Source organism: Triticum aestivum, chromosome 3B (genome assembly GCF_018294505.1).
Source record: "Triticum aestivum cultivar Chinese Spring chromosome 3B, IWGSC CS RefSeq v2.1, whole genome shotgun sequence".
Taxonomy (NCBI): domain Eukaryota; kingdom Viridiplantae; phylum Streptophyta; class Magnoliopsida; order Poales; family Poaceae; genus Triticum; species Triticum aestivum.
The window spans coordinates 752,676,570-752,748,658 of record NC_057801.1 but is presented as its reverse complement, the minus strand read 5'-3'; the positions used below and the strand labels follow the sequence as shown (position 1 = coordinate 752,748,658).

The 72,089-nt window shown below is 44.1% G+C and overlaps 1 protein-coding gene and 1 long non-coding RNA gene across 2 annotated transcripts; one reads left to right on the top strand and one right to left on the bottom strand.

Annotated features, from left to right (window-relative positions):
* Positions 1-11,673: 11,673 nt before the first annotated feature.
* On the bottom strand, positions 11,674-12,690 carry LOC123066346 (uncharacterized). Its single transcript, XR_006431320.1, has 4 exons — positions 12,545-12,690; positions 12,343-12,425; positions 12,054-12,148; positions 11,674-11,870 (listed from the first exon to the last, which is right to left on the bottom strand). It is a non-coding gene; the product is annotated as an uncharacterized lncRNA (long non-coding RNA).
* Positions 12,691-18,574: 5,884 nt separating this feature from the next.
* LOC123067820 (esterase PIR7B) lies at positions 18,575-20,322 on the top strand. The gene is made up of 3 exons (XM_044490445.1): positions 18,575-18,970; positions 19,769-19,909; positions 20,032-20,322. Exons 1-3 carry the CDS (start codon positions 18,575-18,577, stop codon positions 20,320-20,322), a joined length of 828 nt encoding a protein of 275 aa, XP_044346380.1.
* The last annotated feature ends 51,767 nt before the right edge of the window (positions 20,323-72,089 follow it).

The window sequence follows — 72,089 nt, the reverse complement described above, 5'->3', positions numbered from 1 at the left end:
CGCTGGGTGCAAAATCTGATACATGAAGCCCGAACCCGAAAAACTCGAGCACCACATTGTGTAGCAGTTTTGGAAACCCAAATTCTGTTAGTAAATTCGGGTTATAAGTCACAGTACTCGAATTAACCGAATAGCAAGAAATAAATATTGCGGACCGGTAAAAAAATCCCACTGAGAGGAGACAACCCAAGTCCAGCCAAAAATCACCTCATAAACATATGTTTCCTGCGCGAAGCCCGGGCATCCATCCTCAATGCACCATTCCTCGACACCAACTACCAGTCGCCAAACTCCGCATTCATAGTGCCCACTACCTAAGCCTCCATTTGCAGCACTGTCGGTCCGCCAATTGTTATCCTTCGACGCCTTCTCTTTCGGTCGCCGACGAGCCTACAACCCGTGCCGCCCTCCTCTCTCCTCTTTCCCCTTGCCCAATCGCTCTCCTTACCACATCGGTGCCTCAATTAGTCTCCTTTGATGAGATGTGCATCACCAAGCCGTGTGGCACCTGACCACCGCCACGCTCCACTCTCCTCTTTCCCCTTGTCGACTCGATGCCCTTACCGTGTCAGTGCCCCAACTAGGCTCCTCTGACCATATGTGCAAAAAAATTGGTGGCAAATTTTTTGGACAAATTTCAGTTGGCAAAAATTTAGGATTACTTGAACCCAAAATTTCAGGTGGCAACTTTTTTGGACAAATTTTGGGTGTTAACTTTTTGGGTAAACCCGAACACCCAGCATGGCTAACCTATCTGCACAAGTGGAACAAAGAACTGAGGGTAGGAAAAGAGAGAAGGAAGCGCCTTCCTTTTTCACATTGAGGAAGAGGAGAGATGGAAGCGAAACTAATTTTTTTTGTTTGCTGTAGTAAGCAATGCAGATTGCAAACTATGACAAAAGAGTAATGTCATTAGATTTGAGTTTGGGGGGAATTTGTATCCGCCCATTTGAACAAGTGCCACACGGACTAATACGCATGAGTAATGCGAACCAATTTGTGGTTGGATGGTTAAGAGGACATTGGTATCCCAGGGAAAGTATGTGGTGCACCAGTGTTTGTGGTGCTACCGGTGCACCGGACGCCCAAAATGCATTTAAAATTGTTCGAAAATACTGGAAAAAAAATTAGCACATTCACACAATATCGGCCCATATTGTTGCAAAATTTCAATTCAAAATTTAAAACATTGCTCGAGGTACAAAAATCACAAAATCAGCACTAGATAGTACACAACATAAGTTGGGCTTTAGATTTGGCCCATTAACACGTTGATGCCATATTTGTTATTTTGTATCTCGTGCAATATTTTGAATTTGAATTTGAATTTTTACGACAACATAGACTGATGTTCTGCCAATGTGCTACAATTTTTTCGGTTTTTTCAAAATATTTTTGAACACGCTTGGGGGTCCGGTGCACCAGTAGCACCACAAGCACCGGTGCACCGGATACCCATTGCTCCCGATATCCCCAGCCCATCAGGGTTCAAGTTCTGATGCTCGCATTATATAGAATTGTTTCAGGATTTCCAGTGGTGCCCATTTAGTGGGAGGAACGTTTTCGTCGACTACGAGGCGCTTGTGTTGACTTCGGGTGCTCATAGGGGTAGGGCTTGCGTGTGTGCGTTCGGGTGAATATCTAGTGCTACGGGGGCACCTCACATTAGGTGCTCCAATTTTTCAAAATGCAGATTTAAATGTTTCAAAAAAAATCTGGAAAATTGTGAATGTTAGCATCACATGAATGTACAATCCCTTAAAATTTCAAAGCAATATTCAAAATACACATTGAGATACAAAAGAGACAAATCCAGCATGAATGTTGCAGAAAATCCCCCAAACATTCCTGAAATGACACTTTGGTCCACTTCCCGTGATGTTGTCCATTGGATCTCAGATCGACAACCAAGGTTGCGCGGGAGGTGCTCCCGTAGCACCAGATATTTTCCCATATGCGCTTATAAAGATGAGTGTATGTACATATATATGAGCATCCTGCATCTGTACTGTGTTCTAAAAAAATTCGCATGAGTAATGAAACTAGGAGGCCCGATCAATGCTACTACAATCTGCTCCAGTAATCGTGCAAAATCCAGGGACGTGTAACGTACTACTCGTATACACTTCGGAGATTATTATTTTTTTAACATTTTATACACTTCGGAGATGACGTGTATCTACTTCCGCTTCTCTTCCCCCGCAAAAAGAAAATTTACTTCCGCCTCTCAACGACCCATACGGTATGGCCCAAATAAAGCCCATATATATACGCACCGCCTCGTCTTTTCTCTTCCGCCTCTTTCGCCGCCGCCCCCAAACCCTCGCTGGCCAACTCTCGCTTCAGGTATTTCCTCTCACCCCTCACGCTCTCCATCACCATGGATGGATCCTCTAATCTTTCTCCTCTCTGCCGATCTGCAGGTTGACCGGTGATGGCTCGCGGCACCAAGAAGAAGAGGGGTGCTGAGAGGAGCCCGGTGTCCGAGCTCTCGGATGACCTCCTCGTCGAGATCATCTCCCGCGTGCCATACAAGTCCACCCACCGTTGCAAGTGTGTCTGCACGCGATGGCGCGACCTCGTCTCTCACCCCGACCACCGCAAGAATCTTCCTCAGTCGACCCTCGCCGGCATCTTCTACCAAACCTACAATATGTACCGCTACCCGTTGATTATAATTAAGTACGAAGTTATCTCAATCCACCCTGAATACAATTTGATACTCCCTCCGTTTTTATTTACTCCCCATATTAGAGTTGACTAAAGTCAAACTTCCTAAAGTTTGACCAAGTTTATAGAAAAGAATATAAAAATTTACAATACCAAATCTATATGATGTCGAAGTACATTTAACAATGAATCTAATGGTATTGGTTTGTTATTGTATATGCCAATATTTTGGTCTATAAATTTGATCAAAGTTTAAAGCTTGACTTTAACCAAAGCTAATACACGAAGTAAATAAAAACGAAGGGAGTATATAATGTACACAAGAAGAGTCGTCGATTAGCGGGACTAATATCATATGAAATAGATTCTAGGGAGCTGTGTTTTGTATTTAATTTGACATGAGGTTGCGGGACTCCTTATTTTCCATATGCCCCCTTGTTCCTAGATTCATTAGCAGATGGGCACTAGAAGTCTAGTTATGTAGTGCAACTTCAAAATTGTATCTCTTTTCTCCGAAATGGACCAACTGTTTATCTTTTTAATCAACTTGGAGATAGGTCTAGAACACTTATATCAGTGACTTGGATAGACCTATATGAAGTTGTGAGCGTTTTCGTTGGTGTGGCTGAGCGCACTGACGTACCTAAGTTTAAGTGGCTAGATGTTGCAGTTAACAAGATACTAACTTTACTTGTGTTGTGTAGATGTGTGTATTAGCAACCCATGTAGCTGTAACACCATATGCCTTTGTGCATCTTGATGACGCAAAGGCCAGGTTCTTCCCCCTTTCCAAAAAAATGTAGATGTAACACCCTAGTACTGAAGCACGACTACTTTAATCATTTGTTGAAACCCCTATTTGTGTCTTAAATCACTAGTGCAGAATGGTGCTATTAAGACACACGTATCACACACTCTTATTTCTAAAAAAAAATCACACACCCTTACAGTGGGCAATTTCGGTGATGTTCGGGGATATTCAGGGAGTGCGGTAAAGAAACTGAAGATATCTGGGGATGTTCGGGGATGATCCAAACCCATCGGTCACGATCGAGCGGTTCAGGTTTGGGGGCAATTTCGGAGAGGTTGCGAGGGGGGATATGTGGGCTGTGCGGAGATGTTAGGTGGTCGTGTGCAAGTGTGGTTTGTCTCGGAACGGTCAACGAAGACAACGGAGAGAAGCGACAATTATGAACGGATGCAAGTTTGTAAAAATGTCGGCAACGGAGTGCCAATGCAATGCGAATGAGATGATGACGAATGCAACAAGCAAATAAATAATGCGGCCATCGCGAAAACATGGAAGGAACCTGGAAAATCGGTGTCGGGCTATCACATAGGTCCAGCCTCCTCCCCGTGCGCCTCCTTGAAATGGATTTCATACAAGTCATAAATTTCCCCGCGCGCGCCGTTCATTTCTCTCCCTCTCCCAAATTTTACCTACTCGTGCTGCCGCTGCCACCATATCTGATAGCATAGTGAAAGTCTACAAATACATACTAGCGTCCTCAAAAGCAGAGCCTCAAATTGATTTTGCTGAAACATGGTAAATAAACCGATTTTTATCTCATGCTGTTTGTTGCGACTTAGGTTGTGTAATTGGTCCACGATAGGGGAGATTTTGGACCATGGCTCCACCGAACCTATGGTCAGAGCCGTCCGATCTACCATGACCCACATGTGGATCCGAGTGCTGTCAAGATTCAAATTTCCCTTATCTTGTACTGTCATCCTTAATACCTCTCTCTGTGAGTATGCCTAGGCCTAGACTGTATTCTTTTTTGACATGGTGGGCTGGCACACCTCCCCATGCCACTGTAGCACAGGAGCCAAGCCGAGAAATACAATATTAGTTATATACTAGGCCTGTCAGCACTGTTTTTTGTTGTTGTGGAAAATAGCAATGTTCAGTAAAAACTGTATGCCACATCTACATTTAAAACAGTCTGAAGATTGCTACTCGAAGAACTAAATTTTCACTTACGACCACGAGGCTATTCTCAATCGAAAAAAAGCTAGAACTGAAAAAGCATTTCCAGATGCTCTCACTGTAGGTTTATGGTTTTTTTGGATTTTGTATAGCAGGTGATGTATTTTTTACTTTATGGTTTATGGTTTATTCGATATTGCACAAATTTCCAGATGCTCTCACTGTAGGTTTATGGTTTATTTGGATTTTGTATAGCAGGTGATGTATTTTTTACTTTATGGTTTATGGTTTATTCGATATTGCACAAATTTCCAGATGCTCTCACTGTAGGTTTATGGTTTATTTGGATTTTGTATAGCAGGTGATGTCTTTTTTACTTTATGTGAACTGACATGCTTTCCCAGTCATAATTCCAGCTCCAGAATAAATAAAAAATAAATCAATGTCGCACTGCTTCAGACTTTTCTTTAAACAAGATGACCCGTTGCGCCAATGGCGCAAAGGCCGAGTGTAAGCTAATTATTGTGAAAGCGTGCATTAACATATTGTTGTTTGAAAAGAATAGCTCATATACTATATGCAGTAAGTACATAAGATTGGAAATGATGCACTAAGTCATGTAGGAAAGGACTCTTGTGCACTGTTTAGATTCGATAGACAATTATGCAGAGGCCTTTGGATGTGCACTTGAAGGTGAAAGCATATATTTCTTTGGTTATTTCAAAAGCACACCACACAGTAGTTTAGGCAGCAAATAACCGATAGCTAAATGCACAGGATGGTCTTAGGGGTTTACATAAGATCCAAAAGGATGATAAACATAGAAGTCTTGATAGGCATCTATACTAATACTAAGTTATATAACAAGGGGCTCTTGCAACTTGCTTATATTGGGTAGATGATCAAGCGCACTCCCTTGGAAGTGCATTTGAAGGCGAAAACATATGCTTACCCTTTGTTCATGCTAGATGACCGGCTGCAATGATGGCGCAAAGCGCGAGAGCAAACCAAGTATTGATAGAGTGAGTGATCATTAAAGTACGTAGATACCTATTGTAGCGTATGAAATGAGTAGCTACTGCTGGCAGATAGTTGCCTGGTAATAATACAAAGTGTTCTAAGAAGCTTATGAATGATTATCTACAATGATAGTCATAAATACATTATATAGGCGGTACGAAGTGAAGAACATTAGATAGATCCATCTTGACGTGCTTCGCAGCCATTGAGAATGACCCTCTTGCCTCAGCAACTCTTTACAGTGGCTGTGATTGGTGGTTGGTAATGCCCAAAGCCGAAATACCTTCGGTGTCGCCGGCTAGGCTCCAATAGTACTTGTTTATTTGATGGAGATCATACTCTGATGTTGTATCACTAAGACGGTCGGCAACATATCTTATGTGTGACAAAATATGATTTAGATTGTTGTCTTTTGATGTTGGCCTGACTGTGAAGTTGGCATTTATTATGCGGTAAAGTTCCTTTGCTGCCATGTGATCTCCACTGAGGCTGCTACTCCAGCTATTGCTAAAATAGTCTATTATTCCTTGTTCTTTTTTGCTTATTCTTAAGAGACTTGCATTTTTCCTGAGCCAGTTATAGTTTGTTATAGTTTATGTCTGGCAGAACTTTGGTGTAGGAGCCTTCCATGCACTTGAGAGCTTCAGCTGCTAGCTGATCTTGTGCTTCTTTAACTTTGCCATACACATGGATGGATATTGAATTTCTTGGAAGTATATTGTTTAGCTGGTGCTTACATCCATAGAAGTGAATTGTTGCATCAAGACCAGCTGGCTTTCCCTTCTTTGTTGAGTATACTGCGCTTGGGAGGCCAAGTTGCTGCAGCATATAGCGTCTAGAAACACCTTTGTTGGAATCTTGACATTTTCCATTTTGGCTGCTTAATGACAAGGAAGAAGATATTATTAGCAAGTGAAGTTTATCAATTTGTATTAATTAGTAGAAAGACATATAAGGATCACAGTAACCAAATGTTATGTGTTGTGTATCCATCTATAAAATGAGGCCCTCACTTTCTGTACTGGAAGCCTTCTACTGGCCTATTTTAATGCAGACGATTTTTTGTATTTATAAAGCCTACTTCTGTACAGTGCAAGTAAGCAGTTATATGGGGCCTTGTTTATGGTAAATAGAAAAGTAGCTTCCATTAATAAATTTGGTTTTTTGCATGGTATAAAAAAAGGAAAATACTAATAATATTTTAGTATATGCATTTGTTGTGAATATTTGGCACAAATCTCTCTCTCTGTGTGTGTGTGTGTGTTTATGAAGGTTATCCGCACAATTGAAAGAGTGATGATAGAAAACTTCGGACACAAATCAAAATATACTTAGTAATAATACATAATGTTTTAACAAGCTTACGATTGATTATTTACAATGTTATTAGCAAGGAAAGTAGATAGCCAGACAAACATCATATCAGCACATTGAAGTGATGAACATTAATTCAGTTATTGCTACACGTGTCATCATCATTGAAAATGACCTTGTTGTCCAGCATAGCCGCTATATGGGCCTACATCTATTGCAATTCTGTCCTAATCTATCTGTTGCAATTCTGTCCTAATCTATCGGTTGCAGTTCTGTCCTAATCTTCTTCCCCGTGGTTGACTGCTAGTCTTTTTTTTACAAACTCAAGCGCCCCAAGGAGGGCCTCCCTGCTTTCATTAAAATCAGAAACCAAAAGGCTGACAGTTTGAGTAACATCACAGACCTCAAAGAGAAAGAAAACTACAATCATGCCCTCAAGATACACGTGCCGAGAGACAACAACACACGTCAATTGTTGCTTCACGAGCTGCCACCACGTAGCACAATGCCTACCACGTGTCTCGCATGACTGCTGGTCTTGATTCCATCCACCAGTCTTCGTCCCATTCCTCTCCCCATGTACTCGTACTGAAGTGAAGTGAGGAAGCAGCTGGAGGAGGCGTACGAGGGCACCTTGGGTTCATCTTCGCGGCGGCTCACACTGCAACTTGGCGGTGGAGCAGCTCCCGCTGCAGCTCGGAGGCGCTGCGGCTCCATCTGCATCTCGGTGGCCCGGAAGCTCGGAGTTGCAGCGGCTCTATCTGCATCCCAACGGCCCAGCAGCTCCCGCTGCAGCTCAGAGCCACAAAATCGGTAGATGGCGCCGCCGTTTCTTGTATGGGTGAGCCAAATCCGCGCAGTTGCCACTGTCACTCCCCGCCGTAGGTGGCGTCTGTTCCGGCTATGCTAGCACTCCCTGAAGCTGGTGACTTTCCATGACAAAGGAGGCTCTAGCAAGACGATACTGCTGTTGTTTCCACTCAGGTAAAAACTAACCTCCTTCGGTGTTTGATGTCTATAGTTTTTTTTCGTGAGTTGGTGACTTTCCATGACAAAGGAGGCTCCAGCAAGAGATATGGCTGCTGTTTCCACTCAGGTAAAAACTAACCTCCTTCGGTGTTTGATGTCTATAGTTTTTTTCGTGAGTTCATTAGTTCGATCTCCACCGGTAGTAGTTACCTCACTGCTGGAAAATCAAACTTTAATTCACCCCTGCAACCTTAGCTTCTGGAAGCCATTGTCAAGGGCGGGTGCATGGTCCTGGATAATATGTAACTGATCTATGACGAAATAAAAGAAATCAAAATCAAATACAGATCAGCATAAGCTTTAATTTATCAAGAAAATGCATTTATATAATTTCTAATTAGCTCAGATTATAGTATAAACAAAAATAAATTACAACATGTTCAAATGAATTATGAGGGCTCAAGACCTCGAACAAGATGTGAAAACCCAAAGTCAGATAAATTCTAACTGCACACCTACTTATAACTACTTCCTCTGTCCGAAAATAAGTGTCGTTGAGTGCTAAATTTAACACTTATCGCATGCATTTGTATGTTCGCTAAATCAAAGAAAAAATAAAGCAGGAAGTACATAAAGTCCGGGCTGGTCAAGTCGACATTGACAACCGCTACATGGGAGGAATTAGACTTTGTTGCTAGTTAGTACATACAATACAGTCTATTCATGCTAACAACATTTACTATTACTCTTAAATCACACAACATGTTTCTATTTTCTAAATTATAATAATGACCTCGATATAGCAGAAAACAAACACACATGTAGCTAGCTTAATTACCTCACAAAGCTATTAGCAAGGAAGTAGCAAAATCTTGAGCTCCTTCTAGTTCTTGATCTGTTTCCACTTGAGCAATCCCTCTCTACCTCCCAATCTTCATTGATGCCTGCAAAAAGTATGCACATGGGACTGCATTAAGATAGCCAAATGAACAGATAGTCCAACAAAATCATTCACTATAACCAATAATAGTTACCTTCCTAAACCACGACATGAAATCCTCTAGATAGCCTCGTTTCAAAAGAGAAAACTGAACAACTATAGGATGGCAGAGACGCCAAAATAGCTCAAATAATGCAGCCACTGGCTGATTTCCAGGCATTATTGTGACACATACTTGCACTTTCTAAAGCACCTACAATAATAAGTTAGAAAACCAATTTTGGCCTTCATCACACAAGTACCGAGAAGACACTTCCTGCTCACTGATGAGTGACCTTACTTAAGTACCGAAAAATCAAAACAAAATGTTGATTTCAAGAGGGGAAGCAGACACAAGTAACTTCAGATATTGCTGTCATTTAAGATCTATACTGGAAGATGTTGTATCAATAACTATGTACAATTCATAAAAATAACCTGTGAAAACATGCACACAAAATGAGAAAGAATCGGAAACGTTTCGTGCTTTGTAGAAATCTTTATAATTGAAAACTAAATATATAAAACTCATTGCAACTCATCTTTGTTTAGTGCAACACTCTGTAACATGCAACCAAGAAACTCAAATTTTGTTCAACTTTCATACCCTCAAAATGCATGGCTAATTACTGATTGCAAGAAGTTTTAACTCATATAGGAGACAGTACAACTCTATTTCACTTTAGATCAAGGATTCTGCCAAACTTTTGAAACTTGTACCATACATTTACATCTTATCTCTGCAAAGAAATGCAAAATTATGTAGAAGATAACATGGAGTTATTTTCACAAAGCCTCTACAGGATGGGATAGAGCTCATAAAGAAGAGTGCCATACCACTTGATAATCAATGTTGGCCTTCATACCTGAGAAGAGCATAACAGAGGAAAACTTCATAGTATTGAATAGAAAAATATGCAAAACACACACATTGGCGGGTAATAGCATGCTTACCTCTACCACATGTATTTTGTAAGAAAATGCATGGCATCAACAATGAATTGTCGTCAACTTGCAGTACATGGAAACACTGCAGGACGGCTTGTTCCCTACATTTGATAAGTTCACCATCTTGTTACGATGATATCAATAAGAAACAATTGCACATAATGGTACATTAACATTTCCGTGATACCAATGATTCGCCATAATAAGAAATAAGGTGTAGAATTAAAAACTATAGAGGAAATGAATGTACATAGGTCATTATGCAGTAGAGAAAAATATAACCAGCCAAAGTGAAAAATCAGTCTCTATGTGTAAAGGCTGGAGGCTATATTCTGATAAGTGAGAATCCATCAAAGGAAAAGCAATCCGAGATTATCTTTCCTAAAAATGTAGATGAATGAAATAATGCTTCGCATTCAGTATGCCATTCTTATTTCTTTCTCGACATTTAATAAGGAAATTCAGAGAAATTAGAATATTACTTAAAATCATCTTTATTACTCGTGATCGTGAGCTTGTCAACGAAGTTAATTTGTGTCGTTGTCCCTTCCTGAGATTACCCCGGCAGTCACCTCATTATTGACCTATATGCCATCTGACAACATCAAATACCTCCTTCCATGGCAGAGGATATATTCTGGACCACTGCCACTGCAAAGGAAACATGGGTGAACTAAATGAGCATGTAAAGATTATAAGAATAATATACATATGCTGACACCTTGAACAGATAGTACAAAATTACCCATGGCCTGCACACAACACACAACACCCACCTTATCGCAAATATCAAAACAAATTTGTGAAAAATCAAAGACACAAATTCTACTCAAAGATAATCATATGCAATCCTGATATGTTAACCATTTGATGAAATGCATCGATCACATATCAGAACCAACATTGAGACCCAGCCTACTGATAGAGGCCACTATTTATAACCATTTTAATGGGCATTAGCTTTAACCTAAGAGCCTAACACGTTTACGCATTGAGAAATTGTAAAATATACATTGTGAAAACTAATTATATTCATTCATTGGCCATGCAACCATGTGAATTAGAACCTTACCAGATAGAGTATCTACATGAAAAATAGATACAACATAAGAAGGCAAGACAAAATAATGTTATGTATCAACCCGCAACCAAAATTATGTCGGCAATATGAGGAAAATCATCTATAAAAAAGTGTTATCTTAACCATTAATTCATAATATAACATCACCATAAAATATCAGTATACTTGTATATATAATGTGTTGAATAAAAGTTGTACAACTCATTCCATTGAGCTGTGGGTCCGGCCGTCCGGAAATAAGCATGAGCAAAAATATTTAAACACTTCATCTGATATTGGATCACTGGAGGTGGTCAAGAAATTAACATGTGTTTCCTGCCCGAAGAAAGAAAAATAGGCAGAAAGTCTGCACACTTGACTGATTGATATGATTATTATAAAGAAAGATCATGAACTGCAGCTCTTCCCAAAATATGTAACACAGATGCACCATTTCAACTGCAGCATGGGATAATTTGGAACAGTTTCACTGTCTAAATTTGGAACAGTTTCACTGTCTAAAATGCACTGTTTAATAGAGGAAAATTATGCCTAAACTAAACTTGCTGAGAACCTCGCCAGGCGCTCATAAATGTATCACTCAAATTTGCCGCGGAACACACAAAATATCTTGTTGAGAGACGATGCTACTCTTTATTCCAGTTAGCTATATAAATGATACATTTTACTTTTTTGCACTTCGTCGAGCAGGTAAAATCTGTAACAAAAGAAATGTTCACACAAATGAAACACTGAAATTACCTTCATAGATAAATATAACCAAGTCAACAAGCAGTAGATGCATCAAATCAGTCTTGCATGCCGTCAACTAAATGAAAGACAACCAGAATATACCGGTTCTGCACTAAACGTTGGCTGTTTCTGTCAAAGGTGTTGCTAGCCCTCTTTTGTGTGAGGCAAAACTTGAGAAATCAGCAACCCATGAACAAATTGTAGGCTACCAATCACATGGTCAGCAGCTGAAACAACAAGAAATAAGCAATTAGTTAACTAAAATGAAGAACAATAGACTTCACATATGAATCTGAAAGGCAATGAACGGGGGAGACATTTTTCTTTCCACAAATTCTTCTAGCAACAAAGCATTTGTGCATAGAAATAGGTGTCTTCCTTTAGTTGAGCTTTTCAGTTTGAGAAATTACCTCGAAAATCCTAGAATAGTTGAGATTTTCAGATGTGGGCCTCTTCATGCCTTCTCCACTACTGCCTGTTGCCACTTGTGCTGGTCAGACCTAAACTGTGATACAAAAAATAACACGTATTAACAGAGCAAGCTCCAAAACTCTACAGCAGGAAAACTATCCGAATCTCGCTGCAATGCAAAATGAGTTTGCGCATTAGTATGAAGTGACTCTAGTAACTATATTGTCTATTCAAATCTTATTAGCATTGCCTGTCATACCAAACCAAAGTTTCAGATTTCAAAAGTACCTGCATTAACTGAAAACCATGTACACCGAGCCCGTCCTGTTTGGACTCCTTTGCATGTGTTTCTTAAAATTATCTGAATCTCACTGCAATGCAAAATAAGTTTGCGCATTAGTATGAAGTGACTCTAGTAACTATATTGTCTATTCAAATCTTATTAGCATTGCTTGTCATACCAAACCAAAGTTTCAGATTTCAAAAGTACCTGCATCAAAACCAGAGCACAATCACCCCTTAGCCCGATTCTTCCAAAACCTGAGCATAATCACACACAAAATGCGGAAAATTTAGTCCGACCATAAGTAATATCCATTCATTTTGGTTATTTGCATCAAATTGGGAATCAATCAATGTATCAAAAAGCGAAACCTGATGAAGCATCAGGGAAATTAGCAGACCATCCTGCACGACCTGAATTATTACACCACCCACATCAATCAAATTAGTATAACAACCTGAATTACTATTTGAAAAGAATAAATCATGAAAGAAGTGGACAAGAAACCATGAAAGGGTACCAACAGAGATGGAGAACAAGGGGCGAGAGTATGGGCCGCATGTCATCCAAGAAAATCTCTACAATGGTGGGATGACGTCGATGACAAAGAAATAACATGTGGTTCAATTCCTTCCTCTTCTCCTCTCACTCCAGCCCCTCTTTTCCATCCCTCTCTTTCAAACACACGTGCTGTCCTCCCCAGAGCAGTCCTCCTTGAACATTTATACAAACAGCTGGTGGCGCATCTGCAGCCTCAAAAACATATCACAGTTTTAGAAATTATTATGTGCATAGCTGCAGCCACCTCTGCACAATAATAATTCTTGCAACGCAATGCAACCGAATCAAGAGAGAGGGAGAGAGAGAGATAGAAATTAGAGAGGGGTTTGCAGACTCACCCGCACACTTGAGGCAGCAAAGACGCAAGTGAATAGAGCACCTACGCGTTGGGGAAGAGGGGGTGGGCGTCGACGGACGGGACGGATGGCACCAAGCTCGTGGATCCTCCGTACGTATCTGCCTCTTCTGGCCGCGAGGGCGCGCGAGGAGAGGACGGTGGCGTTCAGCGGAAGGCCGCCCTCCTCACCCGCGTGGCCGCAAACCACCTCTTCCTCACTCAGTTCGAGCCCATGCTCTCCTATGGCGGCTGCGCCCGATCTAGAAGAGAGGAGGAGGAGCCAGCCGGTGGCGGCGCGATGCGGGAGGCCGTGGGAAAGAGGGAGGAGGCGCCGCTGGATGGGGAGGAAGGAGGAGGCGAGGGAGTGGAAGGAACGAGGAGGACGTGATCCCTTTGACTGCTCGATCTAGGTTTTTTCACGGGCGTCTTCATTGGTCACCGTCCGAGTCGACGAACACTTCGCTGCCGCGTGGACCACCGATTTTATGGACCCAGTGGCATTCACCCAGTAAATCAGTCAAAGAGTAACAAAAGATAGCAGTGAACAGTAAAAATCGAGGGTGAAAAACGATCGAGCGAGTTGATCGAACGGCCGACCATTGCGCACGCGCGAAGGCCTCCAGATGGGCGGGTACCCTAGCAGGCTTTATATGTTAGATGTTGGCATGTCTTGACATGCAGACATGCAATTCTGGCACCAAACAATGCAATAATCCTTTTCTCAACAGATTCAAATGCGTAGCACGCCAAAAGAGAAGCCACACTTCTATAAGAAAGAAGATGAACCAAATAATATACCGTGTGGTATAGTCCATTCTGGCTTTCCAAGGATAACTGATGTTATAAAGAGAACTAGCACACGGTAGAAATATTTATACCCATATATGGCAGTAGTACCAGAATTATTTTCAATGTCGAAATCCTCATTGGTAGCTGCCCCGCGTAGTGAGGCATTAAACAATTGTGAATGGAGCAGGTGCATGGGAGACATCCCAGGCAAGTGCACTAATTTATTCCCTATTTTACTAGCATTCAGTAGGTTTATTAGCGTGCGTAGGCCTTGTAACCCATCTCTTGATCATTCCCGCCATGCTCTATTGAACCCGCCATGCATAGATCCACTTAGAAGCTAACGTGAGATGTGTGGCGCTGAGCATAGGTCCGGCAGGACCATGGTTCTAAGCAACATTTCTGTTGGTGCACGCATAAAATCTTCATTGGGAGTTGCAAACTCCCAAAACTTTTTGGTAGCCATAATAAAAAAAATGAAGTTCTTATAAACATTTGACAAATAAACTCAGGACGAAAATAGACTAAAAATTGAAAATAGAATAAAACAAAGAATCTAGTCACCTTACGAGGATAACTATTAATCTTCATCGGCAAGCACAGGAAAAATGATTGATTACCTTCGATCTGGTTTAAGATGTGAATAGTTCCGTTTCTCCCTAACCTAGACCTAGGTTATCAAACCACGATAATTCATGTCTTGGGAAGGTAATTTCTACAAGAGCTTGTTATCAAATCACATAGTTTATAGGAAGAAACAATAATAAGTAAATAGGCCATGGCTAGAGGTTTTCCTTGCAATTGTATGCATGCGCTCGATATCCTACCTAGATATTTCAACATATGGGACTAGTTAACATTGTTACTTATCTGTTTTGAACACGTCGTTTGTGGGAGACGCGTCCAAATAACCCCCCACCAACTGTTGCCGCCATCGAGGTTCTACAGTCTAACCAAGGTCCTTACCGTATCATGGGGTTACATTTGTTATTAAGAGATTAACCAGACTAACGCATTGAATGTTTAATGGTTGCACTTTACGTACCCCAGAGAAAAAGATAAAACTACCGTACTAATCTTATTGTTAGCGAAGTTTGGCATAGCCTTCTCCTTCTCTCTACACTGAACCTCTCCTTGATCGATCCTCGGTGTCTCAGGTACCGACGGGGCCTTAGAAGTAGATAGAGACAGGAGACAAAAACTGTTGTGTAACACATCGAATAACGTTATTTTCAAAGTAAATAAAAAATCACTTAGCACAAGTACATAGGGCTGTGTGTCTACGCCTCAGCCCTTATTGTGAGGGGAATACTCACACGTCGCAGATGAATCACAAATAAGAGACATGGTAGAAAGTGGTACTTTAACAGGAATGCTTACACGCCTTACGATTGCTATGTATTCCTGATTACAAGTATTGTGGCTAATGGAGATGGCTATGGAAATGGCGACTACTATTGTAGATGGGAATGTTGGCGGCGACCATGAAGGGATGGCTTGTTGGACGAGCGACTCTTCTCGATGAAGGGTTTTCTCGCCATTATGTACTGCCGGTGGGCAGAATATGGTTTCTGTGCACCTTCGGTGCGAATTGACTTTAGGTGTCTTCATAGAAGATGTCGATGTCACAGGTACAACCACTGGTACTAGTGCTCACAGTCATACCGGCATCATCTTCTCCTCTGGAATAAACTGTGTGCCTCCTATTAATTGGGATTGATCACTGTGACTTTACTGCAAAAAAGATCATTGTGATTATTATCTTCCATGTATAGCTTGACTTTGCACCGAAAATAGTCCATCCCTGCCGGCGACAAAAATAAACAAAGAGACTTGCAATCTTTTGCATTCATTAGTTATTAAGTAATTCTCACAGAAAATTGAGATTATTAGGTTTAATCATGAGTAAAAATTATTGCAAAATTATACTCATAATAGGTTTGGCACGACCCAACCTGTAGTTGGATGATTAGAGGGACTGTGGTATCTCCAGCCCACGAGGGTTCAAGTCCTGGTGTTCGCATTTATTCCTGGATTTATTTCAAGATTTCCGGCGATGCGCATTCAGTGGGAGGAGATGTTCACGTCGACGACGAGGTGCCTACGGCGACTTTATAAATTTCAAGATGATATGCCGGCTCAGTCTTTCAGAGGTGCTCATAGGGATAGGGTGTGCGTGTCTGCGTTCATAGGAGTGAGTGTATGTGTGTGTATATGAGCGCTTTGCGTCTGTACTGTGTTAAAAAAAAGATTTGGCACGACATGCTTTCGTTGTGTTGTTTGACCATGCAAATCTTATTTGGCGCTTATGCGCCGGTTCGCCAACTGGCGCCTGCAGGAGCTTCTAGTTGGGCCGGCCCATTCCGTTCTTTTTTCCTGGTTTTCAAACGCAAACGCAAAAAGTGTGAGGAGACGGGGAGTCGAACCCGCGACCTCTTCGTTGCAACTGCACGCCGTAGCAACCAGGGCATCCGCCCAGAATGAACTAGTTAGTTCTTTCTTTGCTTTTTACTCTTTCTTCAGTTTGGTTTCTTTTTTATTCTTTTTCTTTTTTCTTTTTGTCTCATCTTTCTTTGTTTTATTCAGTGCGCGTTTTTTTAATTCGTGAACCTATTTTTCAAATTCGATGACCTTTTTTTCAAATTTGTGAACCTTTTTCAAATGCAATGAACTTTTTTTCAAAAACGGGATGAACTCTTTTCAAAATCGATGATTTTTTTCTAAATTCAATGAACTTTTCTCAAATCCGATGAACTTTTTCTCAAAGTTGTGAACTTTTTCTCAAAGTTGTGAACTTTTTTTCAAGTTTGTGAACCTTTTTTCAAATGCGTTGAACTTTTTTTCATAAACGGGAAGAACTCTTTTTAAAATCCATGAATTTTTTCCAAATTCGATGAACTTTTTTTAAATTTGAAGAACTTATTTTCAAATTCAATGAACTTTTGTTCAAGCTATAAAGTAAAACGTACAGTATTTAAGAAATTCGAAAATACAAGCTATAGAGTAAACTGTATTATTTTGTGCAATAAATGGCGGGGCTCTTATGTTCTTATAAAGTTCGCGTTTGATTTGAATAACTAGTCATCCAATGTTGTAGTGGTTAGCTGAAAAGTCCTGCTGCCTAGCTGCGTGAGTTCGAGTCGTGTTTCTACCACATTTTTGCTTTGTTTTTTCACGCGACCGTTTACTGCTCGCTCCGTCTGTGGGCCGGCCCACTTGATGCTGCCAGTAGGCGCCGGTTCGCTTCCCCGGCGCCGAACGCGCTGAATAGACTTCCTCACGTAGTGGGCCTCGGCCTTCAATATGTTCCGCACTTAACAGCACAAAGGCCTTTCCACATTGGTCATTCTCACGACATGGTGGATTTCGGGCTGGTTCAGATTATCCGGGATGAGAGGCTCTTCTTTGGGCACGGGCTGGGGCCAGTGTCCTGGATAGCATCCCCCCCCCCCCCCCCCCCCCCAAGTGCACACCAATCTTCTTTTTTTAGGGAAAGTGCACCCCAATCTTCTTTTTTTTTTACCAACTGTACACCAAATTGGCGTACATTAAAGAGAATAGCATCTTCAATAAATAAATATTTTAAAATGGATCAAACAATAACGATTTAGTGTTATACTCCCCCGTCCCAAAATAAGTGTCTCAACTTTGTACTATTATAATACAAAATTGTACTAAGCTTGAGACACTTATTTTAAGATGGAGGGAGCAAATGTTTATGTTTTTCTAAAGTCAAATGGAATTTTTTTTCCCCGCTCACAGGATTATGCTTGCAATAAGGAGAATGTTTGGCCAATGGGGGACAGCAAAAAAGAGTACGTACATAATTATTGAGGACATGAACCTACTGTGTCCAAGAAATTGCTTCAGTTCATCTGCACATGCATCTGCATGAGTATAATTGAATTTCACAAACAAAAAAGGTTCGGCATAACTGGAGCGGACTTAAATATGTTTGGACTGCACTTATCAACTCCTCAAATAGAATGGAGGATGTGGTGGCAAAAAAAAATGGCATCTCAAAACATACAAGCTATCTTTGTTGACACTCGGTAGATATTAGTTCCCACATCTTGGCTTAACTTGAGACTGAGTAGTTACTTCAGCTTACACATAGCCTCCTGAAATTAGCTTCTCCGTTTCTTTATTGATAAAGGGCTGAAAATCTTTTGCACCGGCGTGTAGAAATAGATCTCAACATGCCTCCTCGTTTGTTAACCTGGAATTTTAAGTGTTTGTCTCTGCCTTGCGTCACCATCAATCAAACGCCCGTCGCTCGTCTGCTAGCTATCTTGCAGGTCAACTGGATCTGATGCAATTTACTACTCGATCCTGGATGTATGATTGTTTCCTTGGAACCCGTCGTACGAACGTACAAAAACCTCACCAGAAGCTGGTAGAGACTCTACGCGTCAAATGAACCACACCAGATAAATTATGTCAGCTGATAGTGACAAGCTATCGACAAAGACCAATTTGCGTTATAAATATCAGGCCATGCGCGCGGCAACCAACATCCAACACAAAACAAAACAAATTTTACACAAGAAATGGAGAGGATCCAGAGCAGCAACAGCAACAGCGTGAGGAACCATTTCGTCCTGGTTCACGGCCTCTGCCACGGGGCGTGGTGCTGGTACAAGGTGATCGTGGCGCTCGAGGCCGCGGGGCACCGCGTCACGGCAGTCGACCTCGCCGCGTCCGGCGCCCACCCAGCGCGCATCGACGAGGTGCACTCGTTCGAAGAGTACTCTCGGCCGCTGCTCGACGTGGTGGCCGCAGCTCCCGAGGGTGGCAGCGAGAGGCTGATCCTTGTCGGGCACAGCCACGGCGGCCTCAGCATCGCGCTAACGATGGAGAGGTTCCCCGGCAAGGTCGCCACGGCCGTGTTCGTGGCAGCCGCGATGCCGTGCGTTGGCAAGCACATGGGCGTCACAACCGAGGAGGTATGTCAATTGTTCAAGGGTTTCTTATTCTCCGTTGACTCAAACTTTCGCTCTGTATTTCACTGCCGTGTATATGCGAAAAAAAATAGAGAAGACTTATCACATCACACAGAGCCAAGAGGTCTTGAGTTCAAGACCCGACTGAGGCAAGTAAATTGCAGCCCATTTTCAGTCCACGTTTAGGCTTGAGGGAGCCACACGTGAGGGGAATGTTGACGTATAATGTGCAGCCTAGTCTCTTCCATCAGATCGGTCTTTTGGTTGCATTGGCTAGCACATGCACTTCTACAAGTTATATAATATACTTTCTACAATCCGAATTAATTGACGGAACATCTATACAATATCTAACATTGTATAGAGGCTCCCTAAAAAAAAAATCATTGTATAGAAGCTGCATCAACCTTATATAGAGGCTACCCGCAAAAAAAACATTATATAGAGGCTACTTCAATAAATTCCGATGCAAGGGAGCTCAATATTTTATATGATTTGAATATGTAACTTTCACAACTAGTTGTTACAGTTACATTATGTAACTGTATAGTACTCGATAAAATTACAACATGATGAATATATCTTCCGAAATGAATAGCTATGCATGATTTTCTATTATCCGATAATAATATTCAAAACAGTACTCTACTACTCGTAGGAAATTTATAAATGTTTGGATGAAAGTTATATATATCTGCTTTTTGTTGTTGGAAGGAGTACGTTATAAACCGTGGTCTCTAACTTTGATAATTCCAATATTAATGCTACTTTTTATCTTAACTTGTGATGGGATGTGATTAGTTCATGAGAAGAGCATCATCGGAAGGACTGCTCATGGACTGCGAGATGCTGGCAATCAACAACAACCAGGGTGTAGGTGTTGCAATCATAGTGGGCCCAGACTTCTTAGCTCACAAGGGTTACCAGCAAAGTCCACCTGAGGTGCATAGCACAGCTTAACATCCTCTTGATCTCTTATAATATACTAACCTCCTTACCCACTTCAGAACAACCGAGTATTGCATTGGCACATAATGCGATTCAATTCAACAATGTTGTTGCAGGATTTGGCCCTGGCAAAAATGTTGGTGAGGCCTGGAAACCAATTCGTGGATGATCCAGTGATGAAGGACGCAGGGCTGCTCACCGAACGCAACTATGGGTCGGTGAAGAAGCTATACGTGGTTGCCAAGGCAGATGTTTCCAGCACTGAGGAGATGCAACGCTGGATGGTGGTTCTGAGCCCTGGAACGGAAGTCGAGGAGATTGCAGGAGCTGACCACGCCATCATGAGCTCCAAGCCCAAGGAGCTATGTGATGTCCTGGTCAAGATAGCCAACAACTTCAATATTTAGCAAATTGGAACAGAAATGTTGTTTGAAATAAATTCATGTATCACGTATGTAATTAAATCTCTAGAGATGTGTTTATGATATACATTTGATGTGGGTATGATATAAATCTCTAGAGATGTGGTTCGTTGGGCTCGGCCGGGAGCTGCGGGCTCACTCGAGCTGGACGAAATCCAACGACCGTGCCGACAGGCCGTGGAGAGGCGGATCTGGTGGGGATGATATGGATGTACATAGTAGAAAACAAGGCTTTTGTTTGGGCCAGATAAGCCCATTACTTCCAGTTCCGTCACGAATCAGGACCCATGGGCCCATTGGTTCCGGTTCGTAAGGCCAGGGGGCCTGCCGGACTTCATGGGGGGCATTGGTCCCGGTTCGTATGGCCCCTTTGTTCCCGATTGGTAGGACGAACCGGGACCAATGGGCCTCACTTCTGGCCCACTTGTTGGGGAACGTAGTAATTTCAAAAATTTCCTACGCACACGCAAGATCATGATGATGCATAGCAACGAGAGGGGGGAGTGTTGTCCACGTACCCTCGTAGACCGTAAGCGGAAGCGTTAGCACAACGCGGTTGATGTAGTCGTACGTCTTCACGGCCCGACCGATCAAGCATCGAAACTACGGCACCTCCGAGTTCTAGCACACGTTCAGCTCGATGACGTCCCTCGAACTCCGATCCAGCCGAGTGTCGAGGGAGAGTTCCGCCAGCACGACGGCGTGGTGACGATCTTGATGGTCTATCATCGCAGGGCTTCGCCTAAGCACCGCTACAATATTATTGAGGAGGACTATGGTGGAGGGCGGCACTGCACACAGCTAATAGATCTCAAGGATCAATTGTTGTTGTGTCTATGGGGTGCCCCCCTGCCCCCCTATATAAAGGAGCAAGGGGGGAGGCGGCCGGCCTAGGGAGGAGGCGCGCCAAGGGGGGTGTCCTACTCCCACCGGGAGTAGGACTCCTCCTTTCCTTGTTGGAGTAGGAGAGAAGGAAAGAGGAGGAGAGGGAGAAGGAAAAGGGGGCTGCCCCCCTTGTCCAATTCGGACCAGAGGGGGGGGCGCAGGCCTCCTTCCTTTTGGCCTCTCTCCTCTATTCCCGTATGGCCCAATAAGGCCCATATACTCCCCGGCGAATTCCCGTAACTCTCCGGTACTCCAAAAATACCCGAATCACTCGGAACCTTTCCGAACTCCGAATATAGTCTTCTAATATATCGATCTTTACGTCTCGACCATTTCGAGACTCCTCGTCATGTCCCCGATCTCATCCAGGACTCCGAACTCCTTCGGTACATCAAAACTCATAAACTCATAATATAACTGTCATCGAAACCTTAAGCGTGCGGACCCTACGGGTTCGAGAACAATGTAGACATGACCTAGAACTATTCTCGGTCAATAACCAATAGCGGAACCTGGATGCTCATATTGGCTCCTACATATTCTGCGAAGATCTTTATCGGTCAAACCGCATAACAACATAGGTTGTTCCCTTTGTCATCGGTATGTTACTTGCCCGAGATTCGATCGTCGGTATCTAATACCTAGTTCAATCTCGTTACTGGCAAGTCTCTTTACTCGTTACGTAATGCATCATTCCGTAACTAACTCATTAGCTACATTGCTTGCAAGGCTTATAGTGATGTGCATTACCGAGAGGGCCCAGAGATACCTCTCCGACAATCGGAGTGACAAAACCTAATCTCGAAATACGCCAACCCAACATGTACCTTTGGAGACACCTGTAGTACTCCTTTATAATCACCCAGTTACGTTGTGACGTTTGGTAGCACCCAAAGTGTTCCTCCGGTAAACGGGAGTTGCATAATCTCATAGTTACAGGAACATGTATAAGTCATGAAGAAAGCAACAGCAACATACTAAACGATCAAGTGCTAAGCTAACGGAATGGGTCAAGTCAATCACATCATTCTCCTAATGATGTGATCCCGTTAATCAAATGACAACTCTTTTGTCCATGGTTAGGAAACATAACCATCTTTGATAAACGAGCTAGTCAAGTAGAGGCATACTAGTGACACTATGTTTGTCTATGTATTCACACATGTATTATGTTTCCGGTTAATACAATTCTAGCATGAATAATAAACATTTATCATGATATAAGGAAATAAATAATAACTTTATTATTGCCTCTAGGGCATATTTCCTTCAGTCTCCCACTTGCACTAGAGTCAATAATCTAGTTCACATCATCATGTGATTTAACACCAATATTCACATCTGTATGTGATTAATACCCATAGTTCACATCGTCATGTGATCAACACCCAAAGGTTTACTAGAGTCAATAATCTAGTTCACATCGCTATGTGATTAACACCCAAAGAGTACTAAGGTATGATCATGTTTTGCTCGTGAGAGAAGTTTAGTCAACGGGTCTGTCATATTACAGAGTCGTATGTATTTTGCAAATATTCTATGTCTACAATGCTTTGCACGGAGCTACTCTAGCTAATTGCTCCCACTTTCAATATGTATCCAGATTGAGACTTAGAGTCATCTGGATCGGTGTAAAAGCTTGCATCGATGTAACTCTTTACGACGAACTCTTTTATCACCTCCATAATCGAGAAACATATCCTTATTCTACTAAGGATAATTTTGACCAATGTCCAGTGATCTACTCCTAGATCACTATTGTACTCCCTTGCCAAACCAGGGCAGAGTATACAATAGGTCTGGTCCATAGCATGGCATACTTTTATAGAACCTATGACTGATGCATAGGGAATGACTTTCATTCTCTTTCTATTTTCTGCCGTGGTCGGGTCTTGAGTCTTACTCAATTTCACACCTTTGCAACACAGGCAAGAACTCTTTCTTTGACTGTTCCATTTTGAACTATTTCAAAATCTTGACAAGGTATGTACTTATTGAAAAACTTATCAAGCGTCTTGATCTATCTCAATAGATCTTGATGCTCAATATGTAAGCAGCTTCACCGAGGTCTTTCATTGGAAAACTTTTTATTCAAGTATCCTTTTATGCTATCCAGAAATTCTATATCATTTCCAATCAACAATATGTCTTGCACATATAATATCAGAAATGCTACAGAGCTCCCACTCACTTTCTTGTAAATACAGGCCTTTACAAAAGTCTGTATAAAACCATATGCTTTGATCAACTCATCAAAGCGTATATTCCAACTCCGAGATGCTTGCACCAGTCCATTGATGGATCGTTGGAGCTTGCACATTTTGTTAGTACCTTTAGGATTAACAAAACCTCCTGGTTGCATCATATACAACTCTTCTTTAATAAATCCATTAAAGAATGTAGTTTTGACATCCATTTGCCAGATTTCATAACATGTGACAATTGCTAACATGATTCGGACAGACTTAAGCATCGCTACAGTTGAGAAAATCTCATTGTAGCTTGTCGAAAACCTTTTGTGACAAGTCGAGCTTTGTAGATAGTAACACTACTATCAGTGTCCGTCGTCCTCTTGAAGATCCATTTATTTAACATGGCTTGCTGATCATCGAGCAAGTCAATCAAAGTCCATACTTTGTTCTCATACATGGATCCTATCTCAGATTTCATGGCCTCAAGCCATTTCACGGAATCTGGGCTCATCATTGCTTCCTCATAGTTCGTAGGTTCATCATGGTCTAGTAACATGACTTCTAGAACGGGATTACCGTACCACTTTGGTGCGGATCTTATTCTGGAAGACCTACGAGGTTCGGTAGTAACTTGATCTGAAGCTTCATGATCATCATCATTAACTTCCTCACTAATCGGTGTAGGCATCACTGGAACTGATTTCTGTGGTGAACTACTTTCCAATTTGGGAGAAGGTACAATTACCTTATCAAGTTCTACTTTCCTCCCACTCACTTCTTTCGAGAGAAACTCCTTCTCTAGAAAGGATCCATCTTAGCAACGAATCTTGCTTTCGGATCTGTGATAGAAGGTGTACCCAATAGTTACCTTTGGGTATTCTATGAAGACTCACTTCTCCAATTTGGGTTCGAGCTTATCAGGTGAAAACTTTTTCACATAAGCATCGCAGCCCCAATCTTTAAGAAACGACAACTTTGGTTTCTCGCCAAACCACAGTTCATAAGGCGTCGTCTCAATGGATTTTGATGGTGCCTTGTTTTAAAATGAATGCAACTATCTCTAATGCATAACCCCAAAATGATAGTGGTAAATTGGTAAGATACATCATAGATCGCACTATATATATCCAATAAAGTATTGTTATGAAGTTCAGACACACCATTAAGCTGTGGTGTTCCAGATGGCATGAGTTTGTGAAACTATTCCACACTATTTTAATTGAAGACCAAACTCGTAACTCAAATATTTGTCTCCGCAATCAAATTGCAGAAACTTTATTTTCTTGTTACGATCATTCTCCACTTCACTCTGAAATTCTTTGAACTTTCCAAATGTTTCAGACTTGTGCTTCATTAAGTAGATATACTCATATCTGCTCAATTCATCTTGTGAAGGTCAGAAAATAATGATACCCGCCATGAGCATCAACACTCATTGGACCGTATACATCGGTATGTATTATTTCCATCAAGTCAGTAGCTCGTTCCATTGTTCCGGAGAACGGAGTTTTAGTCATCTTGCCCAAAAGGCACGGTTCGCAAGCATCAAATGATTCATAACCAAGAGATTCCAAAAATCCATCTTTATGGAGTTTCTTCATGCGCTTTACACCGATATGACCCAAACGGCAGTGCCACAAATAAGTTGCAGTATCATTATCAACTTTGCATCTTTTGACATCAATATTATGAATATGTGTATTACTACGATCGAGATCCAACAAACTATTTTCATTGGGTGTATGACCATCGAAGGTTTTATTCATGTAAATAGAACAACAATTATTCTTTGACTTTAAATGAATAACCGTATCGCAATAAACATGATCAAATCATATTCATGCTCAACGCAAACGCCAAATAACATTTATTTAGGTTTAACACTAATCCCGAAAGTATAGGGAGTGTGCGATGATGATCATATCAATCTTGGAACCACTTCCAACACACATCGTCACTTCACCCTCAACTAGTCTCTGTTTATTCTGTAACTCCTGTTTCGAGTTACTAATATTTAGCAACCGAACAAGTATCAAATACTCAGGGGCTACTATAAACACTAGTAAGGTACACATCAATAACCTGTATATCAAATATACCCTTGTTCACTTTGCCATCCTTCTTATCCACCAAATATTCAGGGCATTTCCACTTCCAGTGACCATTTCCTTTGCAGTATAATCATTCAGTTTCAGGCTTTGGTCCAGCTTTGGGCTTCTTCGCGGGAGTGACAACTTGCTTGTCATTCTACTTGAAGTTCCCTTTCTTTCCCTTTGCCCTTTTCTTGAAACTAGTGATCTTGTCAACCATCAACACTTGATGCTCTTTCTTGATTTCTACCTTCGTCGATTTCAACATCACGAAGAGCTCGGGAATCGTTTTCGTCATCCCTTGCATACTGTAGTTCATCACAAAGTTCTACTAACTTGGTGATGGTGACTAGAGAACTCTGTCAATCACTATCTTATCTGGAAGATTAACTCCCACTTGATTCAAGCGATTGTAGTACCCAGACAATCTGAGCACATGCTCACTAGTTGAGCGATTCTCCTCCATCTTTTAGCCATAGAACTTGTTGGAGACTTCATATCTCTCAACTCGGGTATTTGCTTGAAATATTAACTTCAACTCCTGGAACATCTCATATGGTCCATGACGTTCAAAACGTCTTTGAAGTCCCGATTCTAAGCCGTTAAGCATGGTGCACTAAACTATCAAGTAGTCATCATATTGAGCTAGCCAAACGTTCATAACATCTGCATCTGCTCCTGCAATAGGTCTGTCACCTAGTGGTGCATTAAGGACATAATTCTTCTGTGCAGCAATGAGGATAAACCTCAGATCACGGATCCAATCCGCATCATTGCTACCAACATCTTTCAACACAATTTTCTCTAGGAACATATCAAAATAAACATATGAAAGCAACAATGCAAGCTATTGATCTACAACATAATTTGCAAAATACTACCAGGACTAAGTTCATGATAAATTTAAGTTCAATTAATCATATTACTTAAGAACTCCCACTTAGATAGACATCCCTCTAATCCTCTAAGTGATTACGTGATCCATATCAACTATACCATGTCCGATCGTCACGTGAGATGGAGTAGTTTCAACAGTGAACATCAATATGTTGATCATATCTACTATATGATTCACGCTCGACCTTTCGCTCTCCGTGTTCCTAGGCCATATCTGTTATATGCTAGGCTCGTCAAGTTTAACATGAGTATTCCGCGTGTGCAACTGTTTTGCACCCGTTGTATTTGAACGTAGAGCCTATCACACCCGATCATCACGTGGTGTCTCAGCACGAAGAACTTTCGCAACGGTGCATACTCAGGGAGAACACTTCTTGATAATTTAGTGAGAGATCATCTTAAAATGCTACTGTCAATCTAAGCAAAATAAGATGTATAAAAGATAAACATCACATGCAATCAATATAAGTGATATGATATGGCCATCATCATCTTGTGCTTGTGATCTCCATCTCCAAAGTACTATCATGATCTCTATCGTTACCAGCACGACACCATGATCTTCATCATCTTGATCTATATCAATGTGTCGTCACATGGTCGTCTCGCCAACTATTGCTCTTGCAACTATTGCTATCGTATAGCGATAAAGTAAAGCAATTATTTGGCACTTGCATCTTATGCAACAAAGATACAACCATAGGGCTTCTGCCAGTTGCCGATAACTTCAACAAAACATGATCATCTCATACAACAACTTATATCTCATCACGTCTTGACCATATCACATCACAACATGCCCTGCAAAAACAAGTTAGACGTCCTCTACTTTGTTGTTGCAAATTTTACGTGGCTGCTACGGGCTGAGCAAGAACCGTTCTTACCTACGCATCAAAACCACAAAGATAGTTCATCAAGTTAGTGTTGTTTTAACCTTCTCAAGGACCGGGCGTAGCCACACTCGGTTCAACTAAAGTTGGAGAAACAACACTCTCTAGTCACTTGTGTGTGAAGCATGGCGGTAAAACCAGTCTCACGTAAGTGTACGCGTAATGTCGGTCCGGGCCGCTTCATCCAACAATACCGCTGAACCAAAGTATGACATGCTGGTAAGAAGTATGACTTGTATCGCCCACAACTCACTTGTGTTCTACTCGTGCAAATAACATCAATGCATAAAACCTAGGCTCGGATGCCACTGTTGGGGAACGTAGTAATTTCAAAAAATTCCTACGCACACGCAAGATCATGGTGATGCATAGCAACGAGAGGGGAGAGTGTTGTCCACGTACCCTCGTAGACCGTAAGCGGAAGCGTTAGCACAACGCGGTTGATGTAGTCGTACGTCTTCACGGCCCGACCGATCAAGCACCGAAACTACGGCACCTCCGAGTTCTAGCACACGTTCAGCTCGATGACGTCCCTCGAACTCCGATCCAGCCGAGTGTCGAGGGAGAGTTCCGTCAGCACGACGGCGTGGTGACGATCTTGATGTTCTATCGTCGCAGGGCTTCGCCTAAGCACCGCTACAATATTATCGAGGAGGACTATGATGGAGGGGGGCACCGCACACGGCTAATAGATCTCAAGGATGAATTGTTGTTGTGTCTATGGGGTGCCCCCCTGCCCCTGTATATAAAGGAGCAAGGGGGAGGCGGCCGGCCTAGGGAGCAGGCGCGCCAAGGGGGGTGTCCTACTCCCACCGGGAGTAGGACTCCTCCTTTCCTTGTTGGAGTAGGAGAGAAGGAAAGAGGAGGAGAGGGAGAAGGAAACGGGGGCTGCCCCCCTTGTCCAATTCGGACCAGAGGGAGGGCGCAGGCCTCCTTCCTCTATTCCCGTATGGCCCAATAAGGCCCATATACTCCCCGGCGAATTCCCGTAACTCTCCGGTACTCCAAAAAATACCCGAATCACTCGGAACCTTTCCGAACTCCGAATATAGTCGTGCAATATATCGATCTTTACGTCTCGACCATTTCGAGACTCCTCGTCATGTCCCCGATCTCATCTGGGACTCCGAACTCCTTCGGTACATCAAAACTCATAAACTCATAATATAACTGTCATCGAAACCTTAAGCGTGCGGACCCTACGGGTTCGAGAACAATGTAGACATGACCTAGAACTATTCTCGGTCAATAACCAATAGCGGAACCTGGATGCTCATATTGGCTCCTACATATTCTGCGAAGATCTTTATCGGTCAAACCGCATAACAACATACGTTATTCCCTTTGTTATCGGTATGTTACTTGCCCGAGATTCGATCGTCGGTATCCAATACCTAGTTCAATCTCGTTACTAGCAAGTCTCTTTACTCGTTACGTAATGCATCATTCCGTAACTAACTCATTAGCTACATTACTTGCAAGGCTTATAGTGATGTGCATTACCGAGAGGGTCCAGAGATACCTCTCCGACAATCGGAGTGACAAAACCTAATCTCGAAATACGCCAACTCAACATGTACCTTTGGAGACACCTGTAGTACTCCTTTATAATCACCCAGTTACGTTGTGACGTTTGGTAGCACCCAAAGTGTTCCTCCGGTAAATGGGAGTTGCATAATCTCATAGTTACAGGAACATGTATAAGTCATGAAGAAAGCAACAGCAACATACTAAACGATCAAGTGCTAAGCTAACGGAATGGGTCAAGTCAATCACATTATTCTCCTAATGATGTGATCCCGTTAATCAAATGACAACTCTTTTATCCATGGTTAGGAAACATAACCATCTTTGATAAACGAGCTAGTCAAGTAGAGGCATACTAGTGACACTATGTTTGTCTATGTATTCACACATGTATTATGTTTCCGGTTAATAGAATTCTAGCGTGAATAATAAACATTTATCATGATATAAGGAAATAAATAATAACTTTATTATTGCCTCTAGGGCATATTTCCTTCACCACCACCATTGGTCCCGGTTGGTGGCTTGAACCGGGACCAAAGGCTAGTCCTTAGTATCGGTTCGAGCCATGAACCGAGACCAATGATGTGCCTATATATACCCCCTCGCGTAAGAGCAGAGCACACTGCTTTGTTTTTTCTGGCCGGCGAGGGGAGAGGGCTTTGTGCTACTCTAGTTCACCTCCTATGCACACTAGGTGTTCGATGGAAAGCCCGAGCCACACTACTTAAGCTTTCTCCTCTCGAAGCTAGACCTCCAAGCTCCATTTTCCTCAATATTTGTCTAGGTTTAGCGGTCCGTCATGTCCCGTCTCCGTCTTCACTGCCGTCGATCGCCCGCGCCGATCTCGTCGCCGGCACCACCGTGGTGAGCCTCTTGTTCTTATCTTCTTTCTGAAAGTAAAAAAATTCTTACTTGTATGTTTAGATAGATACTTGTATAATTTTATTACTTTTATTATTTCTTATTATTATATAGTGCGATGGTTTTGGTATCCGCCCCCGTCGGCCCTCGTCATGTCTATGATTCGGATGTGGTATATATTATCTTTATAACTATTTGGCTCATTTATTGTTTATGACAATTATGCCGACCAACGTGACATAGATTTTATTTATCTAGAAGGTATGTGAACCAGAAATTCCAACCGACCTATTGTCTAGAGGTAAAATTTAGTTGAAGAAGCAAACAGTTTCTTGAAGGAAAAATAAAAAAAAATTGAGGAGGAGAAGATGATATTGGATTTGTATGTTGCGGATGTCGTCGATGATCACAAGATCAAGATGGATGCAATGCGCTTGAAGATTAGAAAGATTAGAAAATATGCCATTCATACCGAGGCTTGGTATCATTATGCCGTTGGATCAATTGTTACCTTGATCGCGATTATGATCGCATTTTTTCACATTGAAATGTTTTACATAGTTTCAATGTATGGTTTAATTAATTAGATGCTCTGAAGAGCTATATGTTGTTAGATGAGAACTATGTATGTACTTTAGTTTTAATGTGATGATGAACTTCTATTAATTTGGTTACTTAATTATCTATTCATGATGTTCTGTAATGGTTTTTGACACACTTAATTATATATAATGCACGTAGATGAACCGGCAATGGATGTATGGTGATAGACACACCTCCGAATACATTAAGGGCGTGCATAATTTTCTCAAAGTGGATGAGGCAAACAAACAGAATGGTTTTTTGTGTTGTCAATGCCCTATATGTGGGAATATGAAGTCTTACTCTGACTCGAAAATTATTCACACCCACCTGCTTTATAAGGGTTTCATGCCACACTATAATGTTTGGACCAAGCATGGAGAAATAGGGTTTATGATGGAAGACAGCGAAGAAGAAGAGGACGATGACAACTATGTGCCCCTGAATACGGTGATGCTGCAACGGTGGAAGCTGTTGAAGATCAAGAGGAACCAGACGATGTGCCCGATGATGATCTCCGCCGGGTCCTTGTTGATGTAAGGAGACAATGCGAAAGTCAAAAGGAGAAGCTCAAGCTCGATCGCATGTTAGAGGATCACAAAAAAGGTTTGTACCCCAATTGCAAAGATGGCAACACAAAGCTCGATATCGTACTGGAATTGCTGCAGTGGAAGGCAGACATTGGTGTGCCTGACAAAGGATTTGAGAAGCTACTGAAAATATTGAAGAAGAATCTTTCAAAGAATAACAAATTGCCTGACAGTACGTATGCAACAAAAAAGGTTGTATGCCCTCTAGGATTGGAGGTGCAGAAGATACATGCATGCCCTAATGACTGCATCCTGTACCGTGGTGCGTATGAAGATTTGAACGCATGCCCGGTATGCGGTGCATTGCGGTATAAGATCAGACGAGATGACCATGGTGATGTTGATGGCAAGCACCCTTGGAAGAGGGTTCCTGCCAAGGTGATGTGGTATGCTCCTATAATACCACGGTTGAAACGCCTGTTCGAAAACAAAGAGCATGCCAAGTTGATGCGATGGCACAGAGAGAACCGTAAGAAATATGGGAAGTTGAGAGCACCCGCTGACGGTTCGCAGTGGAGAAAAATCGAGAGAACGTACTGGGAGGAGTTTGCAGGTGACGCAAGGAACGTATGGTTTGGTTTAAGCGCGGATGGCATTAATCCTTTTGGGGAGCATAGCAGCAATCACAGCACCTGGCCCATGACTCTATGTATCTATAACCTTCCTCCTTGGTTGTGCATGAAGCGGAAGTTCATTGTGATGCCAGTTCTCATCAAAGGACCTAAGCAACCAGGCAACGACATTGATGTGTACCTAAGGCCATTAGTTGAAGAACTTTTACAACTATGGATTGGAAACGGTGTACGTGCGTGGGATGAGCACAAACAGGGGGAATTTGACTTGCATGCGTTGTTGTTTATCACCATCAATGATTGACCTACTTTCAGTAACCTTTCAGGACAGACAAACAAGGGATACCATGCATGCACGCACTGTTTAGATGACACCGAAAGTATATACCTGGACAAATGCGGGAAGAATGTGTACCTGGGGCATCGTCGATTCCTTCGGACCAACCATCAATGTCGAAAGAAAGGCAAGCACTTCAAAGGCGAGGCAGATCATCGGAAGAAGCCCGTGCATGCGTACCGGTGATCACGTACTTCCTATGGTCAATGATTTAAAATTAATCTTCGAAAAGGATCCCGGCGGACTATCTATTCCGAATGACGCTGGGGTCATGAACCCATGTGGAAGAAGAAATCTATATTTTGGGACCTACCCTACTGGAAATACCTAGAGGTCCGCTCTTCAATCGAGGTGATGCACGTGACGAAGAACCTTTGCGTGAACCTGCTAGGCTTCTTGGGCGTGTATGGGAAGACGAAAGATACACAGGAGGCATGGGAGGACCTGCAACGTTTGCACGAAAAAGACGGCATGCCTCCAAAGCAGTATGAAGGTCCTTCCAGCTGCGCTCTTACCAAAGAAGAGAAGGAAATATTCTTTGAATGACTAGTCAGTATGAAGGTCCCGTCTAGCTACTCGTCAAATATAAAGAGAATAATAAACATGGCAGAGAAAAAGTTATAGAACCTAAAGTCTCATGACTGCCACGTGATTATAACGCAACTGCTTCCGGTTGCATTGAGGGGGCTTCTGCCGGAAAACGTTTGATTAGCCATTGTGAAGCTATGTTCATTCCTCAATGCAATCTCTCAGAAGGTGATCGATCCAGAAATCCTACCAAGGTTAATGAGTGATGTGGCGCAATGTCTTGTCAGTTTCGAGCTTGTGTTCCCACCATCCTTCTTCAATATCATGATGCATAGTTCATCTAGTCGACGAGATTGTCGTTATGGGCCCTGTATTTCTACACAATATGTTCCCCTTTGAGAGGTTCATGGGAGTCCTAAAGAAATATGTCCATAACCACGCTAGGCCAGACGGAAGCATCTCCATGGGCCATCAAACAGAGGATGTCATTGGGTTTTGTGTTGACTTCATTCCTGACCTTAAGAAGATAGGTCTCCCTTAATCGCGGTATGAGGGGAGACTGGGTGGAAAAGGCACACTAGGAGGGGACTGAATAATATGTAGGGAGGGACATTCCTGGTCTCAAGCACACTACACGGTTCTATAGAATTCTACCTTGGTTTCCCCATATGTCGATGAACACAATAACATTCTGCGCTCCAAACCACGGACCAGTATGACGACTGGATTACATGTGAACACATCAGGAGTTTCGGCAGTTGGTTCCAAACACGTCTCAGGTGTGACAACACTGTTTGTGATGACATGTACTCATTGGCGAGGGAACCATCTTCGACTGTAATGACTTACAAAGGGTACGAGATAAATTGGAATACATTTTACACGATCGCCCAAGATCAAAAGAGCACCAACCAAAACAGTGGTGTCCTCTTTGATGCAACAACCAAGAGGTGAAAGGACACATATTATGGTTACATAGTGGACATATGGGAACTTGACTATGGATATTATATTAAGGTCCCTTTGTTTAAGTACAAATCGGTCAATCTGTCAGGAGACGGGGTACAGGTAGACCCACAGTACGGAATGACAATAGTGGATCTGAACAATCTGGGATACAGAGACGAGCCATTCTTCCTAGCCAATGATGTGGCGCAGGTTTTCTATGTGAAGGACATGTCTATCAAACCGAGAAAAGGAAAAGATAAGGAAGCGAATACATCATATGATGAGCCAAAGCGCCACATAGTTCTTTCAGGAAAAAGAGACATCATGGGATTGGAGGGCAAGACAGACGTGTCTGAAGATTATGAAAAGTTTCATGAAATTCCTCCCTTCAAAGTCAAGGCTGACCCAAGCACCTTGTTAAACGATGAAGATAATCCATGGTTACGGCGCAATAAGCAAATGACACAAGCGAAGAAAAAGTGAAGACTTTCTATCAACAACTATTATGGTGATGCCTTTGATCTAGAATATCACTGTAGTTACATTTGAGAAAATGAAATCCCTTTGTAACAGATGAGTTTTCGTCCGAAACCCTGATACTTCCAAAAAGATTGTCTGTTTTGTACACGAAGTGCATCCAGTTTTTGTCGTAAACCTCTCAACTTTTTAGCACATGCTATGTAGGTAAAATGAGGATACCATGCCAACTTTAACCTTTTTAGAGTTCATTTGTAGTGCTTTTTAATTTAATGGTCATTTTGCTAAAACAAATCAGTACAAGCATGAAAAATACCAAATGAAGTCATAGAGGGTAGAAAATTGATGATGTGGCTTTGAATGGTGCATTTTGACCACACAAAAAGTCTGGAGTTCAAATAAGTTCAAAAAATGGAATCCCTTTGTAACAGATGATTTTTCGTCTGAAACCCTGATACTACGAAAGAGATTGTCCATTTTGCACACGAAGTGCATCCAGTTTTTGCTGTAACTCTCTCAACTTTTTGCCACATGCTATGTGGGTGAAATGATGATACCATGCCCAACTTTCAACCTTTTCAGAGTTCATTTGTAGGGGTTTTCAATTTCAGGGTCATTTAGCTCAAATAATGAACTAATAGCAAAAAGAATGAACTAATAAAAAAAGAATGAACTAAGAGCAAAAAGAATGAACTAAAAATAATCAATTAAAATATTATGTTATGATCAACTAAAACAAAACTATAATATCCTTCAATAGCAAAAAGAATCAACTAAAAAGCTTTTATAAAACTCCAATAGCAAAAGGAATCAACTCAAAAAACTTTTATAAACCTCTAGTATTATTGAAACTAAAATTATATAAAATTTACACAACTAAAATTATGAAAGTATTTTCTGTTCAAAATATTAAAAGCAAAAAGAATTTTCATAAAGAAATTTTTTTGTTAGAAACTTTAATAGAAAAAAGAATTATCATAAAAAAATTGTTAGAAACTAAAATAACAAAACCTTTTTTTGAATATAATGATAAAACACAGTAATATTAAATAGCAGGAAAAAGAATCACTCGAAAATCTATTTTTATAGTAAAGTTATTCAAAAACTAATGATTCACACAAATTTCAAAAAATTCAAATTTAAACTATTCAAATTGGAAAACTAATGGCACTAACAGAAAGTTTATCATTTTTATTACCTAAAAGCAAAAAAGAAACACTGAAAAAGTAGTAAGTATTTTGCTATAAGTAGAAACATAATAAAATAAATAAAGCAAAAAAGAAAACAAGAAAAACTAGAAAAAATAAAAAAAATAGTGCCACCTACTGGGCTACCACGGCCTGAATGCGACTAGAAACCCAACCATGGGCCAGGATTCAGGCCCGCAGAAGGCTCAGTAGGCCCAGAAGCATGTAGTGACAGATTAGGACCGAAAGCCTGCAGTTCAGAGGAGCTCGAGAGGGTGGGCGCAACAGCGCTTATAAACCACTCTCGAGCTCTCTCAACTAGCGAGGTGGGACTAAACTTTTGGCCGCGGGCAGCACAAGGTCTTTGGTCCTGGATGGTGGCACCAACCGGAACCAATGCCCACTTTTTGTCCCGGTTGGTGCCACCAACCAAGATCAAAGGCCCGTGTTTCCCGCCCTTTGGGCTGCCAAAAACTGACCTTTGGTCCCGGTTGGTGGCACCAACCGGTACCAAAGGGGTCTTTGGTACCGCTTGGTGCCACCAACCGGGACTAAAGGTCAGGCTATATAAGCCAACACTTAGGAATTTTGTAGTTCATCTTTGTAGTTGTCCCGACGACGCCGAGCACATCGACGCCGCTAGGCTGCCCCACGCCGTCCGCCACCCCCGCCGTCGCTATCGCAGTCGCCTGCGCCCCTGCCCAGGCTCACCCCCATCATCGCCGTTGTCGTTACCGTCGATCCTGCCACGAGCCCGCGCCCCTGCCCCGACGTCGTCCATCGTCCCCGCCGTCGATGTCATCGCCGTCGCCTGCGCCCCTGCCCACGCCCGCCCTCGTCGACGTCGTTGTCGTCGCAGTCGCCCCTGCCCCGAGCTCGCGCCCTGCGCCGCCCCCGTACGCGTCGTCGACGTCGCCTTGCCCCCCGAGCCCGCGGACACGCCCCTGCCCCGTCATCGTCGTCGCCATGCACGCCGCCGACCCCGCGTTGCTGCCCTGACAGACGTGACTCTTGCCAAAGCACAATCGTGCCTCTCGCGGAAGCAAAACCGTGACTCTGGCGAAAGAAAAATACAGAAAACGTGTTTTTTTCATTTCCGAGATGCACGGCCGTGACTCTCGCAAAAGCACAACCGTGCCTCTCGCGGAAGCAAAACCGTGACTCTCGCGAAAGGAAAAAAAACAGAAAACATATTTTTTTCGAGAGGCATGACCGTGACTCTTGCGAAAGCACAACCGTGCCTATCACGGAAGCGAAACCGTGACTCTCACGAAAAGAAAAAAGCAGAAAACGTTTTTTTTCATTTCCGAGAGGCACGACCGTGACTCTCGCAAAAGCAAAACCGTGCCTCTCGCGGAAGAAAAACCGTGACTCTCGCGAAAGGGGAAAAAAGCAAATGCGTCTTTTTGTGCAAAAGAAAAATGGAAAAAAATGTCGAAAAGCTAAGGAAGACTGGTGGAAAACCATAACATCAAAAAAACCAGAAAAAAACATTTAAAAAGCCGAAAACGTGTGCGAAAAAATAAAAAAAATAAAATCCGAAGGGAGCGCCCAGAGCGCGACACGTGACGAATAGCTGAGAGCGCGCCAACTGGCACTGACCGTTGCGAGGCTTCCGAAGAAGCGTTCGTTAATTAGTTACTCTCCAAATATAGGGCAGTTGGCTGCTACACTAAAACAAATACAACATCGCAAAGCTGCCCAAATGGGTTGGGATTGCTGGCCGGCCCGGTAGCACACCGACACGGCACGACACTACACGTGCTAAACGGGTCGGGCCCGACACGTGGCATGCCAAGGGCCGTGCCTGGGCATGAAGGCTGAGCATATGGATCGGCACGACACGACATATTTATTTATTTTATTCTTATTTAGAATTTTCTTAAAATACATATGGACGAAAAATAGCCCAGTACTTCAAATTTAGCCTTAAAAAGGCCTAGCATGCCGGCAGCCTAACAGGCTCGGCATGCAGCCGAGCTGGTCCACATAGCTCCTGGGTCGTGCTTGGGTAGAGGGGGCAGCACGCGGGCTGGCATGGACGCCCCTATATCTCGCCTTAAGCGAGACCAAAGGGAATTCTCGCGTCGAAGGCTACATGTCGGGCCGGCCAACTGTAGAGAATAGTTTCTGAAAATACAGAGTTAAAAATGGTACTAGTGAGGGACCGATCCTGGGATCGACTAGTTGATTCCCAATGCTGCTAGCAAATGCGACAGACTGGACTTTTTATACACTATGGAGAGCGCGGCCTACTAGAAGGAAATGTGCCGGGTTTTACCATGTTTACTTTCATTTCCTGTTTTTACTTTGTTAATCTTTTCTTGCTTTTCTTGTTTTTGGGTTATTTTGCTTTTATTAATTTTTCTTCATTTTTACTCATCTAATTCAAAATTCTTTTTTCTATGTTCTTTTATTTTTACTCAGTTTTCGCATGCTTTTTCCGAAAATAATATCTGTTAACAAACACAGAAAATGTTGAATCAGTATTAAATTATGTTGAATGTGTATTGAAAAAAATTAAATAAGTATTGAAAAATGTTGAATAAGTATTTGAAAAAATGTTGAACAAGTATTTCAAAATGTTGAAGAAGTATTAGAAATGTTGAAGAAATATTTGACAAAAGTTGATTAAGTATTAAAATTTGTTGATTTAGAATTTAAGAAATCTTGAGGAAGTATTTGAAAATGTTGAATAAGTTATAAAAAAGTTGAACAAGTATTTGAAAATGTAGAATAAGTATTAAAAAATGTTGAACATCTATTGAAAAACTGTTGAACATGTCTTTCAAAAATGTTGAATGAGTATTATTGAAAAGATATTTAAGAAATATTGAATAAGCGTTCGGACAATGTTGAGTGTGTATACAGAAAATGTTGATCATGTATATAGAAAATGTTGAACATGTATTTAAAAAATGTTGAGCAAGTATTTGACAACTGTTAAACAAGTATTTGAAAAAATGTCGAACAGGTATATAAGAATGTTGAACATGTGTTTGAAAAATATTGAACACGTATTTGAAAAATGTTGAACAAGTCTTTGAAACATGTTGATCATGTATATAAGAATATAGAATGAAGAACAAAAGAAAAAGATAAAAAATAAAAACCAAAAAAGTAAAACAAAGAATAAAGAAGAAGAAAAGGAAACCAACCAAAAATGGAGAAGAAAAAGGAAATAAAAAATGAAGAAACAATATGGAAAAATGAATGAAAAAGAATGAAAGAAAAACGGAGAAGAAGAAAGAAAAGAAACAAAGTAAAACAAAGGAAAAATGGAGAAGAAGAAAGAAAAGAAACAAAGGAAAAATTTCTAAAGACAATTTCTCATGTAGCTTTAAGTACGACGCACCCCTAGTAATTTGCACGAAGCGACCGTGGGTGTAGTTGCTAGATCAGGATGTCATCCCGCAGGGACCAGGGTTCGACTCCCATTTCTTGCATTTCCTAGTTCCTTTTTAGGAATATGCGCGCGTGAATAGGCCAAACCAATACAACTAGGTAGGGAAAAGCCGCTTGGGTCTCTTAAGGCGATAAATAATCGCCGAGGGCTGGCATGACACGGACCGGCTAATAATCGTCTCACAACGGACCATGCCGTGCCAGGCCAGCCCATTTGGCTAGCTTTGCCTTGTTGACCGCCCGAAACTCGGGACCTACTATATGCCGCTCTCTATGGCAAACAATTATCGTTTCGCACAGCGGTCTCCGAATAAGACAGCCCACGAAGAGCTAGCGAGCTTTAGTGATGAGTTAGCCGCATCAGTCTTTCTGAACGAATCCACACCGCACATCCGAACTATTTACAGAATTTTGGATGCAATTCTGTTTTTAAAAAGGAGTGTTTTATGAAACGCAAACACTTTTAAAATTTGTGAATTATTTTTTAAAAAACCGAAAAAAATCGAAAAGCAGAAACATTTTTCGGGATCATGATTTTTTTTACTGAAAACGGGATTTTTTTGAAATTCCGTAAACAAAATTGGGCAAATGCGATTTTTTTAAACTCCGGAACAAAATTTGAAAACTAAAACATTTCTTTAAATTTTTTGAACATTTTATGAAACTCCAAAAAATGAAAACATGAACATTTTTTTATATTTCTGAACAATTATTTTAATGGGAACATTTTTTGAAATCCCCGAACATTTTATGAAAACTTGTGAAATCTTTTGCAGAAAATTCCGAATATTTATTGAGAAGAACATGATTTGTTGGATACGAGAATATTTTTTGAAAAACAGGAACATTTGTGGAATTCAAGTTTTTTTTTGAAAAACTACTTTTTAAAATTTTGGTCATTTTGTAGAAGCAAGAATTGTTTTTGATATTTCTGGACATTGTCTACAAAGTGAACTTGAAAATCGAAGATTGTTTTTAATAGCGAACACTTTTTGTAAAGTGCGAACAATTTTTGAATTTATGAGTAAAATTTGAAAACAAATCCTGCTTTGTATTTTGATAATTTTCTAAAAGAAGAATTTTTTGAAATTTCAAAAGTTATTTGAAAATAAAATAAACTTAGAAAATAAAATAAAAATAAAAATAAAAGAGACAGAAGAGAACGAAAAAAAACAGATTTTGGAAAACCTAAAAAAACAAAAACTAAATAGAAAAACCGGTAAAAGAAAGAAAAATTGGCTGAGGGAAACTTCTAGAATGTTCTCGAAATCGGATGAGGTTGCTAGTCATCTGTATAAGCAAACGGGCTGGCCCATCGCGTCGCTTCGGCAGCTCGCCTGTGCGAAAGATGAGCACTTTGACGCAACGTGCGTCAAATAGGATTTCACCCAAAACCCTCTTGCTGCTGTCGTTGACCACCCGATTCTAGCCAACTCCAGCGCCTCCCCGGCCTGTCGCTGAACATCATTTCCTGCATGGTGCCCCCATGCTCAATTCTCCATTCCTCGACGTAAACTACTAGTCGCCACACTCCACAGCCACAGTGTCTACTACCCAACCGCCTTTGGCAGCACCATTGACCCGCGCGTTGTCATCGTTGCACGCCTTCGCTTTTGGCCTCCGGCATGCCCGCCACCTGCACCACCCCATCTCTCCTCTTTCCCCTTGCTAACTCGCTCTCCGTACCGCACCGCCACCCCCAACTAGGCTTCTCTGACCAGATGTGCGTCAGTCTGCCGCCGCGCTACAAGGTGCAGGTGACCAGCCATGCGGGAGCTCTTTCTCCCGAGTCCGGAAGCACATTGTCCGCCAACTGTCCCTCGAAGTCCTGGACTATGCCAACTTATTTTGTATTTCGGGATTACCCGAACCAGAAATTTCAGGTAGCACATTTTTGGACAAATTAAAGGGTTTTTACATTTGAAAACACAAAATATTTTTGGACAAATTACTTGACCCGAAGTTTTAGGCAAACCCGAACGCCCAAGAGCTGTCGAACCCATCTACGCAAGTGGAACAAAGGACATAGTGTAGGAAAAGAGAGAAGAAAGCGCCATCCTTTTTCACCTTGAAGAAGAGGAGAGGTGGAAGCGCAACTAATTATTTTTGTTTACTGTAGCAAGCAATGCAGATTGCAACCTATGACAAGAGAGTAATGTCGTGAGACTTGTGTTTGGGGAGAACTTTTAACCGCACATTTGAACCAGCTCCACACAGACCAATTCACATGAGTAATGCACTACGAGCCCCGATCAATGCTACTCCAATCTGATGCGGTAAGAGCATGTACAACTGGGCGCCTCAAACCCGCCTCAACCGTTTAGGCGGACGGCTCGGTCAGTGACAGGTCAAAAAAAAAAAGTGACCCAAACGGGTGCCTCATATCAGCCTCAAACGTCAGGGTTGACAAGCAATCCTCATATCTAGCTCAAATCTAGGACGGATATGGGTGGCCCGGGCGCTTCCGCCATGTTGGAGCCGGTCCATTCTGCCCCACCCTGTCCACATGTATATTTGTCCCGATTCAGCTCCCCATACCAAATCCAAACCGCTCCACTCCACTAAACCCTAACCGTAAACCGGGCAGTAGCAGAGAAACACGAGCGCCATCACCCTAAGAGCAAAATCGGACAGCCTGTGTCATTGATTGCCCGCCAAAGAGAAGAAGGAGGACAACGACAGGTCGGACAACTCCCGTAATGAGAAGATACGTCCGGATGCATTTTGTGTTTTCGAACGCTCCTTCTGTGAGAAAGACAGCAACGGCGTCAGGAAGAACAAGGGCAGCCGTGGATGCTCTTCTCTATAGCATATATGTAGGAAGAATATGCCAAATTTTGATTCATCAATGACATGTCCTGATGTAATAGCTGGACGATCTGGGTTGCATTGTTTATGTACGTTGCATGTATTTTGTAGGGTTTTGAGATTTCCTATTATTATTTTTTTGAATTGTCACCGGGGGGAGAAGAAATCCTCCCCACCTGAATTATATTCATTTGTTCTCTATAGGCTTTGCAGCCTAATACAAGATAGGATTCAAGAGAACCAGAAGTACAAGGGGGGCACATGAGAGAGAAATAAAGAGAAAACAACACACAGACAACACATGGCGAGGGGGAACGCTACACAACAAGGGGCACCACGGACGCTCGAACTGCAGAGGCAAGCCAAGACTAAACCATGACACCGCACCATCAACGCAATCGAAAAGCATCGGTTAACTAAGACTGCACAACGCCGCGACACCACCTGTGTCATGGGGTACATTCGAACGGTCACACCGGGCCAAGACGACGCCACGGCACCTGTGTGCCACCGGCATAGTCGAAGGGCATCACCACGCATAGAACTCTACAAGGCACACCCCAAACATCACAAAACCGAGGGATGAAGACAACGCCATCAAGATGGAAACGACGGGAAGCGTCGCCACTGTCTCGGCCAGCAGCAGGCCGACCAAGGATTACTCCCCATCCCCGGTCACATCCGCCACACGATAAGTCACAGAGCAGCCGCCAATAGCGTCGGGTAGCGCTGAAATGGTCGGCCCCAGATCCAGATGAATCCAACAGGCGGAGCGACGCCGGCAGGCACCCTTGACGCCGAGGGCACCAGTGAGGACCACCGGTGCGGCGCCCCCAGCGGGTAAAGCCACGAACAGTGGCAGCCCACCGGGGGAACATGGAGGTGGAGGGCTCCAGAGTCGCAGGAGCCACGACGCCACCTTCGTTGGCGAGCACCGCGTAGAAGCACGACGACGATGGAGCAGGGGGCGCTGGAGGAGGGAGGCGTGGCGGCAGAACCGCAGTCGACGTCGGCGAGTGGTTGAGGGCGGGAGGCGGCGGAGCCCGACCCAAGGACGCGGAGCAGGGGACGGGGTGCAGCGCTAGGAACAGCATGACTCCGCCGATGCAGCGACGAATCGGCCACCATGGGGGAGGAGCTTCGCCAGATTGGATCTGGGCGGGCTTGGCCAAGCGCGCAGGGAAGACATCAGGGCGCCGCCGCCGCCCCGTTACCGGCCAGGGAGGGGACAAGGGCCATCGGAGTGGACGAGGGAGGAGGCGCTGGAGAGGGGGGCGCGGTGGTGGAGCGGCTCCGGCCAGATCGAGGGTTGGGGAAGGGGTTCTGGCACGGAGATGGGAACGAGACCGCCCCGCCGCCACCTTCCCTGGGCGCGACGCGGCTTCGCACGGCCGGTCCTCTGGCGACGGCGCTGCGGGGCGCGGCGCGATTTCCTAATTGAGGCGTGTGGTTGTGTAAAAAAAAGTTGAGGTGTGACCGGCCACTGCCCACAGACAAGCAAAAGGCGTGTCCGCTGGTGTATAGGGGCAGATTTGCAGTCTGGTTGTAGATGCTCTGATCGTGCAAAATCCAGACACGTGTAATGTGGTATACTCTTCGGAGATGACGTGTATCTTTTTTTAGGCCGGAGATGACGTGTATCTACTTCCGGTCTACGACCCATAGGGTGTGTCCCAAATAAAGCCCAATATATATATATATATATATATATATATATATATATATATATATATATATATATATATATATATATATATATATATATATATATATATATATATACACACATATATATGCATTGCCTCGTCTTCCATCGTCCACCTCTCTCGTCGCCGCGCCCAAAACCCTCGCTGGCCATCTCTAGCTTACCACGTGGAAGTTCCTCTCTCTCCTCACGCTCTCCATCACCATGGATGCATCCTCTAATCTTTATACTCTCTGCCGATCTGCAGGTTAACTGGTGATGGCTCCCGGCACCAAGAAGAAGAGGGTGTTGGAACCATAGCCCTCTCTTATTTTCGGCTAGAGGTAGAAGAAGACACAAGATACAAGAAATTCCGGGCCGGCGCACGAACGCCGTCACGGGCGCACGCACGCCCTAATCTTCTTTATCTTTTCAATGGCTACATCGCTAGCTCACCCCTTGATCAATACATCAGGGAGCCTTTTATACCCGGCTGCACACATAGCATCCGGCAACCACACCGGCCACCATACGGGACTAGTCTAGCTAACAAACTCACTAAGCCAGCGACGTGCACGGCGTCCATATCCATGATGCATGCACTAACCAACTAACCTGCTAACTACGGTGCATGCGCGTACAGAGGAGATCCGGCCATGCGGGCTAGCTAACGAACCAACGCTCCAGCCCTCCATTCTTGCCAACGGCCGCTGCCTTACAAGCCAGACCTGGAGCCTATACCCGTGCGCGCACGCCAGTCGTCGCCTCGAGGCGTGGTTTACTCCTAACACACTCCTCCTAAACCACGACCTCGCCATTGCCGGAGTTGTTGTAGCTTCCGTCATTGTCGTCGTCATAGCCGTGACCTAGCCTGCGGAGCCGACCCGGCGGACCAATGCCAGTCGCACCGTGCTCCGTCACGACCCTGGCGACATACGCCGAGCTCCATCTCCGCCGGCGACAAACGCCTGGCGTCCCTCCGCGTCCCGCACGTCCCGCGCGCACCCGGCGCGCCCGACGAGCCCGACCGCACCAGTGCGCCCCGCACGTCCCGCGCACGTACGAGCATGCAGTTGACATTGGGAGGAGGCGTATGTTGCCGTGGTGCCCGAGTCCGTGCTCTGATACCAAATGTTGGAACCACAGCCCTCTCTTACTCTCGGCTAGAGGTAGAAGAAGACACAAGACACAAGAAATTTCGGGCCGGAGCACGAACGCCGCCACGGGAGTAGGCACGCCCTAATCTTCTTTATCTTTTCAATGGCTACATCGCTAGCTCACCCCTTGATCAATACATCAGGGGGCCTTTTATACCCGGCTGCACACACAGCATCCGGCAACCACACCGGCCACTAACTCCACGCACACACGCACTAGTCTAGCTAACAAACTCACTAAGCCAGCTACGTGCACGGCGTCCATATCCATGATGCATGCACTAACAACTAACCTGCTAACTACGGTGCATGCGCGTACAGAGGAGATCCGGCCATGCGGGCTAGCTAACGAACCAACGCACCAGCCCTCCACTCTCGCCAACGGCCGCTGCCTTACGAGCTAGACCTGGAGCCCATACCCACGCGTGCACGCCAGTCATCGCCTCGAGGCGTGGTTTACTCCCAACACACTCCTCCTAAACCACGACCTCGCCGTTGCCAGAGTTGTTGTAGCTTCCGTCATTGTCGTCGTCAAGGTCGTGACCCAGCCCGCGGACCTGACCCGGCGCACCGACGCCGGTCGCACCATCCTCCGTCACGACCCTGGCGACATACGCCGAGCTCCATCTCCGCCGGTGACACACGCCTGGCGTCCCTCCGCATCCCGCACGTCCCGCGCGCACCCGGCGCGCCCGACGAGCCCGACCGCACCAGTGCGTCCCGCATGCCCCGCGCGCGTACGAGCGTGCGGTTGACATTCACTAGTAGAAAAGGGGGACCAATGGGGGCATTGGACCCGGTTCGTGAGCCCCGGGGGCCGGCCGGGCCTCGTTGGCCATTGGTCCCAGTTCGTCTAGACCTTTTGGTCCCGGTTGGTGGGACGAACCAGGACCAATGTGCCTTGCTCCTGGCCCACCACCATTGGTCCCGGTTGGTGGCCCGAACCGGGACCAAAGGCTTCCCTTTAGTCCCGGTTCAAGCCACGAACCGGGACCAATTAATTGCCTATATATACCCCTCGCCCGCGAGCAGAGCACTCACTGCTCTGTTTTTCGTGGCCGGAGAGGAGAGAGCTTTTTGGTGCTCTAGCTCACCTCCTATGCACACGAGGTGTTCGATGGAATGTCCGAGGCACACTACTTAAGATTTCTCCTCTCCAAGCTCGACCTCCAAGCTTCATTTTTCTCAATATTTGTCTAGGTTTAGCGGTCCGTCACGTCCCGTCCCCGTCTTCACCGCCGTCGATCGCCCGATCCGATCTCGTCGCCGGCACCACCGTGGTGAGCCTCTTGTTCTTATCTTCTTTCTGAAAGGAAAAAAAAACTCTTACTTGTATGTTTATACAGATACTTGTATAATTTTCTTACTTTTATTATTGCATCTTATATAGTGCGATGGTTTTGGTATCCGCCCCTGTCGGCCCCCGTCCTGTCTATGATTCAGATGTGGTATATATTATCTTTTCATAACTATTGGTTCATTTATTGTTTATGACAATTATGCCGACCAACGTGACATATATTTTATTTATCTAGGAGGTTGTTGAACCGGAAATTTCAACCGACCCTATTGTCGAGAGGTTAAATTTAGTTGAAGAAGAAAATAATTTTTTGAAGGAAAAAATTAGAAAAATTGAGGAGAAGAAGATGATATTGGAGTTGCATGTTGCGGATGTCGTCGATGATCACAAGATCAAGATGGATGCAATGCGCTTGAAGATTAGAAAGATTAGAAAATATGCCATTCATACCGAGGCTTGATATCATTATGCCGTTGGATCAGTTGTTACATTGGTTGCGATTATGATCGCATTTGTTTCTGCATTGAAATGTTTTACATAGTTTCAGTGTATGGTTTAATTAATTTAGATGCTCTGCAGAGCTTTATGTTGTTAGATGAGAACTATGTATGTACTTTGGTTTTAATGTGATGATGAACTTCTATTAATTTGGTCACTTAATTATCTATTCATGATGTTCTGTAATGATTTTTGACACACTTAATTATATATAACGCACGCAGATGAACTGGCAATGGATGTACGGTTCAAGACACACCTCCGAGTACATTAAGGGCGTGCATGATTTTCTTGAAGTGGCTGAGGCAAACAAGCAGAATGGTTTTATGTGTTGTCCATGCACTATATGTGGGAATACGAAGTCTTACTCTGACCAGAAAATCCTCCACACCCACCTACTTTACAAGGGTTTCATGCCACGCTATAATGTTTGGACGAGGCACGGAGAAATAGGGGTTATGATGGAAGACGGCGAACAAACAGAGGATGTCATCGGGTTTTGTGTTGACTTCATTCCTGGTCTTAAGAAGATAGGTCTCCCTAAATCGCGGTATGAGGGGAGACTGACTGGAAAAGGCACGCTTGGAAGGGACTCAATAATATGCAGGGACGGATATTCTTGGTCTCAAGCACACTACACAGTTCTACATAACTCTACCTTGGTAACCCCGTATGTCGATGAACACAAAAACAGTCTGCGCTCCAAACACCCGGAGCAGTGCGACAACTGGATTACATGTGAACACATCAGGACTTTCAGCAGTTGGTTGGAAGCATGTATCAGAGGTGACAACACTGTTTGTGATGAGCTGTACTTGTTGTCCAGGGGACCATCTTTGACTGTATTGATTTGGAAAGGATACGAGATAAATGGGAATACATTTTACACGATTGACCAAGATCAAAAGAGCACCAACCAAAACAGCGGTGTCCGCTTTGATGCAACAACCGAGAGGGGAAATGACACATATTATGGTTACATAGTGGACATATGGGAACTTGACTACGGAGTAGATTTTAAGGTCCCTTTGTTTAAGTGCAAATGGGTCAATCTGTCAGGAGGCGGGGTACAGGTAGACCCACAGTACGGAATGACAACAGTGGATCTGAAAAATCTTGGGTACACTGACGAACCGTTCGTCCTAGCCAATGATGTGGCACAGATTATCTATGTGAAGGACATGTCTACCTGACCGAGAAAGAGAAAAGATAAGGAAGCGATTACATCATACGATGAGCCAAAGCGCCACATAGTTCTTTCAGGAAAAAGGGACATCGTGGGAGTGGAGGACAAGACAGACATGTCTGAAGATTATGAAAAGTTTCATAAAATTCCTCCCTTCAAAGTCAAGGCTGACCCCAGCATCCTGATAAACGATGAAGATTATCCATGGTTACGGCGCAATAAGCAAATAACACAAGCGAAGAAAAAGTGAAGACTTTCCCCCGCAACTATTATGATGATACCATGCCAACTTTGTAACTGACGATTATGATACCATTGTCCGTTTTGTACTTGCACATGCTATGTGGGTCAATTTATGGTACCATGCCAACTTTCAACTTTTTCAGAGTTCATTTGAAATGCTTTAATGTCTTATGGTTCGGCCCTTGTAATAATTAAAAATAGAAACAATAAGTATTTTGTTGTAAGTAGAAACAAAATAAAATAAATAAAGCAAGAAAGAAAACAAAAAAAACAAAAAAAAAGTGTTTTCAAATTTGAAAACTAATGGCACTAACAGAAAGTTTATAATTTTCCTAAAACTAAAAGAAAAAACAATTAAAAAATAAAGCAAAAAACAAAAGAAAATAAATAATGCAGAAAACAAAAGAAAAAAACAACAACAAGTATTTTGTTGTAAGTAGAAACAAAATAAAATAAATAAAGCAAGAAAGAAAAAAAAAACAAAAAAAGTGTTTTCAAATTTGAAAACTAATGGCACTAACAGAAAGTTTATAATTTTCCTAAAACTAAAAGCAAAAACAATTAGAAAATAAAGCAAAAAACCAAAGAAAATAAATAATGCAGAAATCAAAAGAAAAAAACTGGAAAATAAAATAAATATAGCAACAATAAGTAAAGAAAACAAAAAAACAAAAAAATGCCTCCTACTAGGCCCCCACGGCCTGAATACGACTAGAAACCCTACTATGGGCCAGGATTCAGGCCCGCAATAGGCCTAGAAGGCCCATCAGGCAAAGCAATAGCAAGTAGGCCCGAAAGCCTGCGGTGGAGAGGAGCTCAAGAGGGGTGCGGCAGTGGGGCTTATAAACCACAACGCGCCCCTCTCGACTAGCGAGGTGGGACTAAACTTTGGCCCCGAGGCGGGCAGCACAGAGGCCTTTGTTCCCGGTTGGTGGCACCAACCGGGACTAAAGGGGGGGCATTAGTCCCGGTTGGTGCCACCAACCGGGACCAAAGGCCGCCAATTCTCGCCCTTTGGGCTGCCGAAAAAGAGGCCTTTGGTCCTGGTTGGTGGCACCAACCGGGACTAAAGGGGGGCATTAGTCCCGGTTGGAGTCACGAACCGGGACCAATGCCCTTCGTATATATACAGCACTTAGCAGTTTTCCCCAAAATCCATATGTTTCTTCTCGCCCCGACGCCTTCTGCTCCTCGTCGCCGTCGCCGCCGAGCCCTGCCCCGACGCCGTCAGGCTGTTCCACCTCGCCGTCGCCGCCGCCGAGCCACTGCCCCGACACCGTCGCCGCGTCCGCCGCGCCCGCCGCCCCTGCCGGCCCCGACCCCGTCGCCGTCGCCGCGCGCGCCGCCCCTGCCCCGACCGCGTCGCCATCGCCGCGCGCGCCGCCCCTGCCCCGACCCCGCCGCCGTCGCCGCGCGCGCCACCCGTTCCCCAGCCCCGTCGCCGTCGCCCCGACCACACGCCGCCGCCTTCGGTCCGGCCGCCGGCGCCCTTTCCTCTTATTTTTTGTGCATTTTATGTATATGTTCTCTGTGTATATATGTATATGTTCTCTGTGTATATATGTTCATATATGCAAAAGTTAGATTTTAGAAAAACTTTATATATGCAAAAGTTTATATCTGCAAAAATTTATACATATATGTAAGTATATATGTATGTATAGATGTATGTATGTGGATACATGAGGGGGGTCGATATACCCCCTCTCCGATAGCATTTTTGTGCATTTTAGGTTAGTGTATATATATGTTGATGTATATATGCAAAAGATAGATTTTTAGAAAAAATACTATTTTTTCTGTTGATGATATGTTGATGTTTTTTTTCATATATGCATTTTTTCATATATGTATTATTTTTTTAAGTTGTTAGTAGATATCGATTTTAGGTTAGTGCATTTTATCACTGATTTTAGGTTAGTTGATCAATTTAGTGCATTTTATGTTTGTTGCATTTTAGGATAGTGCATTTTATGTTAGTGGAGAGGAAAAAGTAAAATAAGGAAAAGGAAAATAAGTAGAGAAAGAAGGAGAAGAAGAAGGAGAAGAAGAAGGACAAGACGAGGAGAGGAAGAAGAGAAAGAAGAAGAAAAAAGAGGAGAAGAAGAAGGAATAGAGGAGCTTCTTCTCCTTTTTTTTCTCCTCTTTTTTTTCTTCTTCTTAATTTTTATCGGGAACGAGGGTGTCGAGGATCACCGAGGGGTCGAGGGTCGGGAACTAGGGTAGAGGGTCGAGGGTCGTTAAGGGGTCAAGGGTCAAGGGTTTCAGGGTCGAGGGTTCGAGGTTTCTAGGGTCGAGGGATCGAGAGGGTCGAAGGAAGAAAAGAGGAAGAAGGAAGAAAGAAGAAGAAAAAGAATGAGAGGAAAAAGGAAAATAAGAAGATGAAGAAGAGGAGAGGAAGAAGAGGAGAAGAAGAAGAGGAGAAGAAGAAAGGAATAGAGGAGAAGAAGAAAAAATAGAAAAAAAAATTCTATTTTTTCTTCTTCTCGGATCCTCTATTCCTTTCTTCTTCTCCTCTTTTTTTTCTTCTTCTTCCTTCTTCCTTCTTCCTCTTTTCTTCCTTTTCCTTAATTATTTTCCTTTCTCGTCGTTGTCGATATAACCCCCTCGAGATAACTTCGACATGAGGGGCGGTCGATATAAATACCCCCCCCCCTCGGCCCTCTCGCTCGACCAAAACTCTCGAGGACACCCAAACCCTAGAGAGAAAACGATGTTGGTCTCCTACCCCCTCCCGCCGCGCCCCTACCCGACAAATTAACTCTCTCGAAGTGTTGTTGTGTCGAGGCGACCCCAAACCCTAGAGAAGCAACGTCGAGGCCACTAACATGATTCCTTATTGTGATTAGCTGGCTAGTTCTATGTTTGCCATCTTTACCATATATAAACATGTTCTAAATATTTGCAGAAACTATGGAGCACTGCCGAGACGAAGAAACAGAAGCGATATTGAGGGACATAATCGCAAATGGAAGGGATGAAGTTGCGTCATTTCTCCTCGACTCCGTTGGTCAGCTGGAAGAACGGGGTGAAGCAGAGGGCTATGTTCATGATGGCTTCGGCCCATTAATGCCGGTACAAGAATAGGACTATGTTCATGATGGATCCGATGACACAATGGAGGAACAAGAAGGAGATCGTGCTGAATGCTCCGGTGATCGAACCGAGCCCGGCCAGGTATATATATATATTAGTTAAGCCCGTGCTGACTAGTTAATTGATGCTTCCATTGTTTTGGTATATGTACACATATTAGTTACTCTCGTATTTCTTCCTTATAATTTCTAGCCCTCCGGATCGAGCACAACTTCGGTAAGGAGACGAGGCCCGAAGAAAAAGTTGAGCTCGGATGAAAAGTTTGAGATCATAGAAATCGCGCCCGACGGCGAACCGATTGAACCCATCCGGACAAGGAAGGCATTTTCTTCTCAGTGCGGGGTTCTTGTTAGGTACAAGATCCCGATCAGCATCCAGCAATGGTATAAGCCTATGGAGGAAGACTCTGAGGTGTCTTATGTCAATGATATGCAGAAAGAAGATCTTTGGACTCAGCTGAAGGCAAATTTCACCCTACCGCCAGAGGAGGATCCGGAGAAGCCAGTTAAAGAGGAATTAATCAAGTCTTGTGCTCTTAAGAAGATGGCAACCCTAATGAGGAGGTGGAGGAAAGAGCTAAACCAGTTTGTCAAAAATAAAAAGACACCAGAATTCATCGGCAAATATGAGAAGATCAAAGATCACTGGCCCTCATTTTGTGGCCCACAAGACATCGGAAAAGAGTAAGAAGATGTCGGAGACAAACAAGAAAAATGCTGCGAAGAAGACGCTTCACCATCGCACGGGGTCAGGTGGCTACCTGCAAGCCCGGCCTAAGTGGTCCAAGGCTGAGAATGATCTGCTTGAAAAAGGGATCGAACCAGAGAAAATGAGATGGCCAGACCGTTGACGGACTTGGTTCTTCGGGTCTGGCGGAACCTTGGACCCTGTAACAGGGTTTTGCCAGTGGACGGACGAGCAACTGGAAATACCAGTCAAGAACCTTCGACACTATATCGATGCAACGCAGCGAGGGACGTTCCTTCCAAACAGGGAGAAGGACGAGCTCACAATGGCCCTTGGGAATCCTGAGCACCCTGGACGGACACGAGGCACACCAGGCTCCGTTCCGTGGAAGGTTGGTTTTCCGGACGCAGGGGGTTACAAAACCCACGAGAGGAGGAAGAAACTGGAGCAGGACCAACTGCAGGCGCTGCACGAAAGGGTAATGGGGCTAGAGGATCGAGAAGAGGAACGAGAAGTAGCAGATCGCAGCAAACGACCTGCCGAAGCTTCCCCCGAAGCTACCCCGCCATCTCAGCGGAGAAGCAGCGTGGCTTCCACCGAGCTGCTTCAGCCGGAGCATGTCTTGACGGCTCCTGCCAGCTATCCCGTAGATGGTATCACGGAGTCTCAAAATTGCCACATGATGGCGTGATGGATGACTTTGAAGGTCAAGGCAACTGTTGGCCAAGTTTATCCTAGTGGACCCGGCACAACTTATCACTGCCAGCCGATTCCAAAAGGATATGCTAAGGTGATGGTGGATGAAATAACGGAGGGATTTGAGGACCTCGTGCTTGACCACCCTACCGGTGAAGGGGAGACTAGGCTGGGTTCTGCTCTGAAGACTCCATGCCTATGGAAGAAGGAGGTCATCAACCTTTTGAACTGGACGCCTCCGCCTCCTCCTCCTGCTCCGGCGAGTCAGGGCACTCCGCCTCCTCCACCGCCTCCTCCTCTGGCGAGTGACGATCAGGGCACGCGTGGCGGCACTCCGTCTCCTTCTCCGGCGCATGGCAGCACTCCGCCTCCTTCTCCGCCTGCGCCGACGCTCCCGAGCAGCCAGCAGCATCCTCCTTCTCCGCCTCGCCAGCAAGGGCGGAAGAGACCCGCCTCCGCCCCGGCTGCTCCGGCGCGTCGTACTCCTTCTCCTCTGCCTCGTAAGCAAGCACAAAAGAAGACAGACGCCACAGCCGCTCCGTCTGCTCCCGCATCTAGCAGCACAACCAGAGGCGGGAGGCAATACAAATACGGTCCATCATCTCTCAAGCCTCTAGAGAAGTTACCGTACGAGAGGTCCGAGGAGGAAAACGATACGATTGTGCGGACCCACGTGAAGGAGTTCTTTGAAGGGATGAAAGCAAAGAGACATCCACCTCCGGAGGAGAAGGTAGATCCGGTGAAAGCAAAGCGCACTATCGATGCCCTGAGGAAACCACCAAAGTCTCCACCGAGAACCAACTATGAGCGCATTACTGAACAGACATATCTCCAAGCCCAGCGGTCGGGAAATACTGTCAGTGCTAAAAGGTCAAAAGAACGAGCAAAGGGGAAAAAAATTGCCCAGCTCGGCGAACAAGCACAGCAATCGTGCCCCCCGCTCAATGTGTCTAATGCTCCGGGGACGGTGGCCGGTTATGGCAATCTTGACGATTACCTGCCTGACGATGCACTTCCTGATTTCTTGGAGGTGGACGAACACAGATACGAGTACGGGAAGCCTCTCGTCAAAGATGAAAAATCTCTGACAACAATGATGCGAAGATTCCATAATTGGTACATGGAAACCTGCAGAGAGTCTGAGGGTAAGAATGCTTTGTATCTGCATATTAAAGAGGAGCACGATCTCGTTGCAAATGATCTGTTGACTGTTCCATTTGAGGAGTTCTTCGAGTTCTTCAATCAAAAGGCCCTCGATAAATTAATGGTCTTTTGCTACTGCCTGTAAGTACTATTTCTGTCATTAAGTCTCTATATATAGCTCGGCTCTTTCATTGCATGTATTTATAATTAATTATCCTCAATATATTATGCAGATTGAAGATCGTCGAGTGCAAAAAACAAGAAATTTATGATATTGGGTTCATTAACACAAATATCATAGATGTATTTCTGGTTGAAAAGAACGTCAAAGAGGCCGAGGACAACTTGCTACAATCGTTGATCAAAAATCAAAACAAAGATACCATACTCTTTCCTTACAACGGCCCGTGAGTGTTACTGTCGTGTGCATATTCGGTTTCCCTTATTACTCAAGCGAGCTTATAGTAATGTAATTGATGAGTTATGCATGCGTGCGCAGGTACCACTATATTCTTCTGGAGATTAAGCTTGAGCATGGACTAGTAACCGTCTTAGAGTCGAGACGGAAAGATCCCAAATCCTATGCGGACATCACTGAAATGCTCAGCAAGTAAGTTCAATCGATCATTATCGCACCATATCGGCAACTTTTTGTTTATTTCCTGATATCTCAAGTAATAATAATTATTTTCTTTGTCTTGCAGGGTTTGGAAACAGTTCACTGCAGAAGCTTCGGGACTGCCGAAGGAGCTGACATATAAATACCCGAAAGTAAGTACTACTGGCTAGCTAGTTGCGCGCATCTCCTGTTGATTCTATAGCTATACTTTCATCAATGCCATTTATAATGCTTCATTATCAGTTTGATTGACCTCTATTTCTTGTAAAGTGCTTGTGGCAGGAGGAAGGGAATGATTTCTGTGGATACTACGTGTGCGAGTTCATCCACACCATGACTTTGAAAAACAAGCGGGGCTACTCTAGAAGACAATATGAAGTGCGTAAGCAATAATATTCACAATTTCATTTTATTACACCATCATTTCTGTTGAGTTTCATTCATATATATGTATTAATTAACCCCCTTCTTCAAATTAGACGTGACAGATGCGGGATGAACTCCTAGAACCAGATCGCATGAAAGCAATTCAAGAGGAATTGGCGGGATTCTTTCTTGACCACGTCATCAGTAAAGCCGGAGAATACCATGTGGAAATTGATTTCAAATGCTAGGGGTTTGTAATTAAGTGATCTTATACATATTATACATGTATGTAGCCAGTAGCGTCGGATACATGATACGAAAACTTGTTGTTCGACCAATCTCTCGGAGAAGGAGAGGTCGATCGATCACTTCTCTCAGTTTGCATGACGAACTTCTGTACTGAATGGTTCTCTCGATCACTTATGTATATATAGCACGTAGCGTCGACCAGGCACGGACATAAGAGAGGACACTTCTCTCTATTAATTAGCTAGCTAACACAATATATGAAACACCTAAATTAACCCCCCAAAACCCCCAACCTCCCCTCCTTTCAAAAAAAAACAAAAACCCCAGCCACTGGAATGCTGACGCGTGGATGCCTTTTGGTCCCGGTTGGAGCCACCAATCGGGACCAAAGGCACCCTGACTGGGCTCGGGGCACAGGCCACGTGGTGGCACATTGGTCCCGGTTCATGTTTGAACCGGGACTAATGGGTCGCCCATTAGTCCCGGTTCATGAACCGGGACTAAAGGCCCTTATGAACCGGGACTATTAGGTGTTTTTCTACTAGTGGTTGGGAGGAGGCGTATATTGCCGTGGTGCTCGAGTCCGTGCTCGGATACCAAATGTTGGAACCACAACCCTCTCTCACTCTCGGCTAGAGGTAGAAAAAGACACAAGACACAAGAAATTCTGGGCCGGCACACGAACGCCGTCACGGGCGCACACATGCCCTAATCTTCTTTATCTTTTCAATGGCTACATCGCTAGCTCACCCCTCGATCAATACATCAGGGGGCCTTTTATACCCGGCTGCACACACAGCATCCGGCAACCACACCGGCCACTAACTCCACGCACGCACGCACTAGTCTAGCTAACAAACTCACTAAGCCAGCTACGTGCACGGCGTCCATATCCATGATGCATGCACTAACCAACTAACCTGCTAACTATGGTGCATGCGCGTACAGAGGAGATTCGGCCATGCGGGCTAGCTAACGAACCAACGCACCATCCCTCCACTCTCGCCAACGGCCGATGCCTTACGAGCCAGACCTGGAGCCCATACCCGCGCGCGCATGCCAATCGTCGCCTCGAGGGGTGGTTTACTCCCAACAGAGGGGCGCCGAGAGGAGTCTGGTGTCCGAGCTCTCGGACGACCTCCTCGTCGAGATCATCTCGCGCGTGCCATACAAGTCCGCCCGTTGCTGCGAGTGCGTCTGCATGCGATGGCACTAAATCGTTTCTCACCCAGACCACCGCAAGGATCTGCCCCAGTCGACCCTCGCCGGCATCTTCTACCAAACCTACAATATGAACCGCTACCCATCTTTCTATCCTGGTTACACAAGCGTGTTAGGGAACTGGTGCTCGAGCATCCACCTGACCCTCTCGTTCTTGCCCAAATGCAACAGACACGATATGAGCTTGTTAGGCTGTTGCAATGGCCTCCTTCTCCTCCACAGCTGGAAGCAGCCTTATGGTGTCAAGAGACTCGAGACATTCGATTATGTGGTGTGCAATCCTGCCAGCGATAAATGGGTGGTCGTGCCAGCCACCAGCTGGTCCAGCAAGGTGCGGATCTTTCCTTAGGGTTCGATCCCGCCGTCTCCTCCCACTTCTACGTGTTCGAGTTTGCACCTGCTGGTGTTGTGGATGCGAATGCAGATGGAGATGATCTACACACCAAAGCAGTGGCTATCTACTCTTCCAAATTTGGGGCTTGGACACATAGAGTTGTTTGGGATAGTCAAATTTCGATATTCCGCAATTCAAAAAGCTTATTTCAGAGTGGGATGTTGCATTTGTCTGTGGATGATGATTTTGTTCTAGTAGTTGGCGTGGAGAGAAACCGTAGGGTCATCCGTGCCCCTATGCCCCATTCTGCCTGTGATGTTCATAATGTTTATCTATCGCAAGGACAATTGCATTTGGCAAAGAAAGGTGCTTCTGAACTATAAATTTGGGCTCTTGAAGATTATACTAGTGAAAAGTGGAGCTTGAAGCACAATGTCAGCCACTTACTGCTGCAAGGAACCGAGTACCCATTGATTATAAATAAGTACTAAGTCATCTCAATCCACCCAGAATACAATTTGTTATTTATTGTACGTAAGAAGAGTCGTCGATTAGCAGCACTAATGTCATATGAAATAGATTTTTGGGAGCTGTGTTTTGTATAATTTTACATGGGGTTGTGGGACTCCTTATCTTCCATATATGTCCCCTTCTTCTCAGATTCATTAGCAGGTGGGCACTAGAAATCTAGTTATGTAGTGCGGCTTCACAATTGTATCTCTTTTTTTCCGTAGTGAAACAACTGTTTATCCTTTCTATGAACTTGGTCTTGAACAGTAACTTTAGTGATTTGGATAGACCTATTTGAAGTTATGAACGTTCTCATTGGTGATTGAGCACACTCGTGTACCTAAGTTCAAGTGGCTAGGTGTTGCAGTTAACAAGATACAACTAAGTTTACTTCTGTTGTGCAGATGTGTGTACTAGCAACCCATGTAGATGTAACACCCTGAACCATGACTACTTTAATCATTTGTTGAAACCTCTATTTGTGTCTTAAATCACTAGTGTAGAATGGTGCTATTAAGACACACCTATCACACACCCTTGGATCGAAGTGTGTGTGATTGAGGCATTGCACATGGTGGAAAAATAAAACTGTGTGCCAAAAAGTGAAATCTGTGTGATAGATTATCATTTGGGGACGATTTTAAAAGGGAAGCCGTGGGCGATAGTGGGCACACCATTCTCTCATCAAAACAGTGCGCAATGACTCGAGACAACACACATGATTGGCAAAAAGGAATTGTGTGCCATAAAGGGAAGCATCACACACGTGAGCAAATAGGATCATCATGTCCGAACCTCCGCACACTGTTGGGACTAGCCTAATAGTAGCAAAATTGTGTGAAATATCATGTGCAGTTCGCACACGAAAAAAGAAGATGGAATTGCATGTAAGGTAGTGAACATAATTTCTTGGATACAAATTTGTGCGATAGGTAGTATGTCCACGAACACAGTTCTATTGCTAATCGTGTGCAATATGCCCGAAATATCAACTTTGTTTAATGGCACAAGGTTGCCTGTCCCAGTCTGGCAAGCTTGTTTCTCACAAGGGAATGCGCCTAGTAATGATAGGAGCCCATTCTCACCAAGAGATCCTCCCGCCCATTCCCTTTCCTGCTAATTTATCTAATCATTGTGCACGTCCCCGCCTAGAACCCATAGCCAGTGCGAACGGGCGTGTCTGAAAAAGTCCAGTAGCTTACACCCATTATTGCCATTTCTCCAATGCTCCGTTCGTCTCCGCCTACCTGTCCGATTCAGAAGGTTGATGAGAGCTTGACGATGATCCCCTACTCTAGCAGGTGCTTGAGAAGTCCCGTGTGGTGGCCGCGTTCAAAGTACCTCGACGCCGCGCCAACGCCAATCCACGACCACTCCAGCCCTGAAGGTTTTATATTAAGTTCATATCTTAGTAGGCACGAGGTTTGGAAGATCAAGGCACTCATATCTTAGTGTGGGCTCCCAACGGTGCCACTAATTTTTAACAATGACACCATATTGATAGCGTGGGGTGTCCATGCCACCAAAGGAGTTTTTTTGGCATGCCACCACTAGACTTTTTCCGCACTAGTGTTTATCAACAAACATTTCACTGCTCATTGTATCTATACCTATCATGACCTCCTCCTGGAGCAATCATAATTAAGCAAGATATTGAGAGACGTCTTCAACAAGGGAAACGACAAGGACGGCATTTTACCGGCATCGAACCTCGTTGATCAAGAAGCTTTCGCTCAGACCTGTGCACGATTGCCCCACCAAACATGGGATAGATATTGTCTATTCAATAGCCTCTAACGCGTTTCCCTTCCGACAGGCCTTGACCCAGTGAGAAGACTTAGTCTTCGACAAGGACTCCATGGAGGATCACCGGGAACGAACACTGTCGAAGAACAAGGCTTTCACCCAGTGCCTTATGCCTTGCACCTCCGAGCCTAGGAAGGGGCCAGGCCAGTGCAAACCGAATTCGTCAGCGGCGAACTGGACCAATGAGAGGAGAAGAAACACCACGACCACTACATCACCATCATGGACTGGAGTCTGACGATGGCACGACCACCACCACTGCAACGAGGTCTTTACTCGTAGTCTCTTACGCTTATAGGAAAATCACGTGTCATTACTCTTTTTACTAGGAAAACGTTCCGAGACGGCGCGCCGGCTGAAACTCCATCCGGTCACACGCCACGCACCATGTAGTTGTGGGCCCCAAGCGCACCGCTTCTGGTTTTCTCCAGAAGAGACCACATCCACACGTCCCTTATCCTCTCTCCGTCTCTCGCCTACATCTTTTCTTTTTCATGTCTATCCCTTCGTCCCCAATTTCTTCTTCTACCTCTCGCTCCTTTCTTCCATCAGTGTAAGGCAAGGTCAGGCACACCAGTGATGCTGCAAGCCCACGCTGCCGCTGCCCCCTAGGACCACCGCTGCAGTCCACCCCTCGCCAGTGTTCTTTGCTGCAACCACCCACTGCCCGCCGGAACCGGCGAGCTCCGGTGCTGCTATTGGCTGCGTGAGCAGCTGGAACCGGCAAATTAAAAGGTTGCAACCGGCAAACCATTTTGCTACGGTGCCGACAGGGCTGCCGTGATGGGCTGCAATCGGCAACACAAAAAGCTGCAGCCGGCCAACCATTTTGCTACGACGGCAACGACGGTGTGCACGATGGGCTGTAACCCGGTGGTGCACGGAGCTGCATCGGTTTTGCATCCGAGCCACGGCGGCGCCATGGGATGGTTGCAACCTATGTACGACTAGTTGCAACCATCCAAGGCGAAGCTGCTACCGTGGGTCCATCTCATGGCAGTGGTGACCACGACCCGGCGTGGTGACCACGTCCGGACGGCGGTGCTGCAATTGCGACACACATAGCTGGAACCAGTTTGTATTTTTGTTGCAATCATCCCCAATTTTTGCTACTACTGTCTTCAGATTTTGCTGGAACCAGACCAATTTTTTGCTACCACTGTCTTTTTTTGCTGGAACCGGCGTCTCATTTTGCTTCCACCGTGTTGTGTTTTTGCTGGAACCGGTGTATCATTTTATTTTGCTTCCGCGTATTGTGTTTTTTTGCTGGAACTGGTGACCCGTCTTTTTGCTTCCACCATGTTTTTGTTTTGCTGGAATCGACAAAGATTTTTGCTACGACTGCTATTGGCTGTGGGCGACGCCGTCGCGCCATTTGATGCTTCAACCGGCAACGAGGATGGCCGGCGAGGGCGACGAGGATGGCCCGTGAGGGCAGCGACCAGAGAGCATCTGCGGCCGACCAGACGGAAGAGAGCGACGAGATGCAGGGGAATCTTTTCGTACGCGTGTGTTCTGATAAAGACGAAGTGCATCGAACGGTTAGAATGAACGAAATCCTACGGTTGCGGGTTGACCGGCCCAAATTTAGGCCAGTGCGCGGGCGTCTATTAGTGGCCTTTTTACTAGGGGAACGATAGTATTTTGACTCGTGCGACCCAGATACACCTTTTCTCTTCGGCTTTCCTGCTCCACCTCTACGTCCGCGCTGCTGCCGCGCACGCAAACCCTAGCTGCCGTTCCTAGCTTTGCAGTTCGCGACCAGGCTAGCCGGTGCACGAGTCTCGAGTCTTCAGTCGTCCGGCCCGATCTGCAGACTGGCCGTCAATGGCGCCGCGCGGCTGAAAGAAGAAGAAGAGGCGCACGAAGAGGAGCCCCGTGTCCAACCTCTCGGACGACCTCCTCGTCGAGATCATCTCGCGCGTGCCCTACCAGTCCACCTGCTGCTGCAAGTGCGTCTCCAGGCGGTGGCGCGACCTACTCTCCCACCCCGACCACCTCAAGAAGCTTCCCCGGTCGACCCTCGCCGGCATCTTCTACAAAACCTTCGGAGGCACGGGCCGCCTGCCCCCAGCTAGGTTTTGTGGTTACCGAAGCGTATCAGGGAACTTCTGCTCTAGCATGGACCCCTCCCTCTCCTTCCTGCCCAAACGGAGGAGAGTTCAGTTTTACCTCTTGGACTGCTGCAATGGCCTCCTCCTCTCCCGCAACTGGGATCAGCCTTATGGTGTCAAGAACTTTGATTATGTGGTCTGCAATCCCGCCACTAAGAAATGGGTCGTCGTGCCTGCCGCCGTATGGTCCTGCGAGGTGCGGATTACTCGCCTAGGGTTCCATCCGACTGTCTCCTCCCACTTCCATGTGTTCGAGCTTGCATCTGCTGGTGCCAATATGGAGGGTCAGGGTACACGCATCCAAGCAGTCGGAATCTACTCATCCAAAGCTGGAGTTTGGACACATCAAGTTGTTTGGGACAGCCCAATTTCGATAAACCGACTATTCGAAAAGCGTATTTTTCAACAGGATGCTGCATTTATCTTCTCGGTCATGTCATAATTCGGTTGTAGCAGTTGGTGTACTCGGACGAGATGGCACCGTCGATGAAGGGGAGAGGCCGTGGGCGATGGCGCCGTCGATGAAGGGGAGAGGCCGTGGGTGATGGCGCCGTCGATGAAGGGGAGAGGCCGCGGGCGATGGCGCCGTCGATGAAGGGGAGAAGCCGCGGGCGATGGCGCCGTCGATGAAGGGTTAGGGTTTGGGATTGGAGAGGAGGAGGCGCTGTGAGGAGAGGAGAGCGAGGGGAGGGGGGAGGGGGAATGGAACGAGGGGAGGGGGTTCGCTCGATGCCTCGATCTGTCCAGCCAGATGGGCCTTGCTGCGCCAGCGGTCCGCTCAGTCGGCCCGGTTAAAGACCGGACCGTACCGAACTTTTTGCGGTCTGTATTTCTGGGCCCGGCACGTCCTGTTTTTCTACCGGGCCTGGACCGTACGGTCCGGTCCTGAACGGGCCACGAGCGGGCCGCAAAGCTTGCTCGTGTCGTCCAGGCTGAGCGGTGGTAATGATATTTATTTATCACAAGGACAATTGCGTTAGGCACATAAGGATGCTTCTGAACTGTCAGTTTGGGCCCTTGAAGATTATAGTAGTGAAAACTGGACCTTGAAGCACAAGGTTAGCCACCTACAACTGCTCGGATTAGTGTATTCAAAGTTTCCGGGTTATGCTTTTCCAAAATTTCGAGAAGGGGCTTACCCCGAGCTCTGCATCCCATGATGCACACCGCCAATGTTTCCGAGTTATTACAGAGTTATCTCAATCCACCCAGAACACAGTTTGATATTTTTTGTGTGTGAGAGATTGCGCAAGCAGGGCGAACAATTACTGACGAAACTAATGTCATACGACACGGATTCTGGGGAGCTGCGTTTTATATGTGAAGTTGGACGGGGCTCCAGGACTCCTTATCTTTCATATGTTCCTTTGTTCTCAGAGTCATTGGCAGATGGGCACTAGAAGTCTCAATTGAATAGTGCAGCTTGTATCTCTTCCGCAATGGAACAGCTGGTTATCTTCTTCATGATATTGGAGTTAAGTTTTCAGCATAACCAAGAGTCACTTGGGTGTATCTGAATTTATGCGGCTAGGAATTAGAGTTAACATCTACGACATTAATTTATTTTATGGTCGCCCTGTTGTGTTCGACATTGGTCAACTGACCAGAGGAAACTAATGAAATTAACATTCATGCTCTTGTCAAGATAAATGATGGCAACTAAACTTCATTAGGATGTCTTCTCTATAAAAATCTCAAGTTAGGCTTATCCGCTTTTGTATGCCAATGAATACTTAACTAGTTGCTTACCTGCATTCATATGAATGAGAGCACTGTTGTTATTCATGTTGAAGTGTTTGATTGTTCCGCCGAATATGGAATAGAATTGCTTTACTTCAGGGGCTCTCCATCCCTCGTGTCGCTCCGCTGGGGGTGACTCGGGCAGCGCCGAAACCTTACCGCGCGCCGCCGCCCCTGCTACTTCCCCCTCGCTGTCACCAGAGAAGGTCTCCGGGCAAGCCAGTGCAGCCAAAGAGGATGGTGATGACGGGAAAATGCCGGGCGTGAAAATACGCGTCCACGTTATTGATACAAAGTAAATAATTTAAATGCATAAATAAAATGGAGATCAAACATTGCAGGTACATTATTTCCAGAACTCTTACATTTACATAAAAATTCTGTTAATTACATCTCCGAAGAGAAAACCCCTGATTAAGAATTTCAACATATCTATTACATAGGATTGTGTCACATTTCTATTACAACATACTACAAGAAAAATACTCCTCGCGATTGTCGACGCGGGCATGCTCGGGGGAGCCTTGGACTTTGTGGATATTATCATATGCGATGACTTTTATATTTCGCTTTTATTTGACTCGTACTGATATTGGCAGTACATATATGCATGCTTAAATGGCTTCATTTACTTTTCCTAATTGATTAACCAATACATAGACTTTGATTTATTTTTTCTTTACTTTATATAAGAAAATCATCTTAATGGTTGACCAATCTGTTGAATGAGCCTTCAAACGTCATGATGCATGCATATGGGACATACAGTCATGCACGTGCTCTGTGCAATGCAACTACTTTAGTACTAACAATTGTAGTACTCTTTGTTTTATGAGTAGATGACATCTTCGTTTCCTTAATATTTGCAAGCCGTATGGGGGATGCATGATCTAACTTTCATCTTATGCGAAGATAAGCTAAATGCGACCCTTTTGAGCATACACATATGTGGAGCAGATAAAAAATATATTTAGTTTGTTTTGGTGGCATATGCAAGTGCACTGCAACATTTCGAGTGCAACCAGACTCAGATTATGACTCTGGTCATCTTTTAGTTTTTTTAATGTATGTACATCCATATGAAGGGCGATACAATTATTTTAGTTTGGGTGGATGTACGCCAATTAACCTAGAATTGCTAGGTACGACGTGTCCATTTTACTTTGCATGCACATACATTAGATTCGCAATTTCATATAGTATATCTGGTTATTTATCGATAATGCAAACTAGCACTATTTGGGGCCTATGCATTTCATATAGTATATCCATTTAGTCTGTTTTAGAGCATTTGATTAATATAATACCGTTTATGATTTGGGCGGCATTTTGTTTATGCACCATGAAGTGGGAATGTCATTTTCCATGGCAGCCAACTTTGAACATGGTTAATTAAGTTTTGCTATATGACTCAATTTTAGCATATCATGCACACATGTGATCATCGAACATGCGACCAAGTATGGTATCTCTTGACAAGCACTTATGGTTTTGCAATATTTTTTTATATGCAATCTATAATATACAGTTCGTCCATCAATTTTTATGTTGATTTTCCCCGGGTCATACCTTTGTCGTGATTCCGTTGAGAACAAAGTCTTCACTCTACATAAGGGAATAAATACCTTGATTTGTGTCAATATGACTAAACCAGAGGCAATTTCATGCAATTTATACTTCTTGACATGTATCAACATGACCATGGCAAGAACAAAATATCGAATTTTGAGAAAACCTCTTGACATGTGTCAATATGACCGTGCCAAGAGTAAGATATTAAACTTGTGAGAATACTACTTGACCTGTGTTGATATGACCATGCCAAGAGCAAGAATCTGAAATATGGTGAAAATACTACTTGACATGTGTTAATATGACCAAGCCAAGAGCAAGAATCATGTCACTTGGAGAAAAATTCGAGATCTGTGTCAATATGACCAAATCAAGAACCATGATATGGAGGAAAAAGCAAGGATCATACTACTTGAAGAAAAGTTCTAGATCTGTGTCAATATAACCAAATCAAGAACCATCATATCAAGCAAAAAGCTACTTGACTCATGTCAATATGACCAAGCCAAGAGCAAAAATTAGGCAACATGGAAAAGAATTCATGATCTGTGTCAATGTGACCAAATCAAGAATCATCATATGGGGAGAAGCTACTTGGCTCATGTCAATATGACCAAACCAAGAGCAAAGATTGAGAAAACATAGGGAAGATCACCAATAAGAGGAGCAAAGGGATTAGAAGAGAACCATGAATTTCACCTTCTTGCCGAACTCCTCCAAGTCTCCTCCTCTTCATGTGTGTGGAATACTTGCAGCAGTATTTGTGTGCAGCAGTGTTCACGTACAGCAGTCTTCCTATGCAGTAGCGATGAAATGGGCAGTCTAATGCAAACTAACCAGCGGTGGCCATCCAACCTCCTTCCTGTATACAACATGGCAGTGTTTATAGGGCGGACAGCGACGGAGCGCTGTTGGACGCGCGGCCACGTTGCCCGATCGTGGGAAGTGTTCGTGCGATCGTGGGAGCAGCTGGCTTTTTTTCTATTTCTTTATTTCTTAATCACAAGTTGACCGAGCTTTGAACCGGCCACTGGCCTAATTAGCCCATTTATTCTCAATCACCGTGTGGGCTTGATTATTTTAATCAATTTGTGGGCCTTATCACTGTTGAGCATGCAAGAGAGCAACTAATTAACGAGCCCTCTTTCGGGAGCCTCGCAACGATCAGCGCCACTTGACGCGCTCACAGACATTCGCCACGTGTCGCGCTCTGGGCGCTTCCTCCGGATTATGTTTTTTTTTTAATTTTTACGAACGCATTTTCGGCTTTTTAAACGGTTTTCTCCCGGGTTTTTTTTCTGTTTTGGTTTTTTACTAGTCTTCCCTAGCTTTTCGACCAATTTTTTTTCGAAAAAATTAATTTTTTTCGCAAAAAATGCATTTTTTCGCGAGAGTCACGGTTTTGTTTTCACGAGAGGCACTGCCGCGCCTCTAGGAAACGGAAAAAATGTGTTTCCTGTTTTTTTTCTTTCGTGAGAGGCACAGTTTTGCTTCCGCGAGAGGCATGAGCGTGCCTCTTTCGAAAAGGAAAAAAACATGTTTTTTTTTCGCGAGAGGCACTGTTTTGCTTTGCGAGAGGCACGGTTGTGCTTTCGCGAGAGGCACGGGCGTGCCTCTTTCGGAAAGGGAAAAAACGCGTGTTTTGTTTTTTTTCTTTCGCGAGAGGCATGGTTTTGCTTCAGCGAGAGGTACGGTTGTGCTTTCGCGAGAGGCACGGGCGTGCCTCTTTAAAAAAAACGCATTTTCTGTTTTTTTCTTTCGCGAGAGGCACAGTTTTGCTTCCGCGAGAGCCACGGTTGTGATTTTGTCAGAGGCACGGGCATGCCTCTTTCTGAAAGGGAAAAAACCATGTTCCCGGTTCGGTTTTTTCGTCGGTTTTTTTCGTCCAGTTTTTTCGTGAAAAAAAAGTTCGTCAAAACCTATCAACATGGGATCTAGTTTTGAAGATCTCGATGCATAGAATCCAACAGCAAAAGCGGTTCGAGATTTGGACGTACGGTTAAGAGATAAAACGTTTTGAAAAAACGGATCTACGAAAAAAGGGAATACTCCCGGTTGCAACAAGTGACGCACATGCAGCGCGCCACTTGTCGCAACCTGGGAAAGTTGGAGTGATCTCCGCAAGGAGTACTTCTTAATTAGTGATTTCGTGCAACGTGGCTGTATTTTTCAAATGAAACACTAAACTTGATTAATATATTAATGGCTCATTGAGGCCTAGGGTCAGGGTGTGCACGCTAATTATTTTTACATGCAACTCAAGGTCCAGAATCAGATGAATATTTGACAAAGTACACCGCGCCTATATTTCACTAGCGCAATGTATTATATTATGCGCCGCTTCAATAGTTCATTTTGTTGATGGAACAAAGCCGGACATTTATCATATAGTCAACATTTTGGTGATCTTAGCATCCCTCGTGACAATTTTATGTTTCTATTTTTGCCGTTTAGTGCTGGCGGCATGCGTGCGAGCCATGTGTCCTCTATATTTTCTTCATGACAAAATCTAATGTGTTTCGTCACATTTTATAATTGTCGGTTTAATGTTTGCATTATCGACATTCAAAAATATATCATATGCCTATTTTTTCAGTACTTAATTTGAGCGATTGATTATATCTTTAATTCATTTTTTCATGATAAAACAGATTTTTGCCATTTTGTATTTATATTTTAATATTTTATATGGTTTATCCATTTCATTTTATCTTGGTCAAAATCCATGTCAATAGATGGTGGCGGGGGGATCTGTTGCTCCGCCTCCATGCGGAGAGCCCCGGACGCCGTGGCGGCGGCCTCGGAAGGAGTGGCGACACTGGCTCTTCGACGAGCAGTGGTCGCGGGTGTTGCACCACCCCCTCAGCCGCGCGGGCGGCATGGTGGCGGCGGTCATTGGTGACTGGTCTTCGCGTGCGGTGTAAGTGCATCTAGTGCCATCCTAGTTGGTTTTGGAGTATTGACGACAAACCTGATTGAGGGACTAATGTGTTTGTGAGAATTGCAGGATAACACAGGTAGTAGTCCCTCATTGATTCGGTTTACCTACCGGAGATGGCCCCTAAAAATGTGTGAAGACATTGAAGACAATGGTGGTCTGCGAAGATATTCACATTGAAGACTATTACACGATAAGATATTGAGTGAAGACTATGGAGCACGAAGACTTAGCTGTTTCGATGTTTCTTTTCTTTATTGTTGAGTCATAGGAACCACCACACTGTTGAGTGGGGTCCAAGTGAACAAAGTCAGAGTGATTGAAGTGATACTCAACCAAATCCTATGTCTTCGACTGAAGACAGTGAGAGCAAATCTTATCCAGAGTCGGATGAGTCAGCTTGACTTGTAGCCCAAGTCAAGCTGTCGCGTGTGTTTGAAATCTGACCGTTGCGACACTGTCAGTTCCTTAGTGACCCAGGGTCATTTCGGACAAATCAGGCCGGGTTGCCTAGTGGCTATAAATAGCCCACCCCCTACACCATAAATTGGTGGCTGGTCAGAGTTAGATACGGCTTTTGTCGTTTGAGAGCAACCCACCTCCGAAGCTTTTGAGAGAGAATCCTTGCGAGGACAAAGCCCAAACCACCCAGAGCCCAAAGAGTGTTTGGCATCACTGAAGTCTTTTTGTCCGCGTGATCTGAAGACTTGTTACACTTGAGGACTGTGAATCCTCCAGCCGGTTAGGCGTCGCGTTCTGAGCATCCAAGAGCCATTGTGAACGAAGTCTGTGAAGGTTCGGAAGTCTACCTTGAAGACTTACCAAAGTGATTGGGCGGGGACTAGGTGTCCTTAGCTCAAGGGGAATAAGGTGAAGACGCGGTCTTCTGAGTTGAATCTCAGCCTCCCTAACCAGACGTACAGTTGTCACAACAATTGGAACTCGAACAAATCCATGTCCTCCTGAAGCTACTGGTTCTATCTCTCACTTCTCTTTACTTACTGTTTGTCTTTGTGAAGTCATTGCCTGCTTGCATTATCTGTTTGACTTAATTGTGTGACTACCTGATCTGATTGGCTTCATACTATCTTCCATCCTGATCCTTACTACCTAGATGTTGATAGTCTTCGTGCCTTCACTTCATTGAATATTTGACTATGGCTTGTCTAGTGTAGTCTACCTTCCGCTGCATTCAAACAATGTTGTTTCTATTGTTTGTCTTCGAAACTCCCATATTTTGAAGACTTTCATAAAAATTGCCTATTCACCCCCCCTCTAGTCGATAACTAGCCCTTTCACTTGGTATCAGAGCAAGGTACTCCCTTGTTCTGTGTGATTCAATTTAACCACCTGGAGTTGAGCTATGTCGACTGCAGGGATAATCAAAGTCTCCGCTGCGTGCCCCATCTTCGATGGCACTGAATATCCCTACTAGAAGAATAGGATGCGCATGCATCTTGAAGCCATTGATGTCGACCTATGGTATGTCGTCAAGAATGGTGTTCCCAAGACTGGTGAAGGTGTCACCCCTGCTGATGTCAAGAAGTTCATTCAACTGGACTCTATAGCCAAGAACATCATCTGTGGTCATCTCACCAAAGGGCAGTGTGGTCGTGTGAGCGCTCTGGAAACGTCGAAGCAAGTCTGGGACTGGCTCTCCAAGGTCAATGAAGGCGTCTCAACTCAGCGTGATCAAAGAATCAGTACTCTTCGCAACCTCTTCAACCGCTTCAAAAGACACGACAATGAGAACGTTCAGCTCACGTTTGATCGCCTCACTTTTATCACAAATGAGCTCCGTGCACTCGGTGCAACTGACATTACGAAGCATGAAATAGTGAAGACACTGCTGAGATCTCTTGACAGCTCATTTGACACCTTAGCCCTGATTTCAAGACACTCGATCCGTCTTACATACTTGAGAGGCTCAACACACATGAGTACTAGCTATCTGAGAAACGAGATATCTATGTCCCCAACTATGGTCGAACTCGCGCTTTGAAGGCAAAGGCTGCTGCTTCCTCATCTGGAGAAGAATCTGACTGCAGTTCCGGTGATCCTGAAGATATTGGAAAGGAGCTTGCTATGCTTGTGAAGAAGTTCCAGAAATTCACTAGGAAGAAAAGCTTCAAAAAGTCTTCACGATCTAGCTCAAGGGATGATGAAGCTTCCCCTCATGTCAGCAAGAAAAGAACCTGTCACAAGTACAAGAAACCTGGCCACTACATCTCTGAATGTCCACAGTGGGACATTGAGAAGAAGAAGAAGAAGAGCAAGGAATATGATTCTGATGACAAGAAGAAGAAGAAATCCTCAAAATCTTCTTCCAAATCTTCCTCCAAGTCTTCATCGCACAAGAAGAGCTCATCAGGCAAGGCACGTGCTTTTATTGGCAAGGAAATGGATTCAAAGGAGGAGTCTGCTTCGGAAGAAGTGGTGGAGTCTGAGGAGGAGTCCGACTCTGGTGTCGCAAGTCTGGCTCTAGCTACAGCTTACGTCACCAAGTCCATCTTCAACACTGAAGACAATGGCTCTGTCACCAATACTGATGATGAGAACGACTCGACTCCCACCTACTGCTTCATGGCACGTGGTGCCAAGGTAAACTCTCGCGATGCTTACTTTCAAACATCAAGTGAAGACGACTCTGATGGTGAATCCAAACCTAGCTACAAAAAACTTGCTAAAATTGGAACTGACCTATTGGACGCGGAAATGACTAAGACTCAGTCCTTAATTGAAGACATAAAAAATCTTCATGTTAAGTACCAGGAACTTGAAGGTCGTCATGAAACCCTCTCAACATCTCATGAAAAGCTTTCCTATGATTATCTTCAAAGGAAGCAGGAACTTGAGAAATTGAGATCGGATCATGAAGATCTTCAAAAGGAGAATGAGTCACTTTGCGCTCAACAGATCAATCCCGCTCGGGGAGGATTTGAACCTCCATGTTTAAAATGCATTGAGCGTGATAATGCTACCTCTGTTGCTGAATGCTCTACTGCTACTATTGTTGCAATATCTTCAAATGCTGAAGTGGTAACTAACCCCTCTATTGAGGATATCACTACTATTGCTGATGAGAATGCCAGGTTGAAGACATTGCTTGAGACAGGGATGTACAAAAGCCTCAAAGGGCATCAGACATTATGTGATGTCCTCAAAAAGCAGATTCTGAACCGAAACCCTAGAAAAGAGGGTGTTGGGTTCGAGAGGAAAATGAATGTTGATGGGTCATACTGGAAGCCTGAGCAGTACCCCAAAACCACATGGGTTGCTGCAAAGGAACCTTTAGTAGATCCATTCACCTTATCTGGTTTCACTTGTGCTAACCCCATTATCATTGATGAATCCTTTGATGTAAACTATAAACTATTTAAGAATCAGAATGGTGAAGTGTTTGCCAGGTATATTGGTACTAACTGCATGAATGGACCACCTATGAAGAAGATATGGGTACCTAAAAGTGTTCTTGAGAATCTTCCAGTGAATTTCATCATGACACCACCTGTGAAGAAGACAAACCCCATACCAAAGGCTTCATATATGGTCCTAAAGCTTCATACAAATCATGGACTCATACGAGTCACCCTAACATCAAGGTTTTGCAGGGAAATCATACTCAGACCCATGAATATGAGCGTGTTTCATCAAACTGCTATGTTCATAGAACTAAGAACTTTTCTGCTTATTCATATGAGTATTATTCACCCCCTGCAAGGCTATTTACTAGGGCTTCAAAGCCAAAGTACTCAGATGCTGCACTTAGACTCATTGCTTCTAAGCCACCCCTGAAGATGTGGGTGGTTAAGAAAACTTAACTCTCTTTTGCAGGGAAAGTTCTCCAGCCGGAAATCAGAAGCATCCAAAGCTAATGCTGGAGACCTTAAGAACCTTGTAGGGCGCAAGATAAAATGCCCAAATGGTCTTACCATGTATTTCACTCCAGATTTCCTTGCCACTCATCCTGTCTATCCTAACCAAGACCTGAATTTCCATGTTCCACTTGTTCGTCAAATGTTTCTGCTTCACAACTCGCTTGGTGAAGCCTATCCCCCAAACTGCACTTTAGGCTACGACACCTCGTGCTTCAGAATGGATTATGGACAGTGGATGCACCAATCGCATGACTAGCGATCAAAGTCTTCTGATGGATTCAATGATTCGTCCATTAGACAAGAGCCACATCACATTTGCTGACACTGGTAAAAGCAAGGTATTGGGTCTAGGTAGAGTTGCAATATCAAGGGATCAGCACATGGATAAAGTGATGCTTGTTGAATCCCTTGGTTTCAACTTAATGTCTGTCTCAATGCTTTGTGACTTAAACATGATTGTGCTATTTGGAAAATATCGATGCCTTGTACTGATGGAATCTGACAAGTCTCTAGTCTTCGAAGGATATCGGAAAGATGATCTGTATATGGTAGATTTCTCAGCTGGACCACATATGGCCGTATGTCTTCTAGCAAAAGCTTCAGAATGCTGGCTTTGGCATCGAAGGCTAGGGCATGCAGGCATGAGGAACTTGCACACTCTCGCGAAGAAGAAGCATGTTGTGGGCATCGAAGGCGTCAAGTTCAAGAAGGACCATCTGTGTAGCGCCTGCGAAGCTGGAAAGATGACAAGAGCCAAGCATCCCTCGAAGACAATCATGACCACGTCTCAACCCTTTGAGCTGCTGCACATTGACTTATTGGGCCCTACTCATTACTCCACTCTCAATGCTACAACTTGCCTCTATGGCTTCGTCATTGTTGATGACTACTCTAGATATACTTGGGTGCATATAATCCTCTACAAGATTGAAGTGCAGGATGTCTTCAGACGCTTTGTCAGTCATGCCATGACGAACTATGGCATCAAGATCAAGCACAACAGAAGCGACAATGGCACAGAGTTCAAGAACACTGGCCTCGACCTCTATCTGGATACACTTGGTATCACTCATAAGTTCTCTGCTCCTTACACACCTCAGCAGAATGGCATCGCCGAGCACAAGAACATAACTCTTATTGAGATGGCACGAACGATGCTCGATTAGTAGAAGACTCCACGGAAGTTCTGGCCTGAAGCCATTGATACTGGATGCCTCGTCATCAACCGTGTTTATCTTCACAAGCTTCTGAAGAAAACCTCCTATGAGCTCCTAACTGGTAAGAAGTCAAATGTAAGCTACTTCAGAGTATTTGGTGCTAGGTGCTGGATCAAGGATCTGAAGGAAATATGCCCTAGAGGCAATAATAAAGTTATTATTTATTTCCTTATTTCATGATAAATGTTTATTAATAATGCTAGAATTGTATTAACCAGAAACATAATACATGTGTGAATACATAGACAAACATAATGTCAGTAGTATGCCTCCACTTGACTAGCTCGTTAAATCAAAGATGGTTAAGTTTCCTAACCATAGACATGAGTTGTCATTTGATTAACGGGATCACATCATTAGGAGAATGATGAACTTGACCCATTCGGTTAGCTTAGCACTTGATCGTTTAGTATGTTGCTATTGCTTTCTTCGTGACTTATACATGTTCCTATAACTATGAGATTATGCAACTCCCGTTTACCGGAGGAACACTTTGTGTGCTACCAAACGTCACAACGTAACTGGATGATTATAAAGGTGCTCTACAGGTGTCTCCGAAGGTACTTGTTGGGTTGGCATATTTCGAGAAGAGGATTTGTCACTCCGATTGTCGGAGAGGTATCTCTGGGCCCACTCGGTAATGCACATCACTATAAGCCTTGCAAGTATTGCAACTAATAAGTTAGTTGTGGGATGATGTATTACGGAACGAGTAAAGA

Excerpts from the sequence above, each read along its gene's own strand:
- LOC123067820 (XM_044490445.1), top strand. The coding sequence starts at position 18,575 with ATGGAGAGGATCCAGAGCAGCAACAGCAACAGCGTGAGGAACCATTTC. Across the intron at positions 18,971-19,768 it reads TGGGCGTCACAACCGAGGAG|TTCATGAGAAGAGCATCATC; the intron begins GTATGTCAATTG and ends GGATGTGATTAG. Across the intron at positions 19,910-20,031 it reads ACCAGCAAAGTCCACCTGAG|GATTTGGCCCTGGCAAAAAT; the intron begins GTGCATAGCACA and ends ATGTTGTTGCAG.